This window comes from Pelobates fuscus, chromosome 6, assembly GCF_036172605.1.
Source record: "Pelobates fuscus isolate aPelFus1 chromosome 6, aPelFus1.pri, whole genome shotgun sequence".
Classification (NCBI taxonomy): Eukaryota; Metazoa; Chordata; class Amphibia; order Anura; family Pelobatidae; genus Pelobates; species Pelobates fuscus.
This window is the reverse complement of record NC_086322.1, coordinates 279,578,632-279,650,720: the sequence shown is the minus strand read 5'-3', so window position 1 is coordinate 279,650,720 and position 72,089 is coordinate 279,578,632. Positions and strand designations below refer to the sequence as shown.

The 72,089-nt window shown below is 40.7% G+C and overlaps 1 protein-coding gene across 1 annotated transcript; it reads right to left on the bottom strand.

Moving 5' to 3' along the window:
• Positions 1-20,039: 20,039 nt before the first annotated feature.
• On the bottom strand, positions 20,040-70,364 carry LOC134565857 (vasoactive intestinal polypeptide receptor 1-like). The gene is made up of 13 exons (XM_063425527.1): positions 70,294-70,364; positions 63,722-63,836; positions 60,976-61,083; positions 54,776-54,880; positions 50,860-50,953; positions 44,419-44,551; positions 39,630-39,783; positions 34,886-34,946; positions 34,208-34,274; positions 31,134-31,225; positions 26,237-26,366; positions 22,469-22,510; positions 20,040-20,658 (listed from the first exon to the last, which is right to left on the bottom strand). Exons 1-13 carry the CDS (start codon positions 70,339-70,341, stop codon positions 20,566-20,568), a joined length of 1,242 nt encoding a protein of 413 aa, XP_063281597.1. The 5' UTR covers positions 70,342-70,364; the 3' UTR covers positions 20,040-20,565.
• Between the last annotated feature and the right edge of the window lie 1,725 nt (positions 70,365-72,089).

Genomic DNA, 72,089 nt, shown 5'->3' with positions numbered 1-72,089 from the left:
TGTGAATGCTCATCTGTACCATGGGAATAAATAGATACCACTGTGTGGGGCAAGCAACTAGTAACTTGGTTAATAATCATTTAACCTCAGCATTTTCCCAGACCACAACCCCACTACTTTGGGGGTGGTTGGGGCACTGAAATCCCAAAGTAACCCAAATGTGGTTGCCCAGTTTTAGGTTTCCTTTGCAGTAACTGCAGGACCACCATCCAAATGGATGGTCCTGGGATTATCAAATGCATACTAAGGAAGTGAGACTAGAAAACGTGGCATCAGAGGTTGCACTTCACACAGGATATATCCAAGTAAACCTGGTACATGCATCAACACATACAAAAACATAATTATAACCATGAGATGTTGGCAAACTTCCAATGTATAGTAATTCAAAAAGTACGTTAGATATTAATATTTCAATAAACAGTACATCAGTAATGTGGCAATAAGCAAATGCTTATGATTACTAAACACATGAATTACAGTATATCCCATATTGGACCATCAATATTCCTTTTCAGGAGTTAGTAGTAGATTACCTCTCTCTATAAGAGCTTGTCCTAGCCATGAAAAAGCTTTTGGGCAAGTCTATCTTTCCTCTATAGGAAGAACAACCAACATATTACCTTCAATGGTTATTATGTAATTAACCCCTCTAAACGATAGGAGTATTTACGTGGATACCAGGTGGATAAGGTCTGGATATCCTTGCAAGCATAAACTCTGCATCATGACTGAGAGATAGGGTATGCGATGTGATCCAGTGACCACAGAAAAGTGTTGGTAGACACATTGCATCAAAGTGCCTGGTAATGACCAACTATATGAGGAGAGGGCCCATGCTTTGTTATAAGCATGTCCATACACGTATTACAATGCCAGGCTTTCAATTTGTTTCCACAAAGCAACATGCAGTTGTGGATATAAACACACGACGTATCGTAAGAAAAACTGTTTGAACACCAGACTGAGACTCGAGATCAGTGAATAGTGGACCAAAATAGATAAATTAAATCCTATCAATTAATATACTTTCAATATACTTTCTCTAAATTACTTTATCCTCTGTATTAACTATGAAATATTAAAGTTAAAACAATAACATTTAAAAGCCAACTTTTAGTGTGGATAGGAATTACAAGGCCGTTCGTAGTGTGAGATAAAGAACAGCTTTTTTAAAATCCGAATAGTCTGTGAACACAAAATGACCTTGCGCTGAATATTCACTTGCAGGGGAAAAAAACAAAACCTTTTTTCTTTTCTTTAGTAAATTAATTATTTAATTAAACATAGTTAGAAACTCCCTCAAAGTCCCGATGACTTTGCAAGAAACATGTCGTCTTTAAATACTGGGTAAGTCTATTAAACAGTGAAATAGTATTTTTACCCTGTATATTATGTCACAGCTATAATGTGCAGTATAACAAACTATGTTATAAGTGTTGTGCAAACAGTTCATTAAAAGCCAGTGGTCTAGCGGGCCATAGAATATTTATTTATTCTTTAAAGCTCTGACCTCAATCGGTAAAGCAATATTGTAATGGTGTCCATTGCAATCTGCTGTCTTACTTGCTGCTGTCAAAAATTCTGAATATGTTCAGAGATTTCTTGGGCAATAATAAATCCCCCAAAAACAACAACTTTGCATTTATGCTAAACCTGCCTGTTGTAAATGTATTCTGTATATTTCTTGACATAAGTACTTGTACTTAAATCTGTTTAACAAAACTGTTTATATTGTGGTAAATATATATATATATTTATTATTATTTATTTATTTTTAACATTGCTTAATTTTTAAAGATACCTGCATATTTAATGAAATATCCTTTATATGTCTTTAAGGCATAAATATCTGCAAATTAAGTTTATATACAAAATGCATGTTCTGGATGTTCCCACAATACCTCTTCTATTATTATATTTTTTATTTTATTTTATTTTATTTTAAGTGTGAAATCTGTTTCCTCTTAGGATGAGCACCCCTCCTCAGCCCCCCAGTTTCAGAGGCCCCTTTGGAGGTGACCACAGAAAAGTATAGATTCTATAAAATAGATGTGAGGGGGCTTTGGACAGTAAAGTCACTTTAATTATACTTTTCATATAGCAGATATGTGATATGCAATGGGATTTACTATATCAGAGCATTATCACTTTAATTGACACTGCATTATTCTTTATGCATTATGATTTTTCTTTTTTTCTTAATTTTTAATGTCTGTTTAGAATATTGCTGGCTTTGCAATATCACATTAATTTTGCAGTATATATATTCACAATGCTCTTACAACATATTATTAAAATTAGCCTCCTTCAGTATTAGCACTATCTACCACTGGAATTAGTGTAAGATACACCAATATGTGGTGGAACTGAATCCCCATATATGAGATTTGAAACTGTATTTTTATTTCTACGCTGTGCCCTAATCTGTATTTATATACATAATTGTGGCAGCATATAGCTTTTAACCCCTTAAGGACACATGGCATGTGTGACATGTCATGATTCCCTTTTATTCCAGAGGTTTGGTCCTTAAGGGGTTAAAGAAGCAATTATTTCCCCCATCATGTGTGGTTGACTGTGGACTTTTTAAAACCTACTTTTTATTTATTTTATTTTTTTTAAATCTGTTTCTGGCTCTGAGGGAGCAGGCTGCTGAATGCATGTAAATGCTCTTATTACCTAGTCTATATACATTTATTTATAAACAACATTGGTGTATTTATTTTATTTTATGTGTTATGAAAACCTAGTTTATAGAATTCACTGAGATTACATGTGTCTGATCTGATTAGAGTCAGTAGTACAATATCATTGTTCTAATTTCCTTACTGCTAGCAATACAGGTACAGTGGGATAGTACCACTTATTTAAGTAAGCTTTCCCTTTTAAAATTGGTGGATTTTAATCCTGCCATTGCAATAGACTAAAGACTGTACCTGAGTAAGCAAAGTCATTATGTGCAGGAATTGTGCACTTTAAATAGTAGAATACTTATGCTATTCTAGTGAATTGGGCTGGCTGCTTAACACATCATTTAGTATCTTTTGGTCACATTTAAAGCTGTAAATGTATTTAACATTTTATTTAAATAAGCCTTTAATAAGTTCAGTTTAAAAGTTATCAGAGATCCTGTGTAGTTACAATTTTATTTTGCCCTGATTTATCTTACATATATATTATTTTTAATCATTTCATAAATATTTATTTTTGCAGAGCATTTAGGGAAGCAAAGGATGTATAACCACCGGTTGCATTTTTTCTAGGAGGGTAGTATAATTTCAACTCTGTTTAGGAACAAATATGAGCTAGTTAGCATATATTATATAAAATATATGCTGCAGTGTACTGCATTGTACTGCACTGAATGTATTAAAAGCCATGTCTTTCTCTTTATGGCTGTATGTAATAATGTTGTTCATAATTTGGAATATAAACCAACGACTTCTCAATTCCTTGGAATGTTTACATGTCTCTATCTCTGCAACCTTGGCTGGAAACTCCAGACTCCAATAATAGTTATGCTGTTATAATTCCTGATTTTCAATCAACAGCTAGCGTAACTGACAATATGGAAATTATCACTGTTTTATGAAACTTTTCATATATAGTGGACATTAGAATCCAGAACGCAGTAATTCAATAATTAAAAGTTCATTAAGCCATAATGCAATTTTCTTTGCATTCTTGGAATTAGACTTCAAATTTCATCGCTCTCTGTCTTATCACTTTTCTTTTGACAACATTTTGCATTAATCTTTTTCCTGCGCATGCATACTACGCAGCTACAAAGAGAACATATCCCTCTGTCTGCAATCCACTGTCCTGGAACTAATGGAACATGCTTTTGTATTAGGCATATCAGGGAGTTTACCAAATATGTATATTTGCTCTCTTATGATATTAAGATCCACAATTTCAGCATTGTATGCTAATTACAATGTACCTGTCACCCGAACTTAAAGTGCCTTGTACAAGTTCACATTAAAATCATCTCTATTGATGAAGATCTCTCTCTGAGTCTGGGCTGCAAATAGCTCAATAGATTCTTGATATTTCAAGACTTGTGCCATGACAAAGTATTGTGTCTTCTCTTACGTATAAGAGGTTACCTAGGTATTTATTATTTTTTATTTAACGCTTCCAAGTACAAGTCCCTTCGTGGTCGCCAATTGTAACCGTGGGCGGTTCCCTTATTTACCTCTATAATGTCTTAAAGCATAGAACTTAGCAGGGCTAACCATACAGATATCTTAGCCATAATGTTATATAGTTAGTAAGAGATCCTCTATTTAACATATGTAAATAATTGAGAATACAATATAAAATAAGGATTGTCTTGGAAGCAATAGTTTTGTCTTTTAGATATTTATTATATAAAAATATAAATATAGACATATAAAATCCATTATAGCAGAGTTTATAAGATGAAATTAAATGCTTGCAAATATCATTAGTAGGTTAACATACCCTTCTGAACATGTCATCATGTCAGCCTCTCAGTCATTTTAAGATGGAGCAGCGTCTGTCTCCAAGTCTCTCCTCTGTTTCTTAACATTTTAAAAGTACACCTATTTATACCTTAAGTGTCGTCATTTTAGAGTCACCATAGTTCATATATGAAAAAGTAACTTGTCTACTTTAAATCAATTTAGGACCTCCCTTAATTTGGCAAAGATACAAGGCCATAACTAAAGGGTGTATACATCATGGAAATTTTCCTGACTTAGTTCAAGATGGCATCTTAAAGTCTGAATTGCTTATCTGTTGTTTATACTAAGACGTAAGTGCACAGTCGTGGGAGATTCCCGGATTTGGGTAAGTTCCATTAACTTGGGGTTACCACAGTATATTGTGTACTGAAAGAGTCGTAGTATAGCCTTGAAACTTGTTTATGCGTTATTGTTATTGTAATTCGTCTGGGACAAAATGGCGCAAACATATTATGCACTGAGGTTATTGCTTAAAGAAACATCTATGAAAAACAATATGTTCCATTTCTAACACCTTGTCAGTTTGCAATATCTCTTAAAGACAAAGTACACAGTTTAAGAAATACAACATTTCATTCTAAAACTTGTAATATTTGCATTTGCCCATAACAAAAGTATATCCCCCACTTGGGGTAAATAACCGGACTAAATGTATAGTAAATGAGTATTAATTCACAAAAGGGAAGGGAAGGGAAAAAAATAAAATAAAAGATATATATAAATAAAAAAAAAAAAATTGTTCTCCAGGAGGGCACATATACTGCTCTATACTTGTATCCAACAGGAATTAGAGCAAATTGTACACTGTAACCAGATTATGTCCCCTATCTTAGGAAGCATTAAAGAGAGAGTTGTGGTGTCTTTTTTCTCTTTTTTTTTTCTTTTTTTTCCCCTCTAGTCATTCCAACTGCAGCGTTGTATGTCAGTGTTTTATGTCAGCAGATGACTTTGTTAACTTTGTAAAAAAAATATTTCGGACCGTTTTGCCATTCAAAAGTAAAATAAACTGCAGCCTCACATTATAACAGCACAGCTCCTACAGCACGGCGGCTGATTTGTATTTCTGCGGCTACAGGTTGAATTAGATTGAAACAGCAGATTGAAACAGCACAGCGGCTGATATGTATTACCACACTGAAGCGTCGCTGGAAATCCGACTGTCACGTATCAATTTTCAGCGTGGCTGTTCATTAGGAGCTGAGACACGGGAGTCCTGGAATCCAGCGTGGCTAAAAAGCTGGCTGCCCCTCTACTAATTCAGGGCTGCAGAAGGTCGAACTGCCACCGATATATTTTCAAATTGCTGCAGTTCTAGGTGCCCCCTTTCAGTTTGATGGCATGCGATATGGGAGAAAAAAAACCCAGTGCTTCTCGGGGTCGTCTCCCGCCGGGCGCGCCATTACATGGCGGGCCGCCCCTCCTCTTCCGTCATCACGCCGTCAGCGCGTCAGCACGCCTCAGCACGTCCGCACGTCATGACGCGAGGAGGTCTGATAATTTAACGGCAACCTGGTGAATTTTAGTGTGAAAAAACTGAAACACAAACCTTATATTTGACTCTGTAACTTTTGAAAACACCATAAAACCTGTACATGAGGGGTACTGTTATACTCAGGAGACTTCGCTGAACACAAATATTAGTGTTTCAAAACAGTAAAACGTATCACAACAATTATATCGTCAGTGTAAGTGCCATTTGTGTGTGAAAAATGCAAAAAATTTCACTGTCACTGACGATATCGCCGTTGTAATATATTTTACTGTTTTGAAACACTAATATTTGTGTTCAGCGAAGTCTTCCGAGTAAAACAGTACCCCCCATGTACAGGTTGTATGGTGTCTTGGAAAGTTACAGGGTTAAATATAGTGCTAGAAAATTTAATTCCCTGAACTTTCAGCCTGGGTTGTCAGGCAGGTCCTGCAAATTGTGTTTAATAAAATGACCTAATTATGTAAAATTATTACATAAATATATACGTAGAATTATTATATATATGTGTGTATATATATATGTGTATATATATATATGTATATATTTTTTTATTATTTTTATTTATATATAGGTATATATATAGTGATATATACGTATATACTTATGTATATACAAACAAAGTCAGGAGGGCTGCACTCACTTAAACATGCATATATTATAGGGTGCTACTGGGACCAAAATACAAAAAATACACAAACCAGTGCACTCGCTTATTAACTAAATAATACTTATGTAAATAGATCTATATATATTATTTTGTTCTACATGTATTTTGATATCTATATATATATATTAATTTTAAAATACAGTTAGAACGAAATTAGGCATGTTTATATATTTTTTATCTATTTATTTTTTATTATTTTTTTTTAATTTTATTTTTTAACGTATTTATATATTTATTTATTTTTTATTATATATAAATATATATAATGAAAATTATATATATATTTAATCAATATCATTGTACGTGTATTTTGATATTAATATATATATATATATAATTATGTATATATTAATATTAAAATACACGTAGACAGTGTATGTATATTTATGTGTATATGTGTATATATATATACTTAGATCATATATATAATAAATATATATATGATATAAGTATATATAATCTTATTTTTACACTGTTTTAACATTTTTTTTATTTTTTTCAGACAGCAGGGGGAGTACCTGTCATTACAGGCACTCCCCCTGCTGGCATTGACATGGACGGCGTCCATATGATCGCGGGGTCCTCGCAAGGACCTTCGCAATCACATGGCCCTGGGGGGCCGAAGAGGACAGAGGGGGACTCCCTGGGCTCCCAGGTAAGTCCCCCATACAACGATCGCCGGCGTGGGATCGCCGGCGACCGGGTAAGTACCAAAGATCGCAGGACGTTCTATGCCGTCCTGTGGCGTTTAGAGCCACCAAAATAAGGACGGCATAGAACGTCCTGCGGTCTTAAGGGGTTAATCACTCTGTTTATGCAGCCCTAGTCACCCCTCCCTGCATGTTACCAGCACCGTCGTCATACACCAGGGATCAGCAACCTATGGTCCGATCCCTGCACTACACCAGACTGTCCCCTTGAAATACAGATAATTCGACATCTGACCCACTGCCGCACCTGTAGAGTCAAGTAATACACACAGCAACGGGCAGCTTGCTTTGTAGTATTGCATGACGTCAATTACTCATGAGGGATCTGTAGAAGTACCATTGTACGCTGAATGCACTTTCCCAGCAAGGCTGTCCTGTCTTAAAAAAAAAAAATAGTAAATAATATGTTTAAATAAATATGGAAAAGTGAAAGCTCACAGAGAAAGGAACTGGGGACAGAAGGGTTACTTTGGTTATGAAGGGTGGCAGTAGAGGCACACTACTAAAGAGAAGCAAAATTTAAGAGATGGGTGGTACTGGGAGGGAGAAAGGTGGCAGGTGGGGACGCTACTATATAAGAGGAGCAGTGGAAGACTTTCAGTCTGTGCCAGGGAAATGACCAATTAGTGGCTACTTATTGAGAAGCCTCTGCTTTTGAGCCACTTGCTTGCACAAAATTGTGTGTTCATGACTTGCAACCCAAAGTTCTCCAGGCTGAAAGCCGTGCGTGAGCTTCATGGAGCTAATGGAACCTGGAAGAAAACCTCACCAGATGTCTGACCAACAATCCTGGAGGTGTTACTGACATTAGTTATAAAAGTGCCAATTTCAAATAGAAATCAGCACTTATGTAAACTACAATTAAGAGGAACAGCTCCTTACACATAACACACCTCAGCAAGCAATGGTGTGCCTTTACCTGGGTCTCCACGGGGCTCCTAGATCCTATGTTGAAGCTGGAAGTCAATCCAGTCTCCATTTATTGGCATAGAGTGTCAGCTGACTGCTGTCAGCCAGTGAATGGCACACTGTGTAAAAAATGTGCACAGAATTGACCTCAGCCAGTCCGAAACTTGTGTTTTGTGATTGCTAATGACGTCCCCATGATGCTGCTTTAGTGACACCTCAGGCACCTAAGGGGTTAAACTCCGTGCATGCAGGATTTCAAAGTGAAACGTTGTACATCCTTAGTGCAGGCCTCATGACTACTTCATATCACTGAATGACCATGGTGCTTGGATTAACCCTCTAAAGATGGCTATTTACCCTCATAGAGAAAGGTAAATCAGCCCAAAAGAGAAAAATAAGTTATAGGTATGCATTACCAAATGATAGACAGTGAGACTATATATGTGTGATACTTTCTTTTAACTAAGAGTAGAAAAAGATGACAGTTTCCCTTTAAGGAGCTGCTGCACAGATTTTAAATTAGAAAATCAATTTATAGGGCATCTCTAAATACGAGCTAGATTATTAAAACCTGCATCTTAGCCTATCTTTCTCCCATTTTGTTTCTTACCAGGGGCAGGGTATAACAACTCTTAAAACCCAATGGGTGTGGGAAGGAGAAGGCTGTTCTAGAAATGTGCATCCTCTTGTCAATAATTAAAATAATTGGGATACATCCCAGCCCTATAAATGATATTCCCTCCACCTCGCTGGCAAGGTCCGGAAGAAGGAGTATGAACATCTCCTATCTGGTTTATCCCCGCCTAACCCACCACATATGGGGTAGAAGGAGAGGAGAAGCCAATTGCCACCCATTGTATAGCATAATCTTGCTTAGTAATTTAAAAAAAAAAAGATGTACAATTAGCACTGCAAACATATTTTGTATCAACTGATAATAATAGTTCTTCATATTTATTTTTGTTCTTGTTAACTGAAACTATGGAATAACCCATTGACTATAACCAATAGAACATACTTAATCGCTGATACCCAATCTAACACGTGCTGTTCTGGAGAAAAAAAAAAAGGGACCTGCTTGCAGTGCTGAAATGGTTATCAGTCTAGTTAAACTGTCTTTTTCATACCTCTCACAGATCATGTGATATCTGGGCAGGAGGTAGCTCTTACGGAGAGCTATCTGTGGATATCCTCAGATTGATATCACTTCCTCATGTTCTTCAAAACTTGACCTGTGAAGTTTACTGGAAACAGGGGGCAGGGCTGGTGTCTAGTCACACAAAAACTAGCATCTGGGTACTCGGTTCGTCCAAAACTGTGCTGCTCACAGGATATAAATACAGCGCAATGTTTACATTGGGGAGCAGACATGAGAAAGGACGGCAATAATCGCTCAAAGGGTCCTCTCGGGTCTCCTCTTCAATTGCAGTGGAAGGTAGTGGATCTGTTTGAATTGCCCTGGAATCCCTTTCCCAAAAAACAACTGAAGAGACATCATGCAGGAAAGGCAAGGCGATAAGACGGGGAAAGGCAATGTAACCACAAACCGTTTTTATTTATTTTTTTACTAAAATTACTAACTGCTGGTAATTCAAAGAGAATTTTCAAGTTTCAAGACAAAGTACAGCAAATTTAGATGCATTGGAAAATCTCTTCAAGTCAACTATGTTTTCAAGTTTAGTTATCTTGGTCTAGAATGTCAAAGTTCTTTTTTTTAATTCACGCTGATAAGGAACTATCAACTTTGAATCAGCTGAATGTCCAAAATAAAAACACATAACTTCAAAACGGATCCTAACAGATACTTTCAGGATCTGGGGCTAGAGCTTTAGACGTTAGTTCATGCTTATCCAAAAGATGGCCCATAATCTCTGGGCAAGAGGATGGCTCCCAAGAGGCTTTCCACATGCCACACAGCTTTTTCCTGTTTGCTGAGCAACAAAGAGAGAGCAGTTGTCTTTTGGACACTAACACATCAGTCCATAGAAAGGCAAGAGAGTGCCGACACATTATTATTATTATTTTATTATTTATATAGAACCAGTAAAATTCCGTAGCTCTGTACAATAGGTGGACTAACAGACACGTAAATGTAACCAGACAAATGGACGCACATGAACAGAGGGGTTGAGGGCCCTGCTCAATAAGCTTACATGCTAGAGGGAGTGGGGTATAGTGACACAAAGGGTATAAGTAGGGGTAATGAAATAGGTTGCTAGAAAAGTATTCACTGAGAACTTAGATTATTTTTGACAGTTGCAGGAGAGGAGTCATGGGGAGGAGGGAGGGGAGAATGAAAATCTGCTAACAGTTTAAATGATATGCTTTCCTAAAGAAGTGTGTTTTCCAAGTTTTTTTGAAGGAGTAGAGAATGTGTGAAAGTCTAACGGAGAAGGAAAGGGAGTTCCACAGAAAAGGTGCAGCCTGGAGGAGTCTTGGAGGTGAGCATCAGATATGAGAGTACGGGCAGAGGACAGACTTAGTTCCAGCAGCAAAATAGAGCTGTCTCTTTGACTCACCTTACACTCCGTGGCATCTAAATCATGTATGTACGTAGTGGGGAATCGCGATGCAGCCTAGAACAAAATCTACCCCATTAAACCCCCCAATAACGACAGACCACTTAGTATGGATGAAACAGGCCACAGCATTTATTATCACAACTAAATTACTGCATAACACATCCATAGCTTTATTTATTAAATCTCTTCTTTTCTGTAACCAAAACATTAGACATAAATAAGCATAAATTAACATATATACATATATAACTCCACCCATAGTGTTATACAGTGACCCAACCGTCCTTGCCAATAAACACATGGAGTGGTTCCTAATCACCACTCCCTCTCACCTCCCCCCTCGTCATAAAAATCCTTCCAATGCCTGCCATCAGCCGACCTTATCCACGCTCGATGGGCACGAGACCTCAGGCAACCTAAAGTTAAACCTTTAGAGCAGGGGAGGTTTGAGACCTTAAAAAACTTGTTCATCTCATTCCATCTACTTAAACGTAACCTCAAACTCAATTGGCAAGGACATACCCCCGCCACAACCCCGCTGTTTTACGCCTAAATCAGCGGGGGACCCCACCACAACCAGCCATGGCCTGTTCCACCACTTCACGCAGCGCTAGAGTAACAGAGGTCAAGTCCGACCTCCAGCAAGCGCACCCCTCCCTTCAAGATACCCAGGCCACCTTTGGCCAAACCCAAAAGGCGAACTGGAAGTGTTCATGTTTTAGTTATTCATTTTGTCCGTTATACGTTTAGTCATTTTTGTTATGGCCATGACAAACCTAGAAACCCATCCATTCTGATGACCGACGGTGGCGCACCAGGGCACTCACATTGCGGAGTGCACTGCCAACAGGAAAGGGCGATAGGCGCAGCCTAGCCCCTGGGAACCTCAGGGAAGAAACAGAATGCGTAACATGTCCCGATCGAAGAGCACCCAAGTCCTAAACCACCACCGACCCACGTCATTCCACCCAGGGATGACAAAACCCCTGTTACCCCATGAGGCGGGGCAGCTGACCCCGTATGAGGAGGAGCCCCACCCCCTTCACGTAGCCGGAGCCAGACCACCGAACCTCCGCCATTCGAGCCCTCTGAACCATCGGCGCAGGCATGCCCAGCCTGGCGGTGTCTGTAGCCGCCCCCAACCAAAATAAAAGCCCTTTGAATTCCCCACCATCCCTATCCAGGAAGTCGAGCCCCCAAGAGGAACACCCCAACTAGATGGACGCGGGGGTGAAAAAACCCATCTCCGAGAAACAAACCGGGGAGGAGGCCGAACAATCCCAGGGACGGAACAGTACTCCCAACGAAAACAGGCAAATGACGGAACCCTGCACCGCCCCCGATCGGAACGGTATAATACAGACCATCCTGGAAACCCATTACAGCTTGCCAGGACAAAATACAAACAGTATATCTACACATGATACCTCCAAATTAGTGACAATGGCATCTAGATATACCCACACTTATCTGGTGTAGTTACAACAGCCTCTCAAGGTCGTGGCCCAGTTCCTGACCTTTTACAACATATACATAGACACGGAGGGGAATGAGATACGGCTGTACATAATCCAAAACCGGAACAGAAAAAAAAATAAATAAAATAAATTACCTAGTGTAATACCGCAAAAGAAAAGATAATGCGCTGAAACAAGATTGCACTCACAATATCAAAGTGAATAAATCACCAGAACATGTGCCTGCCCGGATAAGCTTGGGCGGCTGGACGTCTCCACTCTCCACTGGAACTCCAAGCGGACCAAAAATGGAATGAGACTTCAATAGAGGTAGGTAGAGACTTCCACAGCTTGGTAGGAGCCCAACCATAACCCCGTGCATCCCACCTACCCCAGGAGGATGCAGAAAGTCAACCCTGCAACACCAAGAATTGCACAGATTCTATCGATGAAACAGCCAACCTCAACCAACTTACCCTTCCCAATGACAACAGCCATCGAGCTGCGAAACCTGAAGGAAGTCCATTCCAACGCTTACTCAACGGAACCAAACATGTATATGAGCAGTCAAATCCCGGAACCCAAAAAGAAATGTACCCATCCGTCCCGAACCCTCCAACCTTACTGGAGCGGGCCCCACGCCGCCCCAGAGATTGCCTACAGACCAGCTTCAGCAGACCGCTGGACCAAGTGACCACACCTCCACTGCCATACAAATCGACCCCGTGACACCTCCACCCAAGTGCGCTCTATAAAGAACAAGACAGAGCATCGGCCATCCTATCGGTAACCACCGGACAAACCCTGACCAGCCGCCCCTAGCCTCAAACAGCACCGAGCCAGAGTACCAGAGTACCTCCGGGGTATAGGGTACTGTAACATGTGAAAGACAGCCAGCATCACCCCACGATGGTCCCCAGGGAAAAACCCACCCCCTTGTTCGTGAGCTGGGTACCACATGCCTACCCTGCCACCAGAAAGGGGGACCTCCAAGAACACCAGCGTCCGCCAGAGCCAGCGTATTGGCAAGAGGCAGCACACCCCCGAGAGCCCAAATGGCCCAAAACCTACTGCGGCGGCGAAACAGTTGGAAGCCAGCAGAAAAGGACACAGGGGGCCAGATTGCACAAGCCAGCATTAGAGGAGGCCCAGCAGGAACCCCATACAGTCCCAAGGGCAACCCCAACAGGCAAAGCCCAGCGTACCCCGGAGAGCCCACGGGTAGCGCAGCCGAAACCCACAATGCCCCTCCAAGCCCCCGACGCCTCCTGCCTGATGCCCAAACCGCAGCCAGGGGCACCGGCGTTTCCCTCACAGGAATTGATCCCACTATCCAGGAGACAAGAGCACACGTCCCGACCCACGAATAAGGCCTTGGCCACGGAACTCAGAAACTCCAAAACACTATCCCAAGAAAACCACTGCAACAGCAGAGTGCGTACATGCGACACTGACGGCCCCACATAAGCGACATCGGGAGCAACTTACGTGGAGGCACATAGCCACCCAATTCTGACTATCAGAACACAGCCCAGAAACAACAACTCGACGGGCGTACCGGCAGCAGCCGGAAGACCAATTCCACCGCCGCCTTCGTCAGCAAGGCCCCAGGCCCCGCAGCCCCACCCACGCATACCGCTGCGCTGAGCCACCAACTCAAACCCAGCCCCCGGAAGGAAACGGGCACCTATAACGATTGGGAAGTAAGCTAATCGAGCGGTCTGGGAAACGGGACCCACACCACCCGAAGGAGCTCTCCCATGGACTGGGGGTCCAGCACCGAGAGCACCCACGTCCCCATCCCGACAGATCGCAGAGAGGACGAAAAACGCACCGTGCTGAGGCACCAGGTGAGACCTAAGCAAAACCAGAGGCCGGAGCCCATCCGGCCCCAGGCCAAGAAGGGTTGCACCGCCAACTAAAGTGCAAAACGTACCTCCACCAACCCAGCTCCTCCCACGGACGATACACGTCCGGAAAGTGTCCTGACCGCAGAACCACGCAGCGCATGCCCGGGGAGCCCTCTCCCCGACCATGCAAACCAGAACACAGGGTGCATTTGAACATGTGCCATGGGGTGTAACCGACCAGAGCATGCTCCCCACGACCCTCCTGGAGCCCCTAATGTCCCGCTTAGTCAAGGGACCCCCGTGGCAGGAGGGAACGTCCCTGCAATAAAAGCCCCTCCCCACCATCTGCTCCCTAGCATTGCGCGCAAGCCAAGCGGGCCATATAAGCCCAGCAACACCCAGAGTCACACGAACTCGGGACGCTGCAGGAAAGCGCACTGAAACTTACGATGCATACTGAAATTCAAGGGGGAGGGGGAAGCGGCGGCCATGCACCTAAGTACTTGTATTCTATTTCAGTTGTTTACTTCCGTTTCGTTCTTTTTTTTTTTTTTATAATTGTTGTTATGCTGTTCTTTTATATATGTTTTGTTTTTTATTACTTTTCAGTTTTCTTTTTCTTTTTTTTTTTTTTTTGTGAACGATCAATCTTCTTGTATAAGTCATAGCACTTTTGTCGTATGCACTTTACTTTCCCTTTTTTTTTTATTTTTTTTTTGATAATTTATTCCAGTGCATACAGTGCATTCCTTTTTTTTTTTTTTTTTTTTTTGAGTGTGCAAGAGGACCAGACTGAATAAAGGAAGGAACAACGTATGCACGCGAAGCGCGAAAAGGAGGGGGGAAGCGTACTCACCGGTCGCAGCCTGGCGATCCAAGCCCGGCACTGCGCTCACAGAAGGCTGAGGCGAAGAAACAGCAGTCCCAGCATCCACAGAAGACCTCAGCTGTGATCCAGGCGCCACCTGCTGGACGGTCCATGAAGTGCAGCAGTATCCTGAGAAGAAGCAGCAGAGAAGATGAGAGCCCACGCCCCAGAAGAGATGGCCGAGGTAAGTGACCTACACAGGGTGGGGGGGGGGCAGGCTAGGAAGGGGGGGGGGACAGAGGGGAGGCAGACAGGGAGAGACAGAGAAGGGGGGGGTTAAAGCAGAACAGGGGGGACAGGAGGGGGAATGAGAGCAGATGGGGGGGGGGGGGAAGGGGGCCACCGGGGGTAGAGTGGAGAGGAAACCAGGCAAGAGGAGGGGGGGGGACCAGCCAAGGGGCCCCCCAGCGGAACGGACAGCCCAACAGGGGAAAGGGGGGGGGGGACCAGGCTAGATAGAGGGGGGGGACATAGAGGGGTAGACAGAAAGGGAATGGAGACCCAGGGGAGGGGGAAAGAAAACATAGAAGAGGGAAAAAGGAGGGGAGAGGACAGGCCCACTAGAGGAGAGGGGGGGAAGGAAGCAGAAAATGGGGACGAGGAGGGGGGACCAGGGGGCCCAAGACAGGGAAAGCTGGGTCCCCTGGGAGAAGAAGGGGAGACAGAGCCCCGGGAGCCTTCCTCATTGGCAGAGGAGGCTCCCGATAGGCAAAGAGACCCCCCCATCCCAAACGGCGGTACTAAGGTACCCCGCGCGGCCCGCGGGGGCCTACTCACTGCCCCAACCCCCCGCCGGCCGCGGGGGGACCTGGACTGGTGCCGGGCGGCCGCCCGCCGCCCGGAGAGCTGAATCCGCCGCCCACTGCCCCCGGCCCGCAATCCAGCGCTGGCGGCCGGGGCGGATGGTGTGGTAGGGGGCCCATGTGTGTGCCGCGCGGCAGACGCCCCAGGTGGCCGCGCGGCATTAGAAGGCCGCATCCCCGGCCTTGCAGTGGGGGCCCGCGCGGCTGTGGACACAACAGGCCGCGCGGCGGTAGGAGGCCGCATCCCCGGCCTGGGAGTACCAGGCCGGGCGGCAATGGATGCGGCAGGCCGCGCGGCAGTGGCAGGCCTCGTGGCAGAAGGCCGTGCCACGCGCGCGGCCGCAGAAAGGCCGCAAATCCAGGCCCCAGTTGTCAGGCCGTGTGTCTGGGGGGTCCTGTGGATGCCTCGGGCCCGGGTTCCACCTCAGCAACCGGGCCCGAGGAGTGGGATCAGGGGACAGTGCTGTTGCGGCCCCCAGGGGCAGGGACCGCATGGGAGGCAGCAGGGGAGACCGCAGGGGTTGCTCCAGGGGGAGGCAGGCCGCGGGGGGGGCCCACACCGGTAGCCATACCTTTATTAATGCCTGCCAATTGTCCCCACAGGTGCCGGCCACCATCCACGCTGCAGCAGCCCTGAGGGAAGCCAGAAGCCTCAACCATCAGGCTGTGTAAATCTGCAGGCCCAGGCAAACAGGAGCAGGAGGACAGGAAGCTGTTTGCTGGCCCGAATCCCAAGTGGCACTGAGGTAAGACCTCCCCCACACTGTCTTACACAGAACATAATCACACCCACAGACTCTTCCCAACCAATCCCATGCATCTATCCCCACACTCCTACATGTGCCCTTGTCCGCTTAGCTGCGCTATCTCCCCAGGGCCTATCTGAGCGTGAAGGCGAAGTAATGTCACACTACATATATATGTTTTATATAAAAAAAAAAACGTGGACACATTTACCTGTATATTCTGCACAACACAAAGAAAAATTGATTGACTTCAAGCCCTCCTGAGTGTGCTCTTTTTTGAAATTTATAAATTAAGGCTACAGATTCAAGGCACAACCAAGACGGGGAGAAGTGAGTCTGAGGCATTGGACACTTGTATATTTATTTAGTTTAATTATCTTTCACATTGTTGTATGGAGTGTATCTTCTACTGTGTCACTTGATCTTCTCACACACAGATATACACCACCAGGGGGAGGAGCTAGCCAGCGCTCTGATCAGACGCATGAGTCCCGAGCTCCGGCAAACGGACTGCGCTGAAGCGATACCCAGCCACAAAATAGCAGCAACCTCTGGCTTCTAATAGCACCACTCTATGCAGAAAGCCATGGTGTAACATTCCAGAAAGTCTCGAGGGTCTGGCAGGGGACAAACCCGCGATATCGGATTACCCCTCTCACAAACTCTGAGGCCCAACATGGCGGACGCACTCCCAGACCTACCTCGTGGATTCTCCTCAGCCTCTGATGAGGAAGACCAGGAGAAAGAAGAGCTCCTACCTCAGCTGGGGTGCAACCAAACTTTGTCACTAGGCAGAAGGGAACCTCCACTAGCCACCAAAATGGATGTGAACACCATGGTAGCCGACCTTAAAGCCTTTTTTGCATCAGAGATAGGCACACTAAAGAAAGAACTTAGCACACTGTCTGGCTGCATTCAAGCTACAGAAGGTGACATTAATGGCCTAGGACTCAAAAAATGGCCTAGGCTGCAACCCAAATCCAAGACCTAAACAAACAGTGCACATTACTGAGTGCCAAAGTGGGGCAGCTGGAAGATAACGCAAAACAGCATAATCTGAAGGTGAGGGGGATCCCAGACACTATAGATGCCGGTGAACTGCCTGAATTTATCAGGCGTTTGCTCTCTGCCACACTGTCACATAAGCAAGCTAAGGGCCTAACCCTGGATGGACTCTACCGCTTACCAGGATGACCTTCCACCAAATCATACCCCCCTAGGGATGTCATACTCTGCTTTCGATCACTTATGGCAGCAGTCAACGGACAAGCCAGGGCTCAAGTCCTGCAGGAACGCGTGGGAACGGCGTTTTTTACAGCAAGAACGCCGTTCCCGTTGCTCCTACAGCCACCTCATGGGGGTAAAGGAGCTTACTACTATCACTCTTGTATACAAATCATCATGCCCCAGCCATGCTCATAAGCTTATTTTACTTTCAGCAGGTCCTTAATGAATCTAGATAGAGAGCTCTACGAGCGTATATTAATACGCAGGCTCATCTATAGTGTAGTCTAATATTCCCTTCCGGAGAAGGATAACAGCGCATTTCCAAACCTGTATGACCTTAGCAGGTATCCCTCCAATAGAGGCAACCCACTTGCAATAGAAACGTAAACAGTCACACTCTGAGTGCCTGGTTAACAGAGCATGTATTTCTTGGTTTTATTATATACTTGTTTTTTTATTTATATAAAAGAGGCTGAGTTTCATAAAGAGTTTCAATCCATGTATTTTCGGCGACTTATACACTTGTAAAACCACCATAACTTTATGCTCTTTGTATTTTGTATCTTATGTAATTGCCTCAATAAAAGAAAGAATATTCAAAAAAAATTGCAAGAAAAAAAGCATTCGAAGCAGGACAAAAAAAGGTCAAAAAAGGATCTTAAAAACCTCACAAGGTATGCAACAGTGACATCTAGTGGACTAGCTGCAAAGTGCACTGAAAAAGACAAGTGACAGTACAGTTCTTTAAAAGTGGAGGGGGAGGGCGCAATATGTCAATAGATATTATTTGATATCACTCTAAAGTATATTAAAAGTGGACAATGTATCAGCATATACTTTTTTTATATTACTACAAAGAATATTAAAAATGGACAATGTATCAACATATATATATTATTATTATTATTTTACTAAAAAGAATATATATTTTTTCATTATTAGTATATGTAATGGGAATCAGGATGTCAGTAACAAATTTGGCAAGTAGACCCAATATATTGTTCTACCCTTCGCTATTTCAAAATTGGCTGCGATTATTGTCATTACTACCCGACTGGTAGTACTAGCAATCACTGTGAAGCTACGATCCAACAAGATTTTTCTCAAATATAAATAATTATCAGCCAGACCATCCTGGATAAAACAATGTTTTATTGTAGTCGAGCAGGGAATTAATATTAAAAGAACAAAACATTACAACACACACAAAACTATAACAGGAAGTACATATAATCAGGGCCACAGTAAGCAGCTAATATTGGAAAAACACTCAAATTTTCTGTTTAAATTATTGAGATTGTGATTTATTTTAAACCCTAGAAAAAGTGGGAGAGGGATAGACAAGATGGACAGTGGAATAAACCTGAGTTTTTACTATTTGAAAGAATGTTTTAAAATGGCGGTATTTATTATTTTCTTCTGTTCAATAAATTGTCATGCAGTATTATACTATAAACTTTTTTTGTTTCCGATTTCTTTTTGACATTTTTGCACTGGTGTAGAGAGATTTTCCTGCAATATTTGATTAGTGAGTTAAAGGAATACTAAAGTCATTTAGGCCACTGACCGAGTAATACTCAGTCACATGATGCGCCTGCTCATCAGGGCCAATGCAAGGGTTTTTGGCTACTCGGGCGAAGATGCATTTTTCCACCACCCCCTACACCTCCATTCCCCCTCAAAAAATGCATTTTCACCTATGATTCCCTTAATACCATAATTTCTTACCCTCTTTTGTATTTCTTTTCCTCTCTTTTGAATGTCTTATCTCCTTTATTGTATCTTAATACTATTTTGTCTTACACTCCCCTTTAGTATATCTTATCCCCACATTTTTTCCCTTTGTGTTTCTGTTACATTGCTCTCCCTTGTGTGTCTCTTACTGCCCTCCAGCCCCCCTTTGTGTGTCTCTTTCTCCCCTTCCCTAGCCTTTCTGTGTATCTCTTCCACTCCTTTGTGTCTCTTTCTTCCCTTTCCATCCCTTCTGTGTGCCTATATCCCCTCCCCCCCAGCCCCTTTTGTGTATCTCTTTCTCCCCTTCCCTATCCTCTCTATGTATCTTTATCCCCCCAGCCCCTCTGTGTGTCTCTTTCCCCAGCACCTTGTCTCTTTTTTCACACAACCCCTCTGTTTGTTTTCCTAGACCCTCTGGGTACCCATCCCCTGTTTGTCTCCTTGGCCCCTAGATAGATAGATAGATAGATAGATAGATGAAGATAAAATTAATATAATGTTGAAAAGATCTCAGATTATCTTCAATGCATAGAAATGACAAATGAAACAAAACATTGAATTAATGGAACATTGCTATTTTATTTAGAACATCTTTTATAAGAAATAAAGAAAAAATATACCATGTATCAAATGTAGTGGCTCTCCATATGGTAATCATTCAGAATAACCTCACAGGTCTAAGTCTAGCTGGGGTAGAGGTGATGTAACAACACCAAATTACCCACAGATGTCCTGCCCTGGGAGACAAAATATTGCTCAAGGTACAATGACGTAAGCAATCAAAACCAGTCAGTACTCACTCACAGGGCGCAATGGCCCTGGCTTGATAAGGACCCCATGTGGGTCAAAACACTGCCTTCATCGAGTGCTGTAAGAGAGGTGTGCTTGGCTTTTTCGATGAATGTAGAATGTCACAGATAATTGTGGTAATATACATTCTCTTACTCACTTGAATATAAATAATTATAATTGTGAGCAATTACACTATGTAATTGCATACTTTGTGAGTCCCCAGTTTATAAATAATTCTATAAATACTCAACTAGGACATGTGATGTAATTGTGGCTAGATCACACTGAAGGAAGATTATGCCGTAAAATCTTGGGTCACCAGATTGAAGACATTGCTCTCTAACGTACTCTGCCTCTTGCTCCAGTGCCGCTGAATCTCTGTTTGTACCTGTATGGGAATACATTTGATACACTGTTTACACAAATTAAATACAACATCACAATAACCAAATGCAATTAACCCTTCAGCACAAATGTCCTTGTTGTGAGGATAGCTAAACTATTCCTTTGCGCCACATTTACTAAATGCAGGACGCCCTGGCATCTTATGCAAATTAATTCTGATCCCATGATTCAATGTGTGGGAAGGGTATTCACACCCATTCAAATATGGAACCATGTGTCACCTATTTAACTCAAGCACAACTTGGTTAAGTATGTTTTATGCTTTCCTTCGATGTACACTTCACCCAACTAAGTGTTTCAATTAAATTTATTTTAATACAAAGGTAAATGGGTGTCTCTATAATGACTTACTGGGTGGTTTATATGTAGAGAGTACGCCTCTGGATAACTGGATGGTCTGGTAAAGACTAGATTAAATGGTTAATCTTTATGGGACGTTATACAGTATGCTGTTGGTCTAAGGAATATGGGACGATATGCACCAATACCTTAATGACATTACCACCCATACTTTATTTATTCACTTATTAGATTTTAGACTTTATTTTATTTTCTCTATTCACCGTTCTTAATCTCCAACTCTGGTTACTAACCGTTATAGCCGACTAGACCTACCAGACCTCTATAGCTATTTAGCTAGATATAGGCTACTAGGCCGGGCATCTTAGAGGAGGTGGGGGAACTAGCAATTTTTTAAGGGGTGCCCTCGAAGGCACAGCAGAGTAGGGAAGGCAGCATTTGTATCAAACTATTCCTGCAGGGCTTTCTCCCAGCTCCAGTATCAGATTTGTTACTACGTTGTGTCTCTCCCCTCCTGGCTAATTGGTTATGCAACAAATGTAACCTCTATCCTTTTTTGTTACTTTTATTATTTTTTCACACATTGCAATGCATTGTGCGATTATAAATTCATCACATAATCAATTATTTCTTATTTATTGCTGATTTTGAGTTTTTTTCATTACATTTAATTTATTTTCATATTTTGACTATCAATTATTACAAAAATGTTCTGTAGGAATCTATTCTCCTATTGTAGATATTGATTATACCCGTGATCAAGGACCTAAAATTGAATATTTAAAATGATTAATTAAAAGTTACATTTTACCTGGGTTACTCTCAGCATCTACTAAACGGTTAACTCTAGTGTTTCTTTTGTTTAATTATACTTAGTAAAGTATTTTTAAGAAGGGGCAATCGTGACGCAGAGGGCGGGATGTAGGCAGAAGCTGGCGAAAGTTTTACAATACTAAAACACCCACAAATCCCAGATTACGGCAGCGCTAGATGGAGTGTAAGCAGCTGCTTTATTGCAACCTTGCAATCAGAAATGTCAAGCATCCCTAGGCTGAGTGATGCATTGCTAATGCAGGGGCATTGCAGTTAAAGTGAATCTGCCACGTCAGATTCACTTTGGGGCCTTTAAACAAATAGTCCAATCAGAGAAGACTAAGAGGGAGAGGGGAGCCATTTTGAGTCTCCAATCACCAGAGCAAAATGAAATGCTGACTGATAGAATCATGGTTGGAATTTTAGCGTAGGTCTTTAGATGTGATATCTTGACTGAATGCTCACAGAAGGGGAGTTTGACAAAGCACTACATTCCTGCCATGCCTTCTGTATAAGAAAATCCCATAAATGAATTGGTATAGCTAGTAAATTGATTATTGAGTGTCAATGCTTGTTCTACACAGAAAACATACATACATGAATGTTATATGATTTTGCTTGTTTTTATTATGTGGGCAAGTTTGAATTACTCACTGGGAGAATGTCTTTATGGTTCTCACCTCTCCATTCAGGAAACAGTACAGCAAAGCCACAATAAAACCCTGCGGTGTCAATAAACACATAAAATTATGCACAGTTCATTAACAGAGACGACCATTTACATTACATACAAAACAGTGTTTCATATCACTTAGTCAAAATAACTGGGAAATCTGTGGGCATACCTTTCAGATTCTAGGTATGACAACTTATCGATAGACTTCTGGGAAAATATCCTAAGATCCATGTGATTGGGGTAGTGTTTAGCTCTGCCAATTAGACACCCATTTTTATGAATGCCTAATACTGTAGTCACCAAAGTAACTTTAGCTTAATGAGGCAGTTTTGGTGTATAGATCATGCACCTGCAGTCTCACAGCTCAATCCTCTGCCATTTAGGAGTTAAATCACTTTATGTATGCAGCCTTAGGCACACCTCCCTCATGTGACTTACACAGCCCTCCTAGACACTTCCTGTAAAGAGTCATCTAATGTTTACACTTCCTTTATTGCAAATTCTGTTTAATTTAAAAAAAATCTCTTACCTCCTGCTCTGTTAATAGCTTGCTCAAGTTCAATTTACAGAGCAGGAGATTAAAACTTTTAAAGTAAGTTACATCTGATTGAAAATGAAACCATTTTGTATTCATGCATGCTGTGTCAGTCGCAGCCAGGAATGCTATGGGAAACAAAAGTGATTTAACTCATAAACGGCAGAAAATGAAACTTCAGGGGCATGATCTAGACACCAAAACTGCTTCATTAAGCTAAAGTTGTTTTGGTGTCCCAAAAAACCCTTTACATTTAATCTCTTATTTGGCATTAAACCACAAATTACCTGCTCCCAAAAGATACGACTTTAAGGACATATACAAACATGGAGAAGAAATATACCTACGAGGCTGTATATGGCTATGAGAGGAGAATAAGTCTTATGGACATGAATATCGCAAATATACGTAGTTAGGTGGTTATATGAATATTGGCGGACAGTGCTGCATTGAAAATACTCAACGTGGACAACATGCAACAAATGACATAGCGGGGGGGGGGGGGGGGGGGAGAGGGGGGACACAAATTAAACATGAGACAAATATGGGATTATGGAGGTAAATGTTGAGAAACATTCCACTGCCTTGGTAAATCTTCCCCAATGTTACCACTTCTCATTGCATGAACACTGCATCCACCTTGTGCTTAGCAATCACACAGCAACACAGAAATATACTCGCTTACTACAGATGCCACTTAAATATATATATATATATATATATATATATATATATATACATATATATATATATGCATATGTATTCACAAAGAAACTTTTTTTGTGCATTTTTTTTTTTTTTGCAAACCCTGTGCCTATAGGCAGACGAGATGTATATCTATCTGGTTCAACTCCTGTTTCTCTATACATCACGCAATTTAAATAAAGAACAAATCAGGGCTCGAGTCCTGCAGGAACGCGTGGGAACGGCGTTCCTGCACTTTTTTTAGTGCAGGAACGCCGTTCCCGTTTATGGTCCTGCAGGCACTCAGGGGGCGGCAAAAAATGCCGCCCCCAAATGTCCCCGTGTTCCTCCTGTCATGGGGGGCCAAAGAGGTGGCCTAATGGCCACCTGAAGGACCCCCCCCGGCCGGCTCTTGTCTCTCTCTTTCAGCCGCGGCGAGGGAGCTGTGTTCTCTCTGCTCCCTCTCGCCGCGCGCCGTTTGCTGATGCTGGGAGCCGGAATATGACGTCATTTCCGGCTCCCGGCATCAGCAGACAGCCCGCGCGGCGAGAGGGAGCAGAGAGAACACAGCTCCCTCGCCGCGGCTGACAGAGAGAGACAAGAGCCGGCCGCACTGAAGCCCCATTGGACCCCAGGGACAGGTCCACGCCAGCTCTCCAGGTAGGGAGGCTGGGTGGACATTTTTAAATTTAAAAAAATATATATACAAATAATTTTTGTGTGTGTGTGTCTGTGAGTGTGTGTATGTGTGTCTGTGTGTGTCTGTGAGTGTATGTGTGTATGTCTGTGAGTGTGAGTGTGTGTGTGTCTGTGAGTGTATGTGTGTGTGTATGTGTCTGGGAGTGTGTGTGTGTGTGTATGTGTCTGGGAGTGTGTGTGTGTGTCTGTGAGTGTCTGGGAGTGTGTCTGTGTGTGTGTGTCTGGGAGTGTGTGTGTGTGTGTGTGTGAGTGGATGTGTGAGTGTGTGTGTGTGTCTGGGAGTGTGTGTGTGTGTGTCTGGGAGTGTGTGTGTGTGTCTGGGAGTGTGTGTGTGTCTGGGAGTGTGTGTGTGTGTCTGTGAGTGTGTGTGTGTGTGTCTGTGAGTGTCTGTGTGTGTGTCTGTGTATGTCTGGGAGTGTGTCTGTGTGCGTCTGGGAGTGTGTGTGTATGTGTGTGTGAGTGTGTGTGTGTGTCTGGGTGTGTGTGTGTCTGTGAGTGGATGTGTGAGTGTGTGTGTGTATGTGTCTGGGAGTGTGTGTGTGTCTGGGAGTGTGTCTGTGTGTGTGTCTGGGAGTGTGTGTGTATGTGTGTGTGAGTGTGTGTGTGTGTCTGGGTGTGTGTGTGTCTGTGAGTGGATGTGTGAGTGTGTGTGTGTGTGTGTGTATGTGTCTGGGAGTGTGTGAGTGTCTGTGTGTGTGTATGTGTCTGGGAGTGTGTCTGTGTGTGTGTCTGGGAGTGTGTGTGTATGTGTGTGTGTGAGTGTGTGTGTCTGTGAGTGGATGTGTGAGTGTGTGTGTGTGTGTATGTGTCTGGGAGTGTGTGTGTGTCTGTGAGTGTATGTGTGGGTGGATGTGTGTGTGGGTGTGTGTGTCTGGGAGTGTGTGGGTGTGTGTGTCTGGGAGTGTGTGGGTGTGTGTGTCTGGGAGTGTGTGTCTGTGAGTGTGTGTGTATGTGTGTCTGTCTGTGAGTATGTGTGTGTGTGTCTGTGAGTGTATGTGTGCACCTGAGTGTGTGTGTACGTGTTTATATATGCATGCAAGTTTAGTTTTTTTCTGGTGGTGGGGTCAGGGTGGAACTCGAGTGAGTTCCCACACTTTATTCCCCAGGACTTGACCCCTGGAACAAATGATCTAGATTGTGAATAATGTAAATCTGCTATATGAGCAGTTCACATGGTCATTTTTAAACGTTGTTGTGGATAGTCCCCTTATGTTTATCCCTAGCAAGCAGACATTATATTAAAGGACCACTATAGGCACCCAGACCACTTCAGCTTAATGAAGTGGTCTGGGTGCCTGGTCCAGCTAGGGCTAACCCTTTTTTCTATAAACATCGCAGTTTCAGAGAAACTGCTATGTTTATATTTGGGCTAATCTGGCCTCTAGTGGCTGTCTCATTGACAGCCGCTAGAGGCGCTTGCGTGCTTCTCACTGTGAAAATCACAGTGAGAAGACGCCAGCGTCCATAGGAAAGCATTGTAAATGCTTTCCTATGAGACTGGCTGAAAGCGCGGCTCTTGCCGCGCATGCGCATTCAGCCGAAGAGGAGGAGAGGAGGAGGAGAGCTCCCCACCCGGCGCTGGAGAAAGAGGTAAGTTTAACCCCTTCTTCTCCATCCAGCCCGGCGGGAGGGGGTCCCTGAGGGTGGGGGCACCTTCAGGGCACTATAGTGCCAGGAAAACGAGTATGTTTTCCTGGCACTATAGTGGTCCTTTAAGGGGGTACTTTATGTGTGAATAGTCAGCCCCTTAGCCATGCTATCAGCCATTCTCCCTAAAGCCAACATGTCTATCTTGTTTAACTACCCAAAACAGCGTGACGTGAGATAAATATATATAATATATTGAAAATGTACCTGATTGGATCCTAAAACAAGTTCGAAATACAGCCTCGGCCAAACTCCGATATGCTCAGGAAAAAAAGCAAACACTACGTAATGTACTCCAAAGAGAGGGATGAGAAGAAGAGTAGATTTGGCTAATCTCCTAAGGGAGACAATAAAACAAATTAGTATTTTCTCAATTTGAAGAACGGATGAGTGAATGTATGAATAAACCAGTAAACACAGAGCATACTTTCCAACTGTCCCGTTTTTGCCGAGACAGTCCCGGCAAGCTGGAGTCTGTCCCGGGTAAATAACCCTCCCGGGACAGTCCCGGCAACTTGCTGGCCATGTGCTTTTATTATTTTCCCTCGGACTGTAACAGTCCGAGGGAATTCAGGACAGAGCTGCTGGCGACTGGGGAGACAACAGAACATAGTTGTATTAATTCATTATTTTACAGAATGGTCTATCTTCGTATAATACTTTTATTGTACTACTACTATGTATATCACTCAAGAATAAGGACATTGAAAACTGAAGGTAATTTGACTCCTTAAAAGTGTTCACTGTGCAATAATAAAACAAAAAACATATTCAGTATCTTTTACAAATTCTCACGTATTTTAGGGATTATGAATATGCTCAGTTTTGTAAAGGCAAAGTGCTGAGAACACATAGGGTTATTCGCCAGAGTGAGAATTGATGGGAATTCAAAGTTAATTTCGAATTGAAGTCCAAAATAGTCAAATTGGAAATAAAATTGATTTTAAGATTTTTTTCCAATTTGAATATTTGGCCTAAATTTTTTAATTCTCTTTGAATTCACTTTGAATTCTCACTTTGGTGAATAAGGGCATTTGCTGGTGTGCCCCAAAATCTTACAAATGTATTCACTGAAGTGAGAGTTCAAAGTGAAATTCAAATTTAAGGCCACAATAGCAGATTTGGAAAAATTCTAAAAATTCAAAGTCAACTATACTTCCAGTTTGGCTACTTTGGCCTGGAATTTAAAATTCTCTTGGAATTCTCACTTTAGTGATTAACCCTCTTAGTGCAACACTGGGACTTATTGTATGTGAATAAGGCTGTTAAGCATCACATTTCTGGGCTGTTGTTGTCTACCAGCTTCTGCCTGACTGTGGCGGCCATCTTAATTTTGTCCCTCTCAATCATAGTTGAGATGCCTGGAAAAGTGAGACATCATGGATCCCACGCTGCATGTCAGTAAAGGGAGAGGAACCTTCAAAGTACCCACCAAAAATGTTGAGTGGTCAGTTACCATTAGGGTTATTGGCTCATTTAGTTTGGAATACAAATTAAAGGGACACTATAGTCACCTGAAAAACTTTAGCTTAATGAAGCAGTTTTGGTGTATAGAACATGCCCCTGCAGCCTCACTGCTCAATCCTCTGCAATTTAGGAGTTAAATCCCTTTGTTTATGAACCCTAGTCACACCTCCCTGCATGGGACTTGCACAGCCTTCCATAAACACTTCCTGTAAAGAGAGCCCTATTTAGGCTTTCTTTATTGCAAGTTCTATTTAATGAAGATTTTCTTATCCCCTGCTATGTTAATAGCTTGCTAGACCCTGCAAGAGCCTCCTGTATGTGATTAAAGTTCAATTTAGAGATTGAGATAAAATTATTTAAGATAAACTACATCTGTTTGAAAGTGAAACCAGTTTTATTTTAATGCAGGCTCTGTCAATCATAGCCAGGGGAGGTGTGGCTAGGGCTGCATAAACAGAAACAAAGTGATTTAACTCCTAATAAATCTGATCATCTTTGGGGAGAATTCAAATATTAAATGCACAAGGGGAAAGCCAGCTTTAGCTATATCTACGAAGAGAGAGAGGCAAGTGACAAACTATTTGGGAAGGCAAAAAAAATCTCCTGCTACTAAAGTAATATTGGAAGTTAAAATTAACAAAATATTGCACTACTGCCATGACATTGCATGACCGGCTTCAAGACGAATGCTCAAGCTTCTCTTCGACTCTTAGATATCTATGGATCAAATGCCATAATAGTATAGTCCCAGTACACCTATACATTAGCAGAAGTTGAGAACAACTGTGCAATCATATTATTCACAAAACGCAATGCACCTGAGAAAAATGTTTTTGCCTAAACTGGTTTGTGCAATGCCAACGGTGCAAAATTTTGAAATAAATAAAATTTAGCTGCAACAGTTTTGGAAACAATGAATCGTACTTCCATGGACATTACCTGAATATCAGAAATTAAAGCAGCACTAAACTTTATTTTCATTGTGGCATTCCGTTATTTTCTTTGTATACACCCACTGAAATGAACCTTGCCAAAAGCTGTTCCTACTTTTTAATGTGTAATTATCAAAAATAAATTACCCCCCCCCTTCCACAACCCCCTCCAAAAAATGTTTTAAAAAAGAACTAAGTAACAAATGTACTTCAGATGATAAGATCCTTAACCCCTTAAGGACCAAACTTCTGGAATAAAAGGGAATAATGACATGTCACACACGTCATGTGTCCTTAAGGGGTTAAAGGGACACTATAGTCACCTGAACAACTTTAGCTTAATGAAGCAGTGTTGGTGTATAGAACATGCCCCTACAGCCTCACTGCTCAATCCTCTGCCATTTAGGAGTTAAATCCCTTTGTTTATGAACCTTAGTCACACCTCCCTGCATGTGACTTGCACAGCCTTCCATAAACACTTCCTGTAAAGAGAGCCCTATTTAGGCTTTCTTTATTGCAAGTTCTGTATAATTAAGATTTTCTTATCCACTGCTATGTTAATAGCTTGCTAGACCCATGCAAGAGCCTCCCGAATGTGATTAACCCCTTAGGGACCAAACTTCTGCAATAAAAGGGAATCATGACATGTCACACATGTCATGTGTCCTTAAGGGGTTAAAGTTCAATTTAGAGATTGATTATTTAAGGTAAATTACATCTGTTTGAAAGTGAAACCAGTTTTTTTTTTTCATGCAGGCTCTGTCAATCATAGCCAGGGGAGGTGTGGCTGGGGCTGCATAAACAGAAACAAAGTGATTTAACTCCTAAATGACAGTGAATTGAGCAGTGAAATTGCAGGGGAATGATCTATACACTAAAACTGCTTTATTTAGCTAAAGTAATTTAGGTGAATATAGTGTTCCTTTAAGAAAGGATAACTTCAGCTACTTGCAACATTATTCCTGTGACTTTTCCCCTATGGATCCTTACGGATCCAAAAATGAACAAAAATTACCTCACGTTTAGGACATCAGAACCTTAATGTAGCACAAAGACCCATGCAGCATCTAGATTCTAGAATGTAGAGTCAACATTATTTCTAAGCTTAAGAAATGTGACACCGTGAAAACCCAGCATCCTCCATTGTACCCAGACTGCGCTTTTTTAAAGGGAAAGGAGTATCTAACACGAAGCTTTGCTTTGTCATCAATGTGAAATAAATTAAATAAAAAACATTTTCAAAACAAAAATATTGCACGCTGCGGTTACTTTTCTGTTTCTATAGTTTTAGCATTTCTGTTGTAAATAGCCTTGGCAAGGTTATTCATTACCTCACCTGCAGCCATGGCCTCTATGCGAGAACATTTGTTATACAGTATAGCTTAGAAAATAGACTCATAACTGATTGAAATGATTACACACAAACAGCTGTAGGTTTAAAGGTCCAAATCACTGACTACCGGAACATTTAAATTCAACCCTTGTGAGTAGCGATATATGGGGCCCCCCCTACTGGCTAAGATTGTCAGCGCAGTTTGAAAACAGAAAAAGAAAAAAACTATTTAACATTGTTTATGGTGCAGTAAAGTCTGGACAATAGAACACTTTGCTTCACAATACCTTCCCAATCACACCTTTATCTATAACCAAACTCAGAATTGGTTGCAATATAATTAACAAAGTATGGGTAGGTGCACCCTTTTACATTACTTAGGTATTTATTTAGTTAATAGGGATCACAAACAAACAAAAAAATAAAAAAATAAAGTAAAACGGTCAGGAATATGTTAGTTCAATATAAGACAAAATCATTGTTAAGTGAAAAAATGCACCCATATCATGTATAGCCCAGTAAACATTGCTTTCCCAACAGTCCTGATTTTTTATTGGGATAGTCCCAATTTCTGATTTTGGTCCTTTCCCAGTCTTTTCCGATTGGACACGCCCAATATGCTTATCACCACCGACACAAGTCACATCACTGGCAAAGCCCCCCTCACTGTCGCCCACAAATCCTTATCTCTCAATGTTGGAAGGTTTGCAAACACTTCTATACCTCAAAATTGCTGGTGATCCAAAGGATTGTAAACCACACAAAGACAGCAAATATTTAAAACACAAAAACCAATACAGAAACATACAGTTTGGAGGTTTATTGACAACCACATGAAAAAAAATAATAATACTTGTATGCTGCTATTTAAATGTAGAGAAAGTGTATTTCTCCTTTAAAACTTAAATACTCAGTGTGACTGAGAAATAAATCACAGGGTTATTCACTAAATGGAGAATTGTCAGGAATTCATAGTGAACTCAAACCGAATTTCAAAATTCTGGTCATAACACCCAAATTTGGAAAATTCTTCAACTCGATTCTGTTTTCAGTTTTCCTATCTTAGGCCTTAAATTTGAACTTCAATTTGAGTCAGATACAGTGCGGTTCCATTTATTAAAACGGTGCTTGGTAATTAATAAAGATGCTCACATAGTTTCTTGGTGGAAGTCGATAGGCTTTTATACACACATAACAAGCACAGTACTATTGAACAGTCTGATGTATTTCCCCAGCCCTGTTCTTATCTGTGCTTCCTCTTCCAACTGCATCTCCACTCTTTATCTAACTTGCAGTACTTGGGCCAAATGGAGCGCATCTGAAAGGAGAAGCATGGAGAAGCACCATCAGCTCTTACTGACTTATTACTCACATGTACTGTTGTTTGTAGTTTTTCCCAATCTCTGTGCATCGGATCTTCTGGATTAGTATCCTTATGACATTCAGAAATATGATGAAGTTAAGCTGGAGTATGAAATAAAAAAAATACTAGCATTAGGTTTAGCACGGATGAGATGTACTTATAATTATATAAAGATGTCTTCAATTCTGTACCCAGGGTATATTATTCGAAAGGCTCTATAGGTCAGCGGTCTACCTAGGGTAAACCACACAAGGAGTAAATGAATACATTTATCAGTAGGAGATGGAGTGGGGACCCTGGTACAAATCTCCCAAAGTAGGCAGTCAATGATATTTCTAAAGGATTGGGTATCGAGTGGCCCACAGTACCATTAAAGGGACACTCCACTGCCAAAATAAAAAAATTTAAAAATTAAAAAAATGGTATATACCCCTAATGAAAACATGCACGCATTAAATTATGCATTTTTTCAATGGGGGTGTATCTAAAAACAGATTGCAATAGCTGCAGATCTCTTGTCTGTAGACTCAGCAAGCCCTCCCCTTCTAAACCTGCCCAGACTTTATGTGGCTGTCCAATCACAGACTTCCCAATGCAGCTCAATGAGAAGTCTTTGCAATGCAGGTGCTCTGAGCAATTGCTGCCAATTGAGTTTAGCTTCACTGGGCTAAACAAACCATCAAGCTGAAGTTCTTTAGGGGTCTGGTTCAGGATAGTGGGCATGCCCTGGAACTTTCTTTCTTTACTGGGCTAGAGGGCATGAAGCACCGTGGCAACCGTGAATATTCATGGTCAAAGATAGTGCATCTCCTGGTCCTATAAACAACTTATGGGCCACTAGGTGCCCAGCCCTCGGCCCATTAAAGTCTTATAGTCTATACAACAGCCCATTGGGTGGAAGATGGTTAGGCACCACTTGAGGGGGCCTACACCCAGTATGTCTACAGGGAGTGCAGAATTATTAGGCAAATGAGTATTTTGACCACATCATCCTCTTTATGCATGTTGTCTTACTCCAAGCTGTATAGGCTCGAAAGCCTACTACCAATTAAGGATATTAGGTGATGTGCATCTCTGTAATGAGAAGGGGTGTGGTCTAATGACATCAACACCCTATATCAGGTGTGCATAATTATTAGGCAACTTCCTTTCCTTTGGCAAAATGGGTCAAAAGAAGGACTTGACAGGCTCAGAAAAGTCAAAAATAGTGAGATATCTTGCAGAGGGATGCAGCACTCTTAAAATTGCAAAGCTTCTGAAGCGTGATCATCGAACAATCAAGCGTTTCATTCAAAATAGTCAACAGGGTCGCAAGAAGCGTGTGGAGAAACCAAGGCGCAAAATAACTGCCCATGAACTGAGAAAAGTCAAGCGTGCAGCTGCCAAGATGCCACTTGCCACCAGTTTGGCCATATTTCAGAGCTGCAACATCACTGGAGTGCCCAAAAGCACAAGGTGTGCAATACTCAGAGACATGGCCAAGGTAAGAAAGGCTGAAAGACGACCACCACTGAACAAGACACACAAGCTGAAACGTCAAGACTGGGCCAAGAAATATCTCAAGACTGATTTTTCTAAGGTTTTATGGACTGATGAAATGAGAGTGAGTCTTGATGGGCCAGATGGATGGGCCCGTGGCTGGATTGGTAAAGGGCAGAGAGCTCCAGTCCGACTCAGACGCCAGCAAGGTGGAGGTGGAGTACTGGTTTGGGCTGGTATCATCAAAGATGAGCTTGTGGGGCCTTTTCGGGTTGAGGATGGAGTCAAGCTCAACTCCCAGTCCTACTGCCAGTTTCTGGAAGACACCTTCTTCAAGCAGTGGTACAGGAAGAAGTCTGCATCCTTCAAGAAAAACATGATTTTCATGCAGGACAATGCTCCATCACACGCGTCCAAGTACTCCACAGCGTGGCTGGCAAGAAAGGGTATAAAAGAAGAAAATCTAATGACATGGCCTCCTTGTTCACCTGATCTGAACCCCATTGAGAACCTGTGGTCCATCATCAAATGTGAGATTTACAAGGAGGGAAAACAGTACACCTCTCTGAACAGTGTCTGGGAGGCTGTGGTTGCTGCTGCACGCAATGTTGATGGTGAACAGATCAAAACACTGACAGAATCCATGGATGGCAGGCTTTTGAGTGTCCTTGCAAAGAAAGGTGGCTATATTGGTCACTGATTTGTTTTTGTTATGTTTTTGAATGTCAGAAATGTATATTTGTGAATGTTGAGATGTTATATTGGTTTCACTGGTAAAAATAAATAATTGAAATGGGTATATATTTGTTTTTTGTTAAGTTGCCTAATAATTATGCACAGTAATAGTCACCTGCACACACAGATATCCCCCTAAAATAGCTATAACTAAAAACAAACTAAAAACTACTTCCAAAAATATTCAGCTTTGATATTAATGAGTTTTTTTGGGTTCATTGAGAACATGGTTGTTGTTCAATAATAAAATGAATCCTCAAAAATACAACTTGCCTAATAATTCTGCACTCCCTGTATATATATATATACATACACATACACACACACACACACACACACACACTCTTCATAGCTCTTCGCAGTGGCACTGAAAGGGTTAATACTACTTAACCTCTATTGTCATATTTGGGGGTCTCAAAGACCCCAGCATTTTTTATTTATTTTTTTGCGTTTTCAAGATTGACATCTGCAACCAGCAATAAAGTGTTACTGTGCAGAGTCCGAACTTCAGGAAAATACCTAAGCTGATTCAACAGACTACGCTGAGAAGCAAACTTGTTAAATGTTGATGGTTAATATCACAGATCTATAAACTGACTACTGGATCTAACTCACTTACTCAGCTAAAGTGGTTTTACTACCATTTAGTAAATTGACCTATAAAACTGTTGGGATGATGGGGGATGTGAGACTTGAAAAAACACATTAAATTTTTACGCCATTAACGCAGGTACCATATTGTATAATATTTGATCTAATATTGGAGTGATTTCTATTGATTTTCCCTCGAAAAATCACAGACATAGATTTAACTTTTTTTTACAAGATCAAGCACATCATTGTTTAGAAAAATGAATAATAATAATTACAAATATTGCAAACAGTATCGGGGTCTTGATTATCCACCAATAAATGTTCTCAAAATCATCCCAGCATCTGAAAAGAAGAAATGTGGCCAATCAGTCGATGATAATAAATATATATCAGTTATTGGTAGTTTCTGATATAGGCCTCCATTTAATCATTTTGGAAAAGATGCTCAAATTAATGAATATTTTTTGATAAATTTTTTAAATGATTAAAACAATTTTTTTTTTTTTTTAAAAAACATCTAAATATTTTGGTATTTTTATATAATACGTTTTTTTAATATATGATATTTTTTTTTTTAAATATTTTACAATTAAAAAATAAATAAAAGTTTATCCAAAAATCAATTTGAAAATATTATCCAAAACATATTAAATCAAGGCCAATAACGTGAGTATTATTAAAGGGAACAGTTGATGAAAATGCATATAACGTTACACAAGTTGAAGATGCATATATACAAAGTCATTAGTAGATCAAACTTCAGATATACAATAAACTGCGCAATATATTGTCTTGGTTTGAAGTCAGTGTTTTAAATAGTCTAAGCACTCTTAATATGAGTTTTGTAGTCATAGGATTTAAACATATGTTTTGACCTATACTGAGTTCTCACTAGTGTTAATGTCATATCTCTTCTCTGATCTACTGACACAATGTCACTCTCTTTGACTTACCCTGTATCATCAAATGTAATTCTGGTTTTAATCCATACTGTGATTGTAAGAGCCGGGACACCTGGAATAAGGAATCACATTTTCTTATTAGCAGAAATAACTAACTAGGAATGCACTTGATGATATCACGCATATAATAAATACAGATATTACTTAACTAATCATGAACGTAAAATTACATCAAAAATTTATTTTCCGAATTTCAAAGCTTAAGCTTTGTTTTTGTTTTTTTTAGCAAGTACAAACCCATATCTATAATATTTCACCTTAATTATTAATGTTATATAATAATGCAGTGTATGCCTTTAAATACAGAAAAATCTCTGAATTACTATTGCTTCACGTACAAACAACAAAATAATTCTATCAGAGAAATTTATCCTTTAAAGATCCTATGTAAATATTGAATGTTTACCACATTTATAGGATTTTTTTGCTAAATTGAGAATTTTCAGGAATGTAATGTGAATTCAACGTCAAATTTAAATTTAAGGCCAAAGTAACTGAACTGGAATCATTGCTGACTTGGAGAATTGTTCTAGTTAAGCTATTTTGACCTTAAATTTAAAATCCCCTTTTGAATTATCTTTACATTCCTGACTGCTCTCATTTGAGTGAGAATCTTTGTTAGTGACAGGTGGGCTGTATAGAGCTGCTAATAACATCCCTACCAAAATTACCAGGACCAACCGGACTTTCCCAGATTCGCCCCGTGTTTGTTCTTGGGTGTCCTGCTTCTGTCATCGCTAGGGAAATGCTCCCAAAAAGCACAATGTAAGCCTATCATTAGTCACGGCAATCTTAAGAGGAGTTTTGTTTTGAATTAATTATTGTACTACGCTGCAGAAAATGTACTGCGCTGTAATAAAGGGACTCTCCAGTGCCAGGAAAACAATCCGTTTTCCTGGCACTGTAGGTCCCATCTCCCTCCCACCTCCCAATCCCCGGTTGCTGAATGGGTGAAAACCCCTTCAGTCACTTACCACCTCGCCGGTGGTTTCGGGTCGCCGCTGTTCCTCCCAGTCATTACGTCGGCCGGTGGGCGAGACTGATCCCGCCCGCCGGCCGCAGAGACCTAATTAGAGCTCTCCATAGGAAAGCATTGAAAATGCTTTTCAATGCTTTCCTATGGGGAATTGAGCGACGCTGGAGGTCCTCACACAGCGTGAGGACGTCCAGCGACGCTCTAGCACAGGTTTGCTGTGCTATGGACAAGGAAGTGCCCTCTGGTGGCTGTCTAGTAGACATCCACTAGAGGTGGAGTTAACCCTTCAAGGTAATTATTGCAGTTTATAAAAACTGCAATAATTACACTTGCAGGGTTAAGAGTAGTGGGAGTTGGCACCCAGACTACTCCAATGGACAGAAGTGGTCTGGGTGCCTGGAGTGTCTAAACAACTTTAGCTTAATAAAGCAGTTTTAGTGTATATATCATGCCTCTCTGGTTTTACTGCTCAATTCATTGCCATATCAGAGTTAAATCACTTTGTTTCTGTTTATGCAGCCCTTGCCACACCTCCCCTGGCTCTGATTGACACAGCCTGCATGAAAAAAAAAACTGGTTTCACTTTCAATCAGATGTAATTTACCCTAAACAATTGTATCTCTTTCTCTGTAAATTGAACTTTACTCACATACAGGAGGCTCTTGCAGGGTCTAGCAAGCTATTAACATAACAGGGCATAAAACAAATCTAAATGAAACAGAAGGATAAACTTTAGATGACTTTTTATAGGAAGTGTTTAGAAAGGCTGTGCAAGTCACATGCAGGGAGGTGTGACTAGGGTTTATAAACAAAGTGATTTAACTCCTAAAAGGCAGAGAACTGAGCAGTGAGGCTGCAGGGGTATGTTCTATACACCAAAACTACTTCATTAAGCTAAAGTTATTTTGGTGACTATAGTGTCCCTTTAAGATCATCCATTGAGTATGAAATGACATTACTGTTTCTGTAGTTTCCTGTGAAGCCATTTCAAAGTTTTTTTTTCTTTTATCACAGCACGAAACACCATCAAGTAAATATAATTTTGGCATAAATTTGCCATAACACCTAGTAAAAGCTCTAGTAGCACAAGCAGGGACGTTTTAGCCGTGAGGCAAACAAGGTATTTGCCTTGGGCGGCATTTTCCAGGGGGCGGCAAAAAAAGCCGCCCCCAAATGCCCAGGGCATATGTCTTCTTAGCCTTGCGGCTAACTGACATGCCGGGCGGTGCTGGCGGGTGGCCGGGGAGGGAGCACTTTCCCCTAAGCTGTCTGCTCAGCTCCCTCGCGCGGCGCAGAGTGAGGCTGGGAGACGGAATATGACACCCAGCAGCCCGACCGGCAGCCCCAGGGAGAGGGAGAACTCCCCCAGCATTCCTAAAGGTAAGGAGGCTGTGGGGGGTAAATTAAAAAAAAAGTGAGTGTTAATGTGAGTGAGTGTGTGTGTCTGTTAGTGTGTGTGTCTGTTAGTGTGTTTGCCTGTTAGTGTGTGTCTGTTAGTGAGTGTGTGTTTGTCTGTTAGTGAGTTTGTGTTTGTCTGTTAGTGAGTGAGTCTGTTAGTGAGTCTGTTAGTGAGTGTGTGTGTGTGTGTGTCTGTTAGTGAGTAAGTGTGTGTCTGTTAGTGAATGAGTGTCTGTTAGTGAGTGTGAGTGTGTGTCTGTTAGTGAGTATGTGTTTCTGTCAGTGAATGTGTGTGTGTATTTAGAATGCGGGGCAGGGGGGAAGGGTTGGGTGGGGGTGGCGCACAGAGGAGGGGGGGCGCCTGAATTTTGACCTGCCTAGGGCAGCACAAAAACCATAATACACCACTGAGCACATATTTTTTCATTTTACTTCTAATATAATATCTCTCACTTTTGAATGAGGATAAAAGGAACTTCACACACATTTTATTTGATTTGCAGTCTGCGATCAGAACACTGGGAGCCCTTACAATCCCACTAGCTGGGCCCTACCCACTCGGTACTGTCAACTATATAGAAATGAACTGGTAGTGTAATAAATGTTAGTTTTTTTGGATTACTGATTATTATTCATGAACGTATAGCATGTACCTGTTACTTCTTCCTCTTGTGTACAATACTACATGTCTCAAAAACTGCTATAAACTTGGACCTTTGTACTCGATGTGAACTTGTATGTAATATTTACTGTGCATGTCTCGTTTTCCTTTTAACCAATAAAAATAGAATATATTTAAAAAAAAAAAAAAGAGTGAGGACAAAAAAAAGTGGTGAAAAAATAGGTAGAAAGAGCCAATCAAAGCACCTACCACTGGCAGGTTAAAAGAGTAGGTTTGAAATATCAGGGAGGATGGTGCTTAGTTAGTTATTTGGAGGGGCAGGTTGGTTGCAATGACTAGTTAGAAGCAAATTAAAAAGTGGAAAGGTTAAAACAAGGGAAGGTTTTTGGCACATGTTATTTATGGGGACTTTAGGGAGCAGGTGTGTGGTCATGGTTAGTAATGGGTATAAATAGTGAAGACTAGTTAGGAGGTGGGTAGCATTATCTACTTAACTGGAAGGTAGAGGGAAGGGCACCTGCTTGTTTTAGCATTATTTAGCAAGATTCGCTTTAGGTCTGCCCTGTGCGTCTATAATCAGAATATTGTAATCCAAGGCGGCAGGGGGCCCTCCCATGCCCAAGGCAACAACCTGATCTGTCTTACTTAACAAGGCTCAAGTACTACAAGGGAGCTGGTTGGCATTGTTAAGGAAGAGGAGAGCATGTTACAGCTGCCAACTGCTTTATATCACCAGGTGAACTCATACCTACCAAGTGTCCCTATTTAGAAGGGACAGGTCCTATTTTTGGTCCAAATACCTTTGTCCCTCTTTTCTATTTTAATGTCCCTCTTTTCTAGGAGCTCCATATCGTTGGTGTGTCTAATTGTATAGTAGAGCTCCACAGCAATAATACTCCCAGTAATGTGTCTTTAAACTACAATTAATGTGTTTAGAAATCAGTCTGCATTGTTCTTGTCCTACATTACATTTTAGTTCCATAAATTATTATTATTAAGTCACTAAAAATGTCTCCGAACAGCCCGCCCCTGGCCACACCTCAACAACTAATTAAAGTGCCCCTCTTTGTCCATTTGAAATGTTGGGAGGTATGGGTGAATACACATAGGGGCTCACTGTTGAGGCCATGGAGACAATTTTTTACCCAAGTTAAGTACCACCCGGGTCAAATTGAACCAAACACTAACTCTGTCTTTGGAAAACGTTGGGAAGACAAATACTGTTTTGAAGTGTATCCTGTAGTTATTTCTATTTAATTTCGGACTTGACTTACTTGAGTAAAGCACACTTGATTGAAGACCTAATAATATGACCTAATAACAAAACTGTCATAATAATAATAATAATAATATTATTATTAATAATAATATTATTATTAATAATAATAATAATAATAATAACAATAAGGCAAATTAAAGCTTACATGATTTGGGGGTGTCATATTTCCATATCATTATTCAGTTTCTCAGTATAATCTATCTTCTCAGTGGCAGGACTAAGGTACAGAGGACCCTGGTGTGATAATTCATTTTGGGTTTCTTTTAGAGTCCGGCTAGGCACTTGATCGTCGATTCCCATTGAGTGTCCCTAATTGTCCCTGATGGGCCTCAACACCAGAAAATCTGCTGTTGGGGGTTCTAATTTAGTGGTATTTAATTTACAAATTTATTCAATATAATAACGAAACCTGTGGCTACAATAATTGCATTTGTTACTTTTAAACAAAATTGACACTCACCCCAACCAATAACGATATACCACCAGAAATACCTCCTCTGAGAAGTGAAAGTCAGGGTAAGTAAGGTGTGTAGGTACATCCCCTCTACCAGCAACCAGGAGAAGTTTGAAAGGACAGAGAAATGGAAGAATATCATACTGGCTTTGCAGCTTGCCTGGAACGAGACAGTGTATTATAATTAGCTTGTAGTGAAAATGATCAATACGAGTGGGTTATGGAGATAGTAGTGATGATGGTTAAACAGAGTTTTATTGCAGCCAATGGGTATAACTTGATTTCAATAGGCAAGTTACCACTGGTGTCATAATATACCTCCCAAGTAAACCTCTTTTAATTTAGAGACACACCACACTTTCTCTCTTTCCTACCCTGGCAACCCTTTTTTTAAATAAATTTTAAAATGACTGAATACGAATGTCCAAGTAAAAACAAATATAAAAAACAGCTCGCAAAAGCTGCAGATCTCTTGTAGGCAGCCTTTACAAGCCCTCCCCTTCTAACCCCACCCAGACTTTCTGTGGCTGTCCAATCACAGACTTCCCAATGCAGCTCAATGAGAAGACTATGCAAGGCAGGTGCTCTGGGCAATTGCGGTCTCTGGAGTTGAGCTCCATTGAGCTAAACAACCAGGAAGTAACAGGATCTGTTGTCTCATTGACAGCCAGGGGTGTGTTACAAGGTTAATTTATAAAAGTGTCAATTTCTACTGATATCTGTACTTTTTGGAAAATGAAAAAAAGAGGACAGACTCTTCACACTTGAAGCTTTTCAGCAAGCTAAAGTTTCTTAGGGATCCAGAGTGTTCCTTTAATTTGTAGCAAATCCTCAGGTTTTGCATCTTCTGCCAAACAGCCACTAGAGGTGCTTCCGGGTTGTTAGGCAACTTTTGGTCTAACAACCAGTCCTAGCTAAAACCCCATAAGAAAGCATTGATTCAATCTTTTCCTATGGGGTTGTCCTAATGTGATTGCAGTGCTCAGCGCGAATGCTCATTAGGTCCCTGATGTCAGGGAGGAGGAGCGGAGGCAGAGCCTGACCTTGGTGCTGGATTTAGGGAAGTAAATTAAGGGTTTTTAATCATTTCTGTGCTGCAGGGGGAGGGAAGCGTGAGGGGGGCACTATCAGGGCCGGATTAAGAGCCCAGTGGGCCTGGAGCTGACAATTATGATGGGCCTAATTACGGAATCTTATCGACCAAAAACACTAAAACAATCATACCTCCCAAGCGTCATGTATCTGATGGAGATGGTGCTGGAGGGAAACTCATAGGATGCAGCAATAAGAAAACACATACTCTATGCTAATCTCTCTCTAACTTATGCTTTCATCTTTCAAATAAATCCATAACCCCTAACAGCAGTGTCCAGTGAAGCAGGAAGTCAATGGGCAGGGTAAAAGGGTGTGCCACTGGCGCTAATCACGTGACCAGACCTGCCAAAAGGGGAGAACATGCCCAAAACCGGGGCATATTTGTTCAAAGAATTGGAAGGTCAGCCTGGCATGAATGCATGTCAGGCTGCCTGCCAATCATGCAGGCTGTCCAACTAAGGGCATACTATGCAGGCAGCACCCTGAGCTTGACATAAATGTGTCTAATGATGCACTCACTCCGTGCTTTCTAAGGACTGTACCCTAGCACTCGCTGGTCCACTTGTCTCCTTACCTTCTTACTAGCAGGCAGAAGTTCCTGGTATATAGTCTGAGACAGAGAAAAGGTTTATGCAGTGAGTGTAGAAGAATGGGGACATGCCACAGTGTTAGAGAGAACAACGTCTCCATTACCTAAACTAATTTTATTGTCAGCCAGTCCACACAAGTTTTGTTCCCATACATCCCTCTTAAGCTTCCAAACTTAAAAGGAACGATAGTCACCAGAACAACTACAGCTTATTGTATTTGTTCTGGTAAGTAGAATCATTCCATTCAGGCCTTTTGCAGTAAACACTGTCTTTTCATAGAAAATAACTCCACTGGCCATTCCTTAGATGGCTGCTAGAGGTGCTTCCTGGGGCAGTACTGCCTAGTGTACAGCACTGCCATTCAGTGTCTCCACCCTCGGCATGCAGACACTGAACTTTCCTCATAGAGATGCATTTATGAGGAGATGCTGATTGGCCAGGGCTATGACTTGTGCTGGCTCTGCCCCGATCTGCCTAGTTGACAGTCTCAGCCAATCCTATGGGGAAGTATTGTAATTTGCTCAGACCACTGAGACCCGGGGACACAGAGACATGGGGACACTGAGAGACCCGGTGACACTGAGACATTTAGGGAAACTGGGAGAAATGGGGACACAGACACTAGGGACACAGACACTGGGAGACATGGGGACATTGAAACATTTGTGGACACTAAGACACAAGGGACACAGAGACATGGGAACACAGACACTGGGAGACTAGGGGACACTGGCTGGGAGACAGACACTTGGGGACACGGAGACATGGGGACAGTTGTGGACATAGACATGGGGACACTGGGACATATAGGAACACTGTGAGACATGGGGACACTAGGCACACTGAGACACTAGAGACACAGACACTGGGAGACATGGGGACACTGAAACATTTGGGGACACTAAGACACTAGGGACACAGAGACATGGGAACACAGACACTGGGAGACTAATGGACACTGGGAGACTAGGGGACACTGGCTGGGAGACAGACACTTGGGGACACTGTGACAGTTGTGGACAAAGACATGGGGACACTGGGACACATGGGGACACTAGGCACACAGAGACATGGGACACAGACACTGGGAGACTTGGGGACACAGACACTAGCGACACTGGATGGGGACATGGGGACACTGGGAGAAACAGCGTCCCCATGTGTCTCAGCATCCCCATGTGTCTCAACATCCCCATATGTCTTAGTGTCCACAAGTGTCTTAGCGTTCCCAGGTCTCCCATTGTCTGTGTCCCCATGTGTCCTAGTGTCCCCTAGTGTCTGTGTCCCCATGTGTCCCCTAGTGTCTCAGTGTCCCCATATATTCCCTAGTGTCTCAGTGTCCCCTAATGTCTCAGTGTCCACATGTGTCCCCTTGTGTCTCAGTGTCCCCATGTGTCCCTGCTGTCTTTCCCCCATCCCTCACTTACCTGAGCTGTAGAGCTGCTGTCTGGACTCTGTGCTGAGTTGCTGCTCCCCACGGATCAGTGAGTAGTAGAGAGAGGCAGGGATATGCATAGACATATAATACCTAGATGCTGCATTGACAGCTACTTCCTATTGGCGCTGATGAGCCGCAGGGCCGCCATCTTGGATCGGTCACAGTGTGATCTGCAGCATAGACATATATATATATGTCTATGATCTGCAGAGCAATGTCCTCAAAGTAAACATGGTTAGTCTTAAAATCCACCCGGAGGGTGTATAGATCCAGTAGCATGATGTTTAATCCAGGGATATTAAATACAATTTACTGACATTTGCTGCTTTAAGTCCTCTGTGGTTATTTACGTTATCGACTAAGTTTACTCAATACATTGAAATTATTTGAATTTCCAGATTGAAACTATGCGTTGCATTTGGATTTAGGTTTGCTAAAATTCTAAGTTTAGTGAACTAACCCCACAATCTATCATCTTAATATACATGTTTTAAAGTGGGACTGGATCTTTGTCTGATTTGTAATGTATTTACTTTTCACCTATATTTAACTAATATGGATTTTGGAACTGTGCAAAATAAAATGTAGATATTTACAACTCTTTATTATTGTGAGCTCTGTCTTTTGCACTTTGAAGTCCGCATGGAGATAGCATAAAGAGAATAGGAGAACTCAAACAATCACATCACTATTTACTAAAGTGAGATTTGTCACTAAGTCAAAGTAAATTAAAAAAAATTAGGGACAGAAGTCCTAATATATAGACATATAATACCACACCGGGTGACCAGCCCAAAATGGCGCCCGCATTTCTTGCCTCCCTCCTCCCCCCCCCCCCCCGAGGTCAATGCGGCGTCTAGGTATTATATGTCTATGGGGATATGCTGTAACTTCCTGTCCCTGCCTCTCTCCACACACAGTGACCCCTACTGGCCGGTGCTGGTATTGCAGAGTAATCTCCACTTATTCTGAGAAAAATACCTGCATTTGTATTGCCCGTATTACTGCAAAACTGGCACGGCCAGGCAGCCTCAAATACCGACTGTGCCAGTAAAATACCAGTCAGGTGGCAAACCTAAGAGTAGTGTGTGTAAAAAAAAAATAAATTTTTTTTTTTTTTTTTCTTTCGTTTTTTTTTAAATGGGCCTATTTCATGGGTCTGGGCCTGGAGCTGCAGCTCCATCAGCCCCTATGTTAATCCGGCCCTTGTCACTATAGTGCTAGGGATACAATTCCTATAGTTTTCCTTTAACTGTGTACTTTTGGGACAACAAGTGCACTTTAATTACATAAAAAGTATGAATTAGCAAAGTCATTTGGAAATAATAGTCAAAATCACAGAAGTGCCATGTTAGGCAATTCCTTATCGTCTGTTCACATATTGGACCTTTGGAGGAAGGTAGATGGAGTTTTACTTTGGAAGCAGCCATGAAGGTTTAAGATTCCATTTAGGTCACTGGTTTGGGACCACCCTTTCATTTTTCACATAGATGGTGAATGGAGTCAAGAAAATACATGGTTTTAGTGTCCCAGCCTAACTCAGAGGGCCCTAGGCGGCTGCCTAAGTTCACCTTACTGTTAATTCTGCTCTGTGGCGCAGAGCTTGTGTAGCATACAGAATAAACATATGGTCTCTCCCAAAATACATACAGTTTTCCATCCATGGTCTTACTGTGGACATGGTGCAATGATCAATATTTTCATCGGCAAAAAGAATCGCGTCTTTTACAAAGACAGCAACGCCACGTAAGATGAAAGACACAAACAGGTTCATGTGAATGAAGTTTCTGGGGCAGTGCAGCTTCCTGCAATTACAAAAAAAAAGTAAACAAATGTATATCACCAAAATCGAGTAGACAAAATTGTAATTATATATCGGTTTGAGAAAGACTGTATTTTAATTTTTGTTGAAAAAAAAAACCAAACCTTTTAAAATGCTGACAAATAAATATGCATTTTTTTTTTAATTAAATAAACTATGGCGACTGCCCCTTGATGGCAATGCATGGGTTAATCCTGTGCATCATCGGTCCAGCTCAGAGTTCGAATAGCTTTTCAAATTATTAACCCCTTAAGGACCATATGTTACATAATGGCATCATCACGATACGTTCCCTATAGACCTCCTGGCAGCATTAAATGTCCTGTCTATTCAGCCTTGGTAGATCCACAAATTCATGCTGTCTATGTAGGTGCGGCTTATTCCATGATAGACTAGGAATCTTAATGAAAAGATCGTAATGGTGGGATACACATCACACTGAACATAACAATGTGGGTGGTGTAGGGTTACTGTTACTCAACAATGCAACTCAATGAAAGAATCAGTTTTCAAAAGACAGCCAGTAACACCCAGACTCTGCTTGTTATAATCATTATATGCAAAACATGTAAAGGAGTAGGCAGACTGGATTATTTTAGATATAAACAATATATGGATTGTATAAACATACCCTCTATTCTGTAATAGATGAATATATAGTTTATATCTAAGATTACTGTGATACACTGAGAATATATATTATTTTATGCGCTGTACACCTTTGTATTTTACTTGTTTCTTTTGTGGTGGGTTTTACGTGGTTAAACCCACAGTGTATCTTAGCTGCAATTCTGCCCGAGCGCCACTTGTATTACACACCGATATTGTATAGACTGGATTATTTTTTTTTTAAATGAGAATTTGTCAGGAAATCAAAGAGAATTTTTCATTTAAGGGCAGAGAAGCCCTTGGTTGACTTGGAGGATTTTCCCAGTTTAGCTATTTTGGGCTTAAATTTGAAATTCACCTTCGAATTCCCCAACAATTCTCACTGTAATAAATAACACTGCCAGAGTCTGATACCTGCCAGTCCAACAGAGTCTTTGCAGAGTCTTTGCCATTCCTTTATTATTGAACTGGAGATTTTAGAAAGTGTGCAGGTGAAATGCCTTTCACACGATTCCCTGTTTGTAGTCTGTCAGGACTCTCACCCTCAAGATCCAACTTTGTCCGTGTCACCCACTGGAACAGATCTGGAATTTATCTAAATTCTGGACTGAAAGGACTGACTGGTCTAGAGAGATCCGGTGCCAGCAAACTCAAGACCAGGTTTATTACAATTCCTTTCTTTATTTCCTCTGACCAAGTAAGGTCTACAGGCAGAGGCGTAACTAGAAACCACAGGGCCCTGTGCAAAAATTGTACTGGGGCCCCCCATGTGTCTCACTTCCCCAACCACACCATGTGTCTCATTCTTTCCCCTCAGTTCCTCCACGTGTCTTATCCCCCCCAGCCCATCCCTGTGCCTCATTTTCCCAAGTCACTCCACGTATCTCATTCCCCCCCAGTCTTTCTATGTGTGTCTCCCAGCCCTTCCATGTGCCTCCGACCTCCCAACTATTCCATGTGTCTCTCCCATCCCCCAGCTCTTCCATGTGTCTCTCCCACTGCTCACAGCCCCTCCTTGTGTCTCTCCCCCACTCGCTGTACCTGTTCAGCTCCGTGGGAGGACCGCGGTACCCGGTCTGACAGGAAGTGCCTTCTCAGTGAGCATTTCCTGTCATACCATGGTCCGGTTGCCCACGCTACATACAGAGAGTGGCAGAAGGAGAGCACTGTGCAGTGCGCTCCACTCCTGACGGTCACCTGGCAACTGCACGTCCTGGGCTAGTGCAGCTGTGCAATTCTAAACTTTGTTCCCTTATGTTGATAATGTTCTCCTATCATGTCAGACTAGACTATTATATGAGCTTGACTTTGGGCCTTAATCTGCCTATTTAGAAATCCTTGCATGAAGATGTTAAGACAAATGAATCAGTTAGTTTGGGCAGGTGGATTCTGCTTTGGGTCATGTTGAGTCACTACATGATGTCAGGGCGCCCATCTGCCCTTGAAGTCCCGATGACAACAGTCATACACCATATAGATAGTTATTTCCTTCAAACTATGCCTGGTAATAAAGAATTATCTATATTTGGATTTCAAGAGCCGGTGATATTCATTACAGAATTCCAGGGAACATGATGTTCTCATCAATGATCTGGCCCAAAAGTCTGAATGCAAGCCCTAAGCTCATTACTCAATACACCGGAGACTTCACATATATTGTAGCAAACTAATGTAAAATCACAGTCCTGGAATAAGTGTCTGCATGAGGTACCACAGGGAGAGACAGAGAAGAGACATGACATTTCACTAAAATATTCAAAGGAATGAACAGCCGTAGGAAATAAGAGTCTAGAATCCTTATTTTCAAATTAAAGACTCTGTTCATTTAAAATTAGGGCTTTGGTTAAATTAAGACATTGCTTTTCAAAGCAGCACAAATAATCTATTTTACAAACGTAACGTAGATTGTCATTCGTCAGGAGTGAAAATGGTTAGAGAAAACTTACTGAATGTAGTTTGACTGCGGAGGGCTGGCTGTTTTTGACCAGGGGCACAAACACAAACAAATTTCCATTTCTTGCGCACAGATTTTTTAATCTCTGTGTGGATGGTTTTTCTCAAACTGTGCAAATGATATATTTGCATCTGTGTGACCTGCACAGCATGAGGAAGCATTTACAGATGGCTACGCGTGCCCAAATAATGCTAACTATTTTACATGGCTCCATTGACATCAGTTTATCATCTCCCCCTGCATCTCACCTAACACCTCAACATCCACATTACACATACTAAATATATACAGGGATAGGCAACCTTTGGCACTCATGATGTTGTGGACTACATCTCCTTGATTGCTATAAATACAAGTTTTTGCTGTTCGTGAAGGTGTAAAAATTCCATAACTCTAAAGTGTCCATGGATGTAGCACCAAAAAAAAAAAAAAAACGACAGACTGTGGGCAAATAGGCTAGTTTACTGTGCGATTAAATGTTCTGTCTATGGCACCAAAAAAAAGAGCTGATAGATGGTTAGAGGAGAAAAAAAGAAAGACATCACACAAATAAAGAAATATACCAGGGGTCAGCCGGACATAATGCTTAAAATACGCAATCGAAAGCCCAAAATTGCATATATCAACTGAATTTGAAAGGTGAAATATGATTCTGTTTGGTTGGAATTCGTCCGAATGCTAACCGGAATTAGCCTCATTAAAAGGTGAAAATATGAACTTATATATTATGCAATACGGCGGTGGGCTCATTTTTTGCACCCCTTTATCCAGTGGATTTTACTAAAACTAAAAATGAGACTAACACAGTTATTTACTAAAGTGAATTTCATATTTAAGGCCAGGGTAGTCAAACTGACAGCATTGCCAAGTCAGAGAATGTTTCCAGTTTGGCTATTTTTTATAAATTTGGTGATTTGGGATCCCTCACTCAAGAAGGCTTGCCGCAGCTCCAAAAATAATAAATTTGACTGAGAGGCTGAGTCAGGACTAATAGGATTTAGAATTAACTCCTCGGTGCAGGACTCTTCCCAAATATACAAAAATATAACCAGAAAAAAAACACAGCAGTCTGCACACATGGGTAAATCCAAACACTCCACAAATGAAAAAAAAAGGTAATGAAAAAGTAGCACATTTATTGAAAAAAGTAATAGAAATAAAAACACATAGTATCACACTGTAACAGTAGTCCTCTAGTTCCAATATCTACAAAATGTGTACATGTACATAAGTATCAAGTGTGTAAAATAACAGTATCAATACATAAATACTGATTGATTGAAATACTTGCAGCTACTGTTCAGAGGAGAGACCACCTAAGAAGACCACCCAGAAAATGGTAAGTGACACCCTGGACACGTTTCGCACCCCACCTGGTGCTTTCTCAACATCCAAACTTCTGTGGCTTATTTACATGATTTTGAGCATATTGGAACCAACTTTTCTTGTGCTTTTGGGTCAGTATGCGCCTTAATTTGCTCACTGAAACCTCAGGGCCTGTTGCCATCAAGTCTTGCTGAAGGTCTTTTGCAGTCACTCGAGGGTTTTTCACAACCTGCCTTCTCAGAAATCTGGTTGCAGCCATTGATAGCTTCCTTTTTATGCCCCGTCCAGGCAGTGCAACCACTGTTCCTTCAACTTTGAACTGGCAAACTATGCTTCCCTCAGTGTCTCTAAGAACAATCAGTGCCTTCACTATCTTTTTGTATCCTGTTCCGTGTTTGTGAATGACGATGATCTCTTCTCTTAACTTTGGGCCATTCTTCTAAGCCATATTTCTAACATGCAGTCAAACATGACACTCATCAAACCCCTTGTCAGTTCAGGTATTTTAAGTGTTTCACATCAAGCACACCTGGTGCAACTAATGAAGCCCTTGATAAATTTCATCAGGTGTGCTTGAGACAAAACTTGTTTTGCATTTTTGTGCTGGGATTCTAGTCATGGCGTTGAATCATTTTGCGACTGGAGAATTTATCTTTAATGCATTATAAGTTGCATTTTCAGTTGAATATGGGGAAACCACTTCAAGCATTCCTTGTGTTGAGCTATTTCAATTGCTTTTGTATGATTTGTTCATTGCAAAAAGTTGAAAGTCTGTAAATTTTGACAATAAATTAAATTTTCAATGAGGGTTGAAAAATTTTGATTACAAGTGTAGGTGTCTGACCAAAAACTGACCAAGCCTTTATTTGGAATTTTCTGCAAAAACAAACAAACAAAATAGATTGCCCACTAGATGGCGCCTTTTCCATATTTTACTTTCATTCGTGTTCCGAAGCGTGGAAATTCTATAGTAGAATAGTGTTATTTACTAACGTGAGAATTCAAAGTGAATTTCAAATTTAAGGTAAAACAGCCATCAATGCTTTCTGTACAGCTACTCTAGCCTTAAATTTGAAATTCAATCTGAATTTTCATTTTAGTAAATAATACTGACGTGTTTCTGTGTCAATGATTCTGGTTTTGGGAGTCGTATATAAACACTCTTGTATCACATACTCCATCCTGAAAATCTTTTATTTCAATCCCACTCTGTTTGTGCTAATTAATATGTCTGTATATTCCTGTCTAGGTTATAGCACGCTGAGACTTGATATTACATTTTTTTTTCTATTCTATTTTTATTTTAAGTAATTTCGCATTTCCAATTTTTTTGTTCTTTTTTGTAAAGCCTTTCACTGTTTGCTCAGCATTCCTCCCACAATTATTCTTGGTCTTTTTACCACTGTTACATTTTCTATTCTCCTTTCACCCTCCTATTGCAAGATCATCCATCTATAAGGCCATAACCCTCCCATCCTGTTTTATACCCATATCATACAATGCCTATATATTTAGAAGGGACAAGCAATATATAGGGTCATAAACGTGCAGTTTGCAAGTATGTATGTTCATTATAAACATACCGCATAGTGGGTGACTGCGGCGGAGGTCATTCGGCGCTAGAAACGAGTCAATAAATCATTATTACAGCCCCAGTTTCCAGTCCAGATAACACAAGTGTCTCTTCCTAAATAACCTGGCTCAGATGAAAGAGCCGAGGACCAAAAACGAGGAGGGAGGAAAAGATAAGATACAAGATCGCAACCCCCATTTGGGCAGACAAACAAAAAAACAGAATAGTAAAATTATTAAAATACACTGAGCACAAGAGGCTCTCTCTTTCCAAAGAAAGGTATTAAGTAAAATGATAAAATAGAATATATAACTAATCTATAAGGATCCAGGGGGCAGGGGGGAAGGGGAATTTGTGGGTCAGGGGGGTCACAGGGAGCACATATAAGACTGCAAGAGATATTTATGATGACTAAAGTACCATGGCCTGAAATAAAAAAAACACTAACAAAACGACACAAGGCAGGTACATGTCTGAAATACCAAAAAATAATAATAATAATAATAATAAAAAAATAAAAAATCATTACGACACATAACTTTTTAACCCCTTAAGGACACATGACATGTGTGACATGTCATGATTCCCTTTTATTCCAGAAGTTTGGTCCTTAAGGGGTTAAACACCAGACAGAGGGGGGTAGAGATTACTACAACAGAAGAACGTTTCGGCACTAAAGAATCCCTTTTATGTAATACAGAAAGGAAATTGAATGTAGATATTGAAACATGCACCTGGCATGACAGATTCATTCTAAACACAACCCCAGAGGTACATGAATACATTTTTAGGAATCATTCAGCAGCTCTTATTTTACTGCCACACTTACCTAAAGAGAGAGAAGATTATGATTGCGGTTACGAGGGCGGATAGCGATGCGGCATATCCACAAGTGTACAGGATTTTCACAGCATGAAAATGACCTTTCTGTAAAAGCAGAATGTCAATTAAGGTCACAAAAATTCCAATTATAAGCACTTGTGAGTTAACACCAATCTTAATTTCATTCTAAAAAATTGCTTCTAGCCATGGAAACGAGAGATCTCTTGAAATCCATTGTATTTGTATTCTTCTACATGATTAAAAGTGAAAAAGTTTATATTACTGGAATTTATAATATACAATGCGTAAATATTTGAGAAACTGATTTAAAAAAAACATGACAACCTAAAGATATATGCTCAGAGGAACCCCACTGTTGTGTAGTGAGCACATTAGCCAGGCCTAAAATTAAAAGAACACTCCGGTTACCATATGGTGCCAGGATGTCCCGGTGAGCTTTCTCGAACGGTTTAACCACAAATGTTGCCTCCGGTGCTGGATCTGCAGTTCCCCCAGCAGCGTTTGTATTCTGAAATTTCAGGAAGTGTGGGGTGCCGCCGGGCAGAGGCACCTCTGATTGGCTAGAGTAGTCAGCTGACGCTCTAAACCACTCAGTAGCTCCCCATTCATACAAAATGTACGTACTTTTTTTATGAACGTGAAATTTTCACTTTGGAATGACTTTTTGTAGGTACCTTTTTGTAGGTGGTATTTAACTAAGGGGTAGAAGGTAACATATGATGGCCATATGGTGTAACCAAATCCCAGTTGGGTGATTTCAAGTAGCCTTGTAAGATTAAAGCTGTATTTTTGTGTGTGTGCGCTATTTCCTTAAAAGGACACTGGAGGGACTATAACCATTTCATCTCATTGGATTGTTTATAGTGCCTTGAGACCCCTGGTACTGCCCTTCCATTGAGTAATAAACCATTTTCAAGCAGTTGAACACTGAATGAGGGTTCAGCACTTCTAATAGCTCCACCCGCGTTTGAGGTGTGGCTAAGGCAGAGATTACACACTTCCTTGAAGCCATACCGATTCATACCTGCAAAGACACTGTGATAGGCTAACTGTGGTCAGCTGACACTCTCAGCCAATCAAAGCCACCCAGTGCTGCTCAGACTAATGCTTTCTCATTAGCCCAAGCAGTACAGAGGGAATGAGTTGCCGAGGACTCTTGTTTAGCATTAAAACCTTAAAAACAGTTTAATGCTTAATGGCAGTAGAGCTCCAGGGGTCTCCAGATACTATAACCACTTAACCACTTCAATGACATGAAGTAGTTATGATGCCTCCAGTGTCCCCTAATCAATTTCTTTTGAGTATGTTTTGGTCTTTATAGCAGCAACACAACTACAAAAAAAAATTGTATTGACAGTCCTGCATTATTTTATACAGCTATGTCACCAGTTGTATATTTACCATATGCAACATTTGTGTATTGTGCGACATCCGTACCTTGCGTTTGCTTATGGTATGCTATTATTTAGTATTGACATCTTTTGTACCTACTCCTACTACACTGTCAATACCCATGCCTTTATATATTATGTATATATGGGTGGAAAAAATCTACCCTGGATGAGTGGAAAAAATGGTTGATTTGGTCTCGAATTCTGGTTTAATATGATAGAGAGAAGACCTCAACTGGTAAATGAGCTCCCCATTAGAGCTCTGAAACAATAAAACTTGATGTAAGGGAAATGGACCCTAAACGTACCAGGAGATCTTCTAACCATATGTGGAAACAGCAGTATTGTTCCAAAAATGAACCCAATACACAGATACCAAATAGTATAGAAACAAAGATAAAGATAAAAATACTAAATTATAAAATGTATATATAAATGAAAATATTTTCTATTTATGCACTAAGTTAAACTGGTGCAAATAAATGTTACCGTCTATGTGGACGTTTACAACCAAGTACATTTGTGTTCAGCTACATTGATACAGTATCTGTACTGCTGGGTCTGTATAATACCAAGCAAGCACAGGAGTATAATCTAATGGTCTGCAGTGACTATTACTGATCCGATATATAGTTACTGACACAAATCCAAACTGATAAAAATGGGTGTCCTCTTTGTAGTATCAACAAAACATCCGTTTTTTTGTTGGTAAAAAATATATAAAATTTATTTGTACAGCATCATAAATGATAGGAAAAATACATGAAAACTTGATAGCATAGTCAATAAATAAAAACTCGATGGGTATATTTACAGAGTCCTATGAGATATGCAGAATCCAATTTGGAGTGGTTACTCACTGAACCTCTGACCGGTCAAGAGGTAGCGGTGGAAAAAACCGGGAAAATAGGCTTCGAAAAATCTCCTCGTGTGTCTCACTCTGTATTGGTCTGCGTGCTCCTGGATCTCTATGAAGATGCGGCTGCGGCCGAAAGTTTGCCTTACGCGTTTCGTGACAGAGGCTGATGAAGTGACAGTAACTAGTCACGAAACGCGTAAGGCAAACTTTCGGCCGCAGCCGCATCTTCATAGAGATCCAGGAGCACGCAGACCAATACAGAGTGAGACACACGAGGAGATTTTTCGAAGCCTATTTTCCCGGTTTTTTCCACCGCTACCTCTTGACCGGTCAGAGGTTCAGTGAGTAACCACTCCAAATTGGATTCTGCATATCTCATAGGACTCTGTAAATATACCCATCGAGTTTTTATTTATTGACTATGCTATCAAGTTTTCATGTATTTTTCCTATCATTTATGATGCTGTACAAATAAATTTTATATATTTTTTACCAACAAAAAAACGGATGTTTTGTTGATACTACAAAGAGGACACCCATTTTTATCAGTTTGGATTTGTGTCAGTAACTATATATCGGATCAGTAATAGTCACTGCAGACCATTAGATTATACTCCTGTGCTTGCTTGGTATTATACAGACCCAGCAGTACAGATACTGTATCAATGTAGCTGAACACAAATGTACTTGGTTGTAAACGTCCACATAGACGGTAACATTTATTTGCACCAGTTTAACTTAGTGCATAAATAGAAAATATTTTCATTTATATATACATTTTATAATTTAGTATTTTTATCTTTATCTTTGTTTCTATACTATTTGGTATCTGTGTATTGGGTTCATTTTTGGAACAATACTGCTGTTTCCACATATGGTTAGAAGATCTCCTGGTACGTTTAGGGTCCATTTCCCTTACATCAAGTTTTATATATTATGTGTACTTATTTTAGCAAATATGTGTTTGTGAGATCTGAAAAATACAACCAAATGTACAAATCCACACGTTTTTAACCTACAGCTGGGCGCCTCCATCTTAACTCCATGTCATTCATTATTAAAAGCTCTGTCATTAGCATCTGCCTGTCAGCACAAAGAATGAAGTGTCCGTTTCCCTTTAATGTTGCTAATTTTAAAATTTTTTTGCTCTAATGTCCTATTTATTAATGAATAATTTCACTTTCTACACTCTCTCACCCACCATCAGCATATAGAAAGCAATCTTGTCCAACGTCCGAAACGTCTGTCTCTTCAAATTTTCCACATCGTCTACCTCCTGCTAGTCGTTCCTCCACGAATGATCTTCCAATTTTCTTAGCATCAGTAATAATTTCCCCACCATCTCCAAAATGTAATCAAGCTTTTCCTACCTAACTGTATTTTTTAGTATTTATAAATAAGGGTTATATTCTTAGTTTTTAGCGTAATTTTTGTGCTGCGATAGTATTGGATTTTGTATTTTTATAAAAAATTATTATGTAGGATGCAATCTGAGCGTTCATCCTTCAAATCTGTCCTTCACAACTCAGGACTCTGAGAATCAACGCATTTAACTTGTACTATGGAACCTTGAAAATATGCCCAATCATCTGGATAGTCTGTTTAAATGGACCTTATCGCTATAATGTGCCCACTCAGCCCGAACGCTTTACTTGCCTTTTCGTCTGTGTCGTAGCTGCTGTTAAATAAGCAAGCTTTAAAATACGATGGGGAATGGGGGGACCAGCCATGTTCAGTGCAGTTTCTTTGGATCAAAACTGTAAAGCAGGAAGGAAACGGTTAATGCCATCATTATGTCATACATTTGTAAATACATTTGCAATTCAAAACAAGTTAATTAGAAAACTGTAAACGTTGTTAATGCATTAAATGCGTTTGTGCATTTTAAATGTTGTTATAATTATTTGAAATCTGGAACTGCTTGAAAACAAAATGTAAAACATAAATATGTCCACTAACTGTAAAAAAAAATATCATTTTTTTTTCTTAAATCATGGTTTGTAAAATATTTGTAAAACTATTTCACGAACCAGTCTGGCATCTTCCGTAATAAATTTCGTACAGGTCACATACAAGCAGTAATATTTTTTTTCTACACGTCATTGAACATTGTCAAAAGGAACACTGTCATATTTAGTATTCTTTAAAGTAAATTGTAACAGATCATATACCGTAACTTTCATGTATATTATTTTGTAATGCATACAAGTGTGTGCTTCTTTTAAAGGAACACTCCAAGTACCATAACCACTACTGCATGCTGTAGCGGTAATAGTCCCAGAAGTTCCCTGGCAAACCATTTTAGAACAGTTTGAATTCTAACCTGGAATCTGCCAGACGTTGTTCCCCACCTCCTCTACATCCGAGCTAAACCCGGCAGTATAGGTTGGTGGGTTAGGTGCACTGTAGTGTTTAGTTTAGAAGCATCTGTTAATTTTGTTGAAAGTAGTGGAGACAACAGAGAGATGCTGGGGCACTCCAGGCACTCCAATTTGAGGCCAAAACAGGGAACTGGAAATATATCTGATTTGGATAATTTTTCATATTTGACGATTTTTGTCTAAAATCTGAAATTCACTTTGAATTTCCGACAGTAAAAACATTAGTGATTTACCGTGTGTGAGTTACACTTATAATGTTGTGCGTACACATCCCAAATTTAGCACAACCTTCTTGCCATCCATAACCTTCTATCATGTTAGAAGCTTGAGTATCACTACTTAAATGGACACTCCACAGCCCAAATAATATATTTTAAAAAATTATATATATATAAATCACTGTTTAGTAAATATACCCCAATGAAAACATGCAAGCATTTAATTATGCTTTGTTTTCATTGGGGGCTAAATCTAAAAACAGCTTGCAACAGCTGTAGATCTCTTTTATTCAGCCTTTCAAGCCCTCCCCTTCTAATCCCACCCAGACTTTCTGCGGTTGTCCAATCACAGACTTCCCAATGCAGCTCAATGAGAAGTCTTTGCAAGGCAGGTGCTCTGGGCAATTGATGCCTCTTAAGTAAAGCTCCACTGAGCTAAACAAATAGAACTAGGCTGTCTAATTGACAGTCAGCGGTGTAACAAGGTTAATTTATAAAAGTGTCAATTTCTATTGAAATTTGTAAAATGAAAAAAGGGGGGGGCGGGACACACTGTTCACTCGTAAAGCTCTTCAGTAAGACAAAATTTCTTAGCTGTTTGGAGTATTCTTTTACATCGGCACTGTCACTGTCTGGGGACTTTGCAGAATTTGACATCGCCGCTGGGAGGAAGGGGGGGGGGGGGCAGGCAAAGGTGAGCGTTACTTTTCCAAACCTGTCTTTTATGGTTGCCACCATCTTATCCCAGCAGGTCCTCTTCAGCTGCTCGCGCTTCAGGGCATGAGTACAGCATTGAGATCTATGGAGGATCCCGCAAGATTGCAGAACCCTCCATAAATTAAGCCAATCCCCTGCAGCCGTCACTGGTCATGGCTGGGGGATTGGCACGTTTAGATGGCGGTAGTGCTGCCTAGTGTCTTGAAGTGTCAAACATAGGAAATATACAGAGGCAAAGTAGTCCCTACTTTGTCTTAGTATATCTCTTGACTGGGTTAGAATTTCAGGGAAATGCCAACACAGTCAATAAAAGTATTTCATAAAGACTATAGATCTTTATGAAATATTCCTTTTTTAGGGGTTGTGGGGGATGCCAGTATCGCTTTAATGATATATGGTAAACTATGTTTTTTGGTTTTTTTTAAATGGACAAATCAATATATGTGAATCATTTTAAAATGTTAATAATTTTAATGTTTAAAAAATGGCCTTCCTGATTGGCTGACACCATAATACTGTTCTTCACATTTTCTCTTTTGAGGTAATAAAATTGAAATGTATGAAGATGATATTCAGAATACATTTGCCTTGTTACACAGTGTATACTGTGATACTTGATGCAATACTCATCTGCAAGATGCTCAGTGGCAGGAAATCAATGGATTAGCTCTAGGCTTTTTAAAAACGGAATATTTTAAGCCAATTCTTCTTATACATGACGCAAATGAAAACACGGGATGAAATAGACAATTTGGCCTTTGATAAATGAACCAATTACTTATAGTCAATCAATCACATACAATTGTACTTGCTCTCATAGAGCTTAAATGTCACCTTAAATCGTACGCCTCGGGCACTCCATATTCTTTGAATAAAGAGAGAGTTGTTAAAAAATGTCTGCCCAGCATTACATCCTTCTTTAATGAACTGCTGATAAAACTCAGAAGAAAATTTATACAGACTCACAATAACTGAACAATGCCGTGAGCTCCCAAATGGTATAACTAAACTGGGGTTTGTAATAGTAATATTCTCCCCAGACCCCCAGGCACAGTATCGCAGATTGACTAATAGGTGATATAAGAGAGGATTAGGCAGGGCAGCAATAAGTCTGTCTGCCAAGTTTTGCCTCTTTGGTTGGCTGTCAAGTCAAACATCTAAAATGCTTGTTTGCAGGGCCACCTTAGGGGGGTTTACAGGTAATACACCTATAAGAGGCCCGGATATATATATATATATATAGATAGATAGAGAGAGAGAGAGAGAGAGAGAGAGAGAGATGCGGGGAAAGAGGTCAAAGATGTCCTTGCCTGTGCCATTGCATACTTTCACAGTGGGAGAGCTCTCAGTCTGCTCCTCGGCTGGGTCCTCTCGCACGAGCCCCGGCCGTCAAAGCATCTCCGTGGGTTACCACGTGGGTTGCACTCTGCCAGGGCTCACAAGAAGAGTTTGGACACCCAGCAGGAGCAAGGAGAAGCCTCCAAGTACCACCAAACACTAGAGAATGTAGTGTGTCCCCTCCCTGGTCACAGGTAAGAACGATATTAATTAAAGCAAAATAAATGAATGAATTAACTGCTCCTCTCACACACCCACAACACAGCCCTTATCACAGCCTACAAACACACGCAAACACAGACTGCATACACTACACACTGTATCAACTATACAAACACACCGTGCATCCACTATACACACAGCATACACAATATACACACTGCATCCCTAACACACACACAGTATTCACTATACAAATATGCACACTGCATACACTATATACACACACTGCATACACTATATACACACACTGCATGCCCCACACACACATTGCATACACTATACAAATATGCACACTGCATACACTATATACACACACTGCATACACTATATACACACACTGCATCACATACAAACACACACACTGCCCAGGCCATGAACTGTATAAGGGGCCCCACAATTAAGGTCCCCCACAATTTCTGAAGGCAACCTAACTTGTATGGAATATAATTTCTCCATTTTGTTTCTAGTGGCTATTAATATTGATTGTTTGACACCCTTAACCCTCCTAGTCTGCTGTTTTTTTGGTCTATTACTATTGAATTGACCTGTTTGACAGCTTGTGTGTATCAGTGATAACACTGTGTCTTAATTAAGTTACATAGTGGTTTCTCTGTTGGGCACTAATAGCCTTTTCTGTGTAATTGTGGATCTTGCAGGCAAAAACTCCAATCTTTGGGATCTTCGATTTTTCGCTTACGTGTTCTGTATTCCATTAAACAGATTTTGTAAGGTCCGTGTGCTTCCAATGTGAAAACGTGTTTTTAACAATCTATTACTTTTCTCACTAATAACTTTCTACAGTAAAAGCTCTTGTCCATTTGATGGCAACAGGATAAGTGGTTTTCCCAACTTAGCAGAGGAAAAAATGACAACAACGTTCTCACAACATCATCATGGACTGCAGAAAGATCAATATGTAAAAAGATAATTCACACATTTTTCACGTAGACCCAATCTCACGTCTCATCCTCTCCTTTTGATTAAATGACTACTTATGTATGATTGGCATTTCAAGGGCATCAATCATATAGCCAAGTGTTACCTAATTACATAATGCCCTTTTTGCTACTATACCCAAGTGCCTCTGTTACTCGGACTGATAGCCAGATGAGTGGTTTTTCACAAATCAAATGGTGCGATTGGAGTGGTTTATACCTATATGTCGTGTATTATAAAATGTACTTCTAAAGGGAAATATGTGTATCAGATAATAACTATTTTTTGTTACCTAGAACAGAGCTCCTACAACTTAACTGCTGTCCTCATCAAGATGCCAGAATTCCATTATATCCCTGCTTTAGCACAGGTGAGTTGATTAGTGTTTATTATGCTAAACAGGGAATTGTGGGGAACTGAAAACTAAATTGCAATTAAACTACCGTAAGCTAAATGAACTATGCTGCAATCAAAGCTGAGTTTGATGTTGTTTTCCAAATAGCCAGATAATGCAGAGAGCGGGGGAAGTTATGTAATAAAACTTGGGTTTTAACAGTACAATTCTCCCCAGACCTCCAGTCACAGTAAAGTAGATTGGGTAATAGGGGATATAACAGAGGATTAGGCAGGGCAGTAATAGGACCCTCTGCCAAGTTGTTCCTCTTTGGTTGGGTGGTCGGGTCAAACTCCTAAAGTCCTTGTCGGCAGGACCACCATCACGGGCGGGTACAGGTAATACACCTGTAAGGTACCTGGGCAATGTATGACAAATCTCTCCTTGTGTCTCTCGCTCACTATATATATATATATATATATATATAAACATAAACAGCTGCGGGGAGAGTGATAAAAGGTCACCCCCCATTCCCTTGCATACCATAACAGAAGGAGATGGAACCTGGGAGGCTCTCTGTCTGTTCCTCCGCTGGCTTCTCTCTGATATCGGGCTTACAAAACGAGTCTGGACATGCGGAGTCAGGAGCAACCAGGGACCTCCAAGTACCACCACATCACCAGCAAAAAAAATCAAATAAAAATTGCTAAACTGCTGCTCTCACCTTCCCACAACACAGCCCCTATCTCAGCCCACAAATACACACACACACTGCATACACTATATACACACTATACACACGCACACACACACACACACACACACACACACACTGCATACACTATATACACACACTGCATATACTACACACACACACACACTGATACACTATATAAACACACACTACATTATTATTATTTTATTATTTATAAAGCGCCAGCAAATTCCGTAGCACTGTACAATGGGTGGACTAACAGACACGTGATTGTAACCAGACAAATGGATGCACAGAAACAGAGGGGTTGAGGGCCCTGATCAATGAGTTTACATGCATTCACTGTACACACACTGCATTCACTACACACACTGCATTCACTATACACACACACACTGAATTTACTATACACACACTGCATTCACTATATACACACACTGCATACACTACACACAAACACATGCTGCATTCACTATACACACACACTGAATTTACTATACACACACACTGCATTCACTATATACACACACTGCATACACTACACACAAACACACTGCATTCACTACACACACACACTGAATTTACTATACACACACACTGCATTCACTATATACAGACACTGCATACACTACACACAAACACACACTGCATTCACTATACACACACACTGAATTTACTATACACACACACTGTATTCACTATATGCAGACACTGCATACACTAAACACAAACACACACTGCATTCACTATACACACACATTGAATTTACTATACACACACTGCATTCACTATATACACACTGCATACACTACACACAAACACACACTGCATTCACTATACACACACACTGCATTCACTACACACACTGCATTCACTATACATGCACACAGCTGTATGTTTTTCTGCCAGTGTGGAAACAATTCTGTAAGTTACAGGACAGATCCCTTTATGGCTCTGTTGTTGTTTAACTTCCACCCTCTGTCCAACATACCTTCAGACTTCAGGAACATTTGCAGACTATCTGGACAGGACATTGTCACTATCTCTCCGAGAGAGGCTGAATTCCAGCAGTTAATCCCATCCCATTCTGTCAGACACCCTATGGTACGAGAGGGAATGTCTGAGTTATTAATGGCACTGAATAGACATCTCAAACTGTGCTTAATATTAAATGACAGATAATTTAGACCTAGAACACAGGAAGCCGTGTCGAGATGTCAAGATCTCAGAGTAACATGTAGAAAAATTGCTGCTTCATCCTAGGAAACACATTTTTTTTACAGTATGTTTATTTATACTCATATGTACTATAGTCATTGTTGATGTGTACTATAGTCATTGCTGCCGCCTAGGAGTAGTGAGAGTTTGAGCGCAGGACTACATTTTGTATGTTTTTATTTATACCTATGTTTAACCAATATGTATTTGCAAGGTGTGAAAAAAATAATATTAAATGTAGAAATCCACATCTCTTTAGCCTGCTGCTGGGTGCCTCCATCTTGGCTCTCTCATCTTGGCTGGTTGCCTCCATCTTATAAACTTTGTCCTTGGCACCAGACGGTCAATGAAGCATGCAAAGAAGAGGGGATATTAAACAATGTTTTCATTTCTCCTCTTCCTTTGCAATGTTTGTTCTGGATGTGCCTTGTCTGAACTAGATTGTGATATAATCTTGTAAATCCTTAATACAAAATTAAATGAAAACATGGGATTTGATTAAAAAGGGGGGTTAAGATAAGTTGAAGTTAATTTTCAGTATTTTATCCAATGGTGTAAATTCTAGAGAAGTGACAGTTCCCCTGTGAAGGTGGGTTACTTGACCTCTGTCTATGGTGCTGATAGATATTTGAATTAAAGAATGTTAACGTGCTTGCATTAAATATTATGTGTGACGGCTGGCAACTCTTTTTTTCCAATGATAGGCAGAAAATGTTTCAACCAATCCTACAACACTTAATATTTCCTATAGGAGATCTGACCACATTCCTTCAACTCCTACTTAGCAAAGAATTGTGGGATTTGTAGTTCAGCTCTCAGAACATATGAATGAAACTACTGTACAAACGTATAAATGTATTAGACCAGCTTCCATACGGCAAGCTCCTTTCTTATCTTATAAATAGAGGGAGAGGTGGGCAGAAGTGCAGATATTTACAGCGCAGGCTCCTTCATGGAAATCTATGAGGAAAGCTGTCACAGTTGATATTGACCCTTTGAACACATTCCTTAGAAATATTTGTGTGAGCAGGAGAAACATGTGTTCCTCCTGTGACATATTTGATCAGAAATATTGACTTACAGCTGCAGGGAGGTCCTCATTAAAGAAAATGTGGTAGAATAATTTACATAAAATATGTGCATTCTATCTCATTCTGAGTTCGGATCCTGTCACAAGTGGCACAAGTATAAAAGTCCGTGCCGTTAATCATTAAACCAGGAATCGGGAGACAAGTGACAGGAGGATTGCAAATGTCACGTACAATGAAAGAGCTGGGAGTATATTTCCTGTTCATATAATTTGCTCTGAAATCCGCAATTCCTTCGCCAATTACTTCCCACAATTCCTAGTTTCAAGTTTCCTTTAAAACAAAAAATATTTAATGTGGGTTTTTAAAGTTTCTTGTTAAGTCAAGACTTCAGATGCGTCTTGTAATCTTGCGGTTGCTTGATATAATCATTACATTATCACCACGTATAAGCCGAAAATGAATGCTGGTATATAGGAATTCAATATAAGTACTTAAAATTAATAGCTTTTTGCTATTACACGATTATTATTACAGCAATCTACTAAAATGGCATTGCTGTTACAAAAAGGCATCACAAAAAGATAATTGCAAACTGTGGGACTTGGTTCTAAATAAAAATGTCTTAGATAAACAAATTATCTAAGAAGGCTAACCCCAAACGTAGAATTAGAGAACATTGAAAGGGGAATTGGAAATTGTATCCCAAAATAAGCAAGCTGGTGATATAACCAATATGGAAAATGTTTACCGTTTGTGGTATTTCTGCCCAAAATTTCCAACTCTTTTGTCCCCATTTAAATTCACACAGCATGAAGTCTGAAACACGATACGTGTCTATGCTTATATGCATGTGAAGCTGAAAAGTCTGGGATAGTTGTAGAGACAACATTTATCGAGTTTCTGTGCCCAAGGAGGTCTTCTCAAAGTCCAACTTGAGATATGACGATAATATGTATCAGTAGTTTCTCTGTTTACACTTTAGGGAGTTGTATCATGATTGGTCTCATCACAAGCTTTTTGGTACCTACCTTTACAAAGGCAAATTTGGTTTTCTGATCCAGTGCAGTAAAGATTTATGCACACATTTTGTTGTCTTACTGTATCTTTTAATATTATATATTTTTAAGTATATTAGTAGATTGTTTGCCCATAGCGAATGTTGGCTATAGGGGACATTATTGTTCTCTGTTTTGCTTTTTTAATACTTTTCCCAGTTATTGTAATTATGACTGGGTCTATTGGACGTTTAGCCAATATCTTTCCTCTAACTGGAGTAGATTTTGAGCTCCTTTTGGGGTCTTCATATTCAACCTCATGTAAGCATCTTGTATTAAAAATGTCATGTAAGTATTATAACATTTTATAATTCTGTAACTTTAAAAATGTCACAATTGGCAGCATTTGTCAGGACATGCCACCAGTTCCAAAGATAGACAACTCTTGAGTGTATCGCTGAATTGAACATTTAGTCAAGATTTCTGTTCTCACCTCCAGATGTTGAACCAGAATATGTTTCGTTCTCCACTCTCATTCTATTGTAGCATTGTTTTTCTCGTTCCAGAACCTGTAGCACGAACGCACATTCCTGGCGCATAGAGCTCACCTGAGGAACAGAAAACCCAAACGTAAACATTTAAAAAATATATTATCCAACTCCAATCCACAAGCCACTCATATGTCCTCACTGCAAAAGTGAGGTTAATATAATAGCTTTTAAAATTCTCAGGTTTGCCTTATTTAGGGAGCTTCACTAAATTTGCTGGTGAGGAAGACGAAGGTGTGTATCATAAATAAAGGCCACAATCAATACTGCTGTACAGGAGAGAAGGCATCAAGAGGAAAAATAACTATAACCAATGTAGACATGTCCAGTAGAAAAGGTCCCCAGAGACCACAGACCAGCTTCAGCATCTGGGTCAGATATGCTCCAGAGTCCCCTGGAAGTAGTGAGGAAGCTGACCTAACGGAGATACTCAGCCTAACTACAGGACCTCTTTTACAATGGCTCCTTGAGAAGTGAAGTCACCAAGAGCCGAAGGAGCATGACATCTGACAGTATTATTTTAAACAAATAAGTTACACGAGATATCTGTCCCTACCACTGCTCTCCTCTGACCCTATTTAATAGCTGGCAAGTGGCAAAAAACATTGAGTTGAAGGCACCATTTGATGTTCTCCAAATCTAAACCTCTCTTTATGTAGAAAAAAAAACCTGAGTGATGACTTCTGAAGGCACTTTACCTTTCTCTGTTGCTCAACGGTCTACGTTTTAAGCTACAATAACATGGCAATGCCTGCTCTGTGAGGCTCGTAATGTACAACGAAAACTTAATCTGACTAACCTTTGCGAATGCATTGGTAGTGTGATTCAGTTGCTCCAAATTTAAACTCATGTTTCCAATATTTTGTCTACTAACTGTGTTCCTGCCCTTTAACAGTAACGTAGATACACAGTTTGATATATAAAAAGTCGATGGCATAGAATTCACCAGACGCTTGTATATTTCAGTAGAATTGATTTCTTAGCTAATTGCACTAGATGCGGCGATTCATAAGATTGTAAAAGATCATATCCCACATTACAATTTCTGAAACATACACAAACATGTCACTAGGGGAACGTCCCCAGAGGAAAATATAAAACATAAGAACAGCAAAAGGAAACACTCTTTGCCATGGGCAAATATAAACAAAATAAAAAGTCGTAGAAACATAGGGAGCTTATAAGAATGTTTACAGTGGCAGAGCCCATTCTGCCACTAGTTCATCATCTTCATCACCCCACCATTGAAAAGGAGGACAAATCGGGCAAATTCACTAACCTATGTGCATACTTTGTAACCATGAAAAGGAATTGGTGTTGACATTTCACTGAGGTTTTTTTGAATGTTTTCGAGTATAAGCTGTACCCTTGGATTTCAGCAGTTTTGAGACTCTATTCATAGAAACTAAACAAGCCAGGGGTTATTAAGGAGAATTTTCAAAACCACATAGTCGTTCAATGTACTTTATACAAATTCCCTGGGCATCAAAAACCCATGGGCACTGGACAGCCTTAAACACAGTAGCTAATTTCATAAATTTATCCACTAATTGGAAGTCATTAGACAAAACCTTCTCATTCTGCCTGAGACTATTAAAGAAGAGATAATTGATCTGTGTTTGGCTCTCTTATTAATAAATATTATGGAAATTTTACCAGCGGGCATTTTCAAATTCTCAGAGAGATATTCAATCTGTTTTTGCTTTTTAGACTGATAAACATTATGAAAATCTTGCCAGCTGACATTTTCAGAATCTCAAATATAATATTTTTCATACATATGAAATCTGCTATTTGACCTGGATTACAACTGTTCAATGAAAAATCCCTGATTCCCGTCTCAATATTGGCTACAATGTTCATACTCCAAAGTAGGAAATTATTGACGTATCCACGTATTACACACGTGACAGTCCACCGGTACTCAACCACCAGGGGACCTCATACTATCTACAATGCAAAAGATATGCTTGGGTTTGGAACCAGCTATGAAGACTCTCTCCCTCTGCTACTCGACAATCTCCCATGTTCTCCTATCTTGTTCTCCCTCCACAGTATATCAACCAATGGGAAAAAGATCTCCAAACAATGTTCTCTCAAGAAGAATGGAAAAAAGAACAAGATGAAAAGTACTGTTCTCTTCTGTTGGTACTTAGTATCATCTCACTTGGCATACATCTACCTGGAATCACCTGATACAAGCTGGAGATGCAAGTCCCAAAACTTAACTATGCTGCATATCTTCTTGGGTTGCTTCACCCTCAAACCATTTGAAAGAAATGGCAAATCTCATCAAGCGAATCACCCGACTCATACTTACACTCCGCAGTGTTTTTTACGTGACATATTACCGTCAATCCTCAAACAACCCACCCACCAAGTAATACTATACATACTCATGGCTGCTAAGACCATGCTAAGACCATTATAGAGAGGCACTGAAAACAAGTACCACAATTTCCTCCTACATGCTGACCACCTCACTTTTGACAACACATAACTATTGCGCACAGACTACACATGTAACGTTACGCAAGGTATGGGCACTGTGGGATGCATTTACCTGCTGATGCTCCGCAAAGATTCCAGCACCTCACAGAGACTAGCTAGGGCTTGCTTAAGGCCTTCATCAAGATGGCAATGACTCGCACAACCTCAACCCCGGCCACACACCTTCTCCTTCCAACCCCATCCCCACCCTCCCATTCCTTATCCTGGAGGGGAAAGGGGGAGTTCTGGCGGACTGGGCAGTACACCTGACCTCTCAACCTGGAGTAATCATTTAAACTGGATTTGTACCCCAATTGGATTATACTGCCTGTACACTACGCTACTTATGTAGCCTTTGAAGGATTCCCCTTACCGCATTTGTGGTTAAATAGGAAAACAATTTAAATTGAGTTTTTCACCTTCTTTTGGATCAAGGACAGCAATAATGATGTTTGAAAGTCTCTGAAATTGATGGGTTTTTATTTTTTTGTGTGTTTTTTTTTTTGCACATATTAACAATCAACACCCTCGATGCTTTACAGTAATCAAGAATACGAATTTAAAGACTGCATAATGAATATTTTTTAGGATTCAAACGGTGCTTACATACCTCTTACAATTCACAGACTCCAGGATTGAATGAAAGCTTAATTTGGGCTCAAATTAATGTCATGCACAGAAGCTGTCTGATTCTGGTGTGGATGCTGTACCAATTATGTTGATGGAAAGTAGATGAATAAATGCAGGGGAGAACAGTTTTAAAGGGACTGTCTGGACACAAGAACAACTTTATCACAATTAAAGGGACACAATAGTCACCTAAACAACTTTAAGCAATTTTAGTGTATAGATCATGCCTCTGAAGTTGCTGGGTAAATTCTCTGCCATTTAGGAGTTAAATCACTTTAGTTTCTGTTTATGCAGCCATAACCACACCTACCTGGTTGTGACTGACACAGCCAGCGTGAAAACAAAATGGTTTCATTTTCAGTCAAATGTAACTTACTTTAAAGGTTTTTATCACCTGCTCTCTTTATCGTCAGGGAGGTGTAACTAGGGAAAATTATAAAAGTGACAATTTATAAACAATTTATAAATAAAATTGTTCACACCCCCTGGCTGTCAGACAGCAGATCCTGTTACTTCCTGGTTGTTTACCTCAGTGGAGTTAAAGATACATTGTAGGCACCCAGACCACTTCAGCTCATTGAAGTGGTCTTGGTGCAAACTCCCATCACCCTTAACCCTGAGCATGTAGTTATTGCAGTTTTCATAAACTTCAATAATTACTTGCTAGGGCTAACTCCTCCTCTAGTGGCTGTCTACCAGACAACCACTAGAGGGACTTCTGGGTGACTAGGCAACTTTTGGCCGCCTAAATGACGCTGGACGTCCTCACGCTATGCATGAGGACTTCCAGCATCACTGTAATCCCTATAGGAAAGCATTGAGTAATGCTTTAATATGGGGAAATCCTAATGCAAGCGCAGTCATTGACATGCATGCGCATTTGGTCTCCCCCGCCAGCTGACATCAGAGGAGCATGGGCAGAGCTGTGTCAGTGCCGAGGGACATCGCCACTGGACCAGGTAAGTGACAGAAGGGGAGGGGTGGCGGGGAGCTAAACAGAGGAAGAAGCTTTAGTGCCAGGAAAAAGAGGCAGCAATTGCACAGAGAACCTGCTTTACAAAGGCTTCTCATTGAGCTGCATTTGGAAATCTGTGATTGGACAGGCTGGGTGGGGTAAGAAGGGGAGGGTTTGCAAAGGCTTTAGACAGTGGCGTACACACAATCTATAGGGCCCCAGTGCGAAACTGATCCATGCCCCCCCCTCCCTGCCTCTTCCCCCCCTCCTTCTCCCCCCCTACCTCTTTCCCCTCTCTCCCCCCGACAGACACACACACATATATACATACAGACACATACACACATACAGACACATACATACTTAGAGACACACACACACACAGACACATACAGACAGACATATACATACAGACACAGACACACAGACAGACACACACACACACAAGACACACATACATACATACAGATAGACACACACAGACCCATACGTACAACCCGACACACACACATACACACAGACAGACACACAAAAGACACACATACATACAAACACACATACATACAAACAGACAAGCACACATACATACAGATAGACAGACAGACACATACATACATACAGACACACACACACACAAGACACACATACATACAAAGACACATACATACATACATACATACATACAAACAGAGAGGCACACATACAGACAGACACACAGGCACATACATACAGACAGACACATACATACATAGACACACACACACCTACATACAGACAGATACATACTGACACATACACACAGACAGACACACAGACACATAAGACACACATACATACAAACAGACAGGCACACATACATACATACATACATACAGACAGACAGACACACACTGACACATACATACAAACCAACACACACACAGACAGACATACAGACACACACATACAGACAGACACACACACATACACAGACACACACACATATACAAAATGTTTAAGTCACCCTCCTGTTTCTTAACTTTTAGGTGCAGGAGCGTGACTTTCCCTGGGGTGCAGTGGTGGCTCAGGTTGATGGGAGTCAGAGTTCCCACTCTGACTCCCTCTCCTTCCTCCCGCACGGGCTCTCTCTGATAGCTTGGAGGATTGACCGTGGCAGTCACTTCCTCCCAGCGTGTGATCTCAACACAGGGGGCCCTCTGAAAATTCATACCCATCGGGTGGTCCTAACAGCACGGACCACCCAATGGACCTCTTGAACGGCTGTTTGACGTGCGGGCCAGGGCCGCAAAACATGCCGGCAGCGAGCACCCGGTCGCAGCTGCGACCCCCTATATGTACGCCAGTGGCTTCACACAAGAAAACTGCAGCTTTTACATGCTATTTTTAGACGTAGCCTAAATGAAAAAAATGCATAATTTAGTGCATGCAAGTTTTCCTTTGGGATATGTATACTAAATAGTGATGTTGAGTAGTAAAGTTTCCCTTTATATTTCAAACTGTAAACATCAAGATGGCTACTTAAACCAGACTTGAGTACAAGCACAAAACACACCTGATTAAGTGTAAGAAAAATAAATAAAATAAAGTAGATGAGAATTAATAGGAGAACCAAGAGAGAATCTGGAAATCAGCAGTTACAGGGATGCCGTATAGCTAAGGGTCATAAAAAGATCACCTCTCTTCAGAATAAGCTATTTTCACAGAGAGTGACATTACAGCTCTCTTGTTTTATTGCAAGAGGGATTTGGCTTATTAAAGGTCGCTGTTCATTTATATTTTCAGAATATCCATGAATTCCTAGTTACTTTCACCAATTTACACAACAAATAAATAAAAATAATTATATTTTATTTACAATGGTATGTTTGGGAAGATATCCCCTTATTCTAAAGTTATTGTCATTTGATAGATGATAACTGATGATTAATTACGATGTGTGATCGTTTAAAAAAAGACTCAAAAATATTGTCCAGTTTCCAAGCAGATATTGTTCAAATCCATTGAAATAGATTTTAAGAAAGGTTGTTCAACTCCTGTATGATTATATTGCCATCAATTTTGATTAATCAGCAACATATTTTTATAATGCATTTTCTATGAGTCATATTTCTTGTGATGTATTGTGTATGTGACATCGGTAACCCAACTGGGTGACGCATCTATTTTAAACCCTCCCACCCCCCCCCAATAAATAAACACAGAATAGAAGGTATAAATTAAGTTTTCGTCTTGGTTTAGCAGGCTGAAAGAGGTATAAACACATGCAATTAGTAAAAAAAAAATAAAAGAGAAAACTATTTTACAATAGTTATCTATATGAATATTAAATTATGTTAATATAATTGAGCTAAAAGTTAAGTCGAATGATAAAACATTTTACGGCTGAGTTCGTTTGACTCCTATGTACATAAACATCACTTATCGAGCTAAATTTCCACTTACCGTTCTGGAGGGGAACAGCAGGAAAATCAGTGAAATTTGTCCCCACATGCCTTTCAATGGGAGCAGAAGAAGCAACATATTATGATATCTCATCCTATAACCCACAGCTCCTTCCTCTGACGGACTCCGATGCTGAGAGCTCACCACTTGTTGCTTTTCCTGAAAACGTTGAATTTTTTTTGTCTATTTTTTCTCCAATTTCCTCATTATTATGACAAACGGAGAAGTTCCTAGAGGCAGAATGCAAATCGAAATGTTTTCCCAATTTATCACTGGTTCATTGTATTTCCAATGAGTTTCAGAGTAGTGTTCGAGAAGTTACAGTGCATCTGGCAATAGATAATCCATGATTCGTAATATCTGGTCAATGATGCTCGAGATATCATTGGATACAATAAATCTGCTCCTGTTAGTGTCTGATGCAGCAGTTCAGCATCTGTTCTCTCTCATAGAATGTTGGTACTAATATATCGGAAGCACAGGTTCATTGTATCAACCTCCTCTTTCTGTGTACAGTTTCTCTCCTCCCTCCCCTCTCTGTTAATTCCTTTCCTTTCTCCCTTGGCTCAGTTACTGCATCAAAAAGCTCCACCACCAGCTATTTCTATGAGCTGAGAATCACTATATAAAGGAATTTAGAAGAGGCAACCCATCATTTATCTATCAATATGGACTCTCGGCCATGGACATATTTGCACAGTGCTGACAATATATGGAAAATATCTCAGAAAATTCTTCCATTAGATAATAAAGGACAATTTAGCCGTACCTGTATGTCATAGGTGAATCAATCAGTTTTGATTAGCTAGATATGTCCATTTTTCCTAAGGTTTACATTATTATTATTATTATTATTATTATTATTATTATGTTATTATTTATATAGCACCAACAAATTCCGCAGCGCTTTACAGTGGGTGGACGAACAAACATGTAGTTGTAACCAGACAAGTTGGACACACAGGAACAGAGGGGTTGAGGGCCCTGCTCAATGAGCTTACATGCTAGAGGGAGTGGGGTAAAGTGACTGAAAAGGTAAGGATAGTATTAGACTAATGACAGTTGCAAGAGAGGAATATTTTACCCATTTACCATTTACATGACCCATTTACATTACCCATAATACCATGTTCAACACCTTTTTAAACTTACTTTACCTCTGTCATTAAGGGACACTGTTGGCACCCAGACCACTTCAGCTCATTGAAGTGGCATGGGTGCAATGTCCAATGTTCTTTAACCCTACAGTGGTAATTATTGCTTTCTGAGAAACTGCAATAATTACCTGCTAGCGTTAACTCCGCCTTTAGTGACTGTCTACCAGATAGCTACTAGAGGGAATTCCGGAAATGAAATGAACCTTAGGTCCATTATCTGACGGCGGATGTCCTCACATCCAGCGTCAGATTTTTCCCCATAGGAAAGCATTGAATAATGCTTTCCTGTGGGGAAATCCTAATGCAAGAGTGGCTATTGCGCGGCCGACATCAGCGAGGGAGGAGAGTGGGTGAAGCCTGACCCAGCATCAATTCAGGTAAGTGTCTGACTTTATTTTAACCCCTTCAGCACCGCACAAAGGGGGGCGCCAGGAAGGAGGGCAATCAAGGAGCCTATAGTGCCAGGAAAACGGGTTTGCACTATAGAATCCCTTTAAGCACCTATAAAAAAAAGTCTGCTGTACATGAATAGTACCAAAAGATATTAATAAAATATCTAATTGCTACATTCAAAAAAGCATCCGTAGCATTACAAATCTCCATATTACTGTTTCAAATATTTCTAATGATAATTTTTTC

Excerpts from the sequence above, each read along its gene's own strand:
- LOC134565857 (XM_063425527.1), bottom strand. The coding sequence starts at position 70,341 with ATGTGGGGACAAATTTCACTGATTTTCCTGCTGTTCCCCTCCAGAACG. Across the intron at positions 54,881-60,975 it reads AATGTTCCTGAAGTCTGAAG|TTTTGATCCAAAGAAACTGC; the intron begins GTATGTTGGACA and ends CCTGCTTTACAG. Across the intron at positions 34,947-39,629 it reads GTATATCGTTATTGGTTGGG|GTGTCCCGGCTCTTACAATC; the intron begins GTGAGTGTCAAT and ends TCCTTATTCCAG.